This window comes from Arvicanthis niloticus, chromosome 1 (assembly GCF_011762505.2).
Source record: "Arvicanthis niloticus isolate mArvNil1 chromosome 1, mArvNil1.pat.X, whole genome shotgun sequence".
Classification (NCBI taxonomy): domain Eukaryota; kingdom Metazoa; phylum Chordata; class Mammalia; order Rodentia; family Muridae; genus Arvicanthis; species Arvicanthis niloticus.
In genome coordinates, this window is record NC_047658.1 from 8,398,039 (window position 1) to 8,469,447 (window position 71,409).

General features: G+C 43.1%; 2 protein-coding genes, 1 long non-coding RNA gene and 1 pseudogene across 8 annotated transcripts in view; 2 read left to right on the forward strand and 2 right to left on the reverse strand.

Moving 5' to 3' along the window:
- Positions 1-6,556: 6,556 nt before the first annotated feature.
- LOC143441784 (uncharacterized) lies at positions 6,557-7,831 on the reverse strand. Its single transcript, XR_013109461.1, has 2 exons — positions 7,665-7,831; positions 6,557-6,861 (listed from the first exon to the last, which is right to left on the reverse strand). It is a non-coding gene; the product is annotated as an uncharacterized LOC143441784 (long non-coding RNA).
- Positions 7,824-55,258, forward strand: LOC117705231 (zinc finger protein 568). Of its 4 annotated transcripts, none has more exons than XM_034497619.2 (10): positions 7,824-8,169; positions 9,105-9,182; positions 11,420-11,684; positions 12,637-12,695; positions 21,530-21,656; positions 21,825-21,920; positions 43,256-43,302; positions 46,262-46,385; positions 48,170-48,265; positions 49,475-55,258. In XM_034497619.2, exons 3-10 carry the CDS (start codon positions 11,609-11,611, stop codon positions 50,914-50,916), a joined length of 2,067 nt encoding a protein of 688 aa, XP_034353510.1. In that variant the 5' UTR covers positions 7,824-8,169; positions 9,105-9,182; positions 11,420-11,608; the 3' UTR covers positions 50,917-55,258. The 4 variants fall into 4 exon arrangements, with proteins under 4 accessions (XP_034353510.1, XP_076787428.1, XP_076787420.1 ...); XM_076931313.1 differs by having other exon boundaries at positions 11,427-11,684; XM_076931305.1 differs by lacking the exon at positions 9,105-9,182.
- Positions 30,890-33,782, forward strand: LOC117712109 (uncharacterized; annotated as a pseudogene).
- A 12,365-nt stretch (positions 55,259-67,623) lies between the features above and the next one.
- Zfp14 (ZFP14 zinc finger protein) overlaps positions 67,624-71,409 on the reverse strand; it is a 22,545-nt gene continuing 18,759 nt past the window's right edge. For all 3 annotated transcript variants that reach the window (XM_076931523.1, XM_076931514.1, XM_034497698.2), the window contains one exon: positions 67,624-71,409. This exon is cut by the window's right edge and continues 503 nt beyond it. In XM_076931523.1, coding sequence (XP_076787638.1) covers positions 70,549-71,409 — 861 coding nt within the window. In that variant the 3' untranslated portion in view covers positions 67,624-70,548.

Consider the following 71,409-nt stretch of genomic DNA (forward strand, 5'->3'; position numbering starts at 1 on the left):
ACACTGGGACAGAGGCAGGAGGGAAGGAAGCTGTAATTCTACTTTGTAGGGATGCTGGTAGTAGATGCGTGAAAAGGGAACACTGCATAATGTATATGATTCTATCTAAACAAGAGGAGGAGCTGAGGATGTAGGTCACAGACAGAACACTTGCAATCGCCTCGGTGGGTCCAGCCCTCAACACTATAAAAAACACATTTAAAACCCTGTATGTGTATATGTATGCATAAAAGTTATACGAGCAAAAAAATGTGGAAGGATATGCAATCAGCCGTTACCAGTGGTTACCTTGGTGGGGAAGAAGAATATAGATAATCATTTGACTTACAAATCTTTTTAGCTTTTGTTTTTATCATATGCGTAGTGTTTTGCCTGGTTGTGTCTGTACATCACAGGTGTTCCTGAGGTCCATGGAGGTCAGAAGAGGACGTTCGATCTACAAATAGTTGTGAGCCACCATGTAGGTGCTGGAAATCAAACCAGGGATCTAATGATGCAACTATTTAGAAGCAAAGTGTTCTAGGTAGAGGGATCAGTAAGTGCAGATACCCTAAGACAGGGCGTGTGCCTGGAATGTTAGTAACCGGAAAAGGAGACATACATCTGCTGGAAAGCAAGTTATACCGAAACTCAGGGACCAAATTAGTATTAGATAGTATTCCGTATTATAACTAATACGTCACAATACTTGTGCTTATGGTAGGAACGTCAACCTCATCGTTATACTTCAGCCACCAGGAAGTCAACTCTAAGCTGTCCATGCCTCTTCCAAACAGTGTCTCCCAGAACAGATGTCTCCTGCCATCTACCAGGGTGACTTGTTGCAAGGTGCCACTTTCTGATGTGTCAGTCATCAGAAAGTCAGAAGGTGCAGGCAATGGCTTTTAGTAGTCACAGCAGCTTTTCTACAGTGAGACACACTTATAAAAACACATTCGCTCTCCTTTGTCATGAATTCTCTGATGTCAACTATAAGTTAAAATACTGTTAAAATATCTCCTACTAACTACGATAAAGATACTATGTTGTGTCTAGAGAGATGACTCAGTACTTAAGAGCACTTGCTGCTTCTGCAGAGGACGTGGGCTCAGATCCACACAGTAGCTCACATTCATCTCCAGCTCCGTCAGGGGATCGTACGCTTTTGTTTGATCTCCAAGGGTACCTGGCATGTACATGGTGCACATACATACATGCAGGCAAAGCATGCATACACATAACATATCTTTAAAAATGGATTTTAAAAAGATGTTACTATCAGATTATTTCCATTTATATACTAATTATGTGTCAGAAACTGTCCTAATATTTTACATTTCTTAGGTTATTTAATCCTTTTAACACACATTATATATTTATGTAAAAATAAATATATAAACCATCTGTGTGTGAGTGCATGGCTGTGTGTGTATATGTGTGTGTGTGTCCATGTGATTAAAGGCATGCGCCACCACTGCCCAGCTTATTTTTCTTTAGGAAGGAAAACTGTATTGAGTATACTGTAAGGAACAGCGGGTACTGTCTGTTAGTTGGCAATGTTTTATAGAGAGAAAATGTTCATAGTTACTTCTACATAAGATCAGAATATGATTTTCAAGGGCTGGAGTGATATCTCAGGTATTAAAAGCTCCTGCTGCTATTGAAGAAGACACAGGTTCAGTTCCTGACTCTACATCAGACAGCTCAAAACTGCCCAGTCTGACACACTCTTCTAACCTCTACATAGACCTGCATGCGTGTGGCACACATACTTACATGTAGGCATACACATATATGTACATATAAAATAAATTGAATAAAAACATTTTAAATATATATAAGTTTTAAAGTAAAAAGAATGAAAAATATTTAAATTGCAATTGAAATTGAGAGTAATTTATGTAGTTTGGGGATAAAAGCTTTCCTTCTGGGGGAAGGAGAGAGTTTTAAAATACATTTTATTAACAAGTTGTATATAGGAAAAAATTACAAATACATTATATAAAATAGCATTGGCAGGAAATTATGGTCTGGAACTTTTTGATTCTCCTCACTCTCAGTGTTCTTCCAAGAAAGATATGATAAAGTATTAACTCCTGGTACCAGTGAACATGATTTGTCATGGAAATACGGTTTTTGCAGATAAAGCCAAGTTAAGATCATTGGGAGACCCTAATCCAGTATGATCTGTAAGTCAAATGATTATGTATATTCATCTTTCATACCAAGGTAACCACTGTTAGCAGTTGCTTATATATCTGTCCACAATTTTTGCTCATATAACTTACATGCATACATATCAGAATGAATGCAATGGGAAGGAGACAGAGGCAAACAATGGAGTGATGTATCCACAAAACATGGCCAAGGATTGCTGACTGCTACAGAAACTACAAGTGTGGGCGTCTGTGCCAACACGAGGCAGGCTGGGTATTGATCTGTGTGAGACCAGAAGGAAATCTGATATAGATTACATGATACAGAAGCAGTGTGGTTCCAGCTTGTAGTCTGACCTGAGCAGTTTATGTGCACAACCATGCTTAAGACATGTTCACCTTGATCCTCTTTACAGAGTATAAACGGCCTCTTCCATATAGCTGGGTTTTGTTTTCTTAGGGACAATGCTCAAGATAAGGGTCTAGGGAGAATGAATGAGGTCAACATAACAGTCTGTGAGAGTCAGGAGTGGTCCGGCCCTACAGACAACATAGAAGTTACTGAGGCTGCTGTACAAGTGATGTCTCCCATAAGGATGGGTTTTGTTGACTGAGAAGAATGCTCAAGCTTTAGGGAGGAGGGAGATCTGGGATTCGGGTGAGGCCTGGCCCTATGGATAACGAGGACCACCAAGTTACAACCCCAACCACTCCCAGCTTTCCAGGTGGAAAATAGGTTAGCATCGCCTGTCTTCAAGAGACAAGCCTCCATGTTTAACGTTACTGGTTTCTGCAGTGTTTCTCTGTGTGCAGAATGACCTTGAGCCCTGTCATAGAAGAGACAGGGAAAGCATTTGCAAACTTCTCAGAGGGAGTTAACCTTGCCAGGGAAAGACCAAATCTTTTAAGTTCAGACTCCATCTTAGAAAACTTGATCTAAGTTTGAACTCAGGTAAACTACCAGGCCGGTACCTAGCATTAGTTTCCAAGTTACCCCCTAATAGAACCTGAGTCCAGCTCCAGTCTCTAGCCTAACCATCAACAAGGCCTATGTTTCTAGGTTACATGCATGCTCCCTGCCCAAGGTCCACCAATGCAGAGGGAAGCAGAAATTAAGTTTATATGACTCCCAGTACCAGCCAATTATAAAGGCCATGAGAAAGTAAGGAAGGAGAAGCAAGTCGCTGAGCTGGATACTTTCTACTTCATGTCATTGGCAAAGTGGGCTCTAGTGCCTGCACATAGACACACCCCTTTCTTCGTGGAAGACGCGTTGTCTAGTGAGTAATATTCCAGCCCTTCACTGCTCAGTCCTGTCCGGCAGAGCTCTCTCATCCATCTCCTTCCCACTGTAAAAGCATGTGTACTGTTTCAGGGATCACTGCTCTCCTGGGATGTGTCCATCTTCTTCTCTTGGGAGGAATGGGAAAGCCTGGACCCTGCTCAGATGACTTTATATAAGGATGTGATTTTGGAGAACTTCAGACACCTTCTTTCAGTGGATAAGGACAACCACCCTCTGATATTCAGACTGTCCTCGCCACCACCGACCAGCTAAAACAACCGAAACTTATGATCATATTTTGGAGTCCGAGTCCCAAGAAGGCGCTGGTATAGTGCCAGCGAAGTGTTAGTGATCTCCCAAAACAGACAGGAGCCAATTCCTGAATTTTATAATTTTATGGTGGCAGAAATGTCTATAGTATCCATACTAGTGACTAACCCATTCATTTCAGGCATTTTGCCAGGCAAAATCGTCAGCAATGTTTCAGATGCCCTTTCCCCCTTCGGATGCTTGGACTACTTCATCTCTTTCATTTTGCTGTCCTGTTGTTGTAGCTGTCACAATGAAGCTACAATCTCTAGTACAGTCATGCATTGCTGGGCAACAAGGATGTGTTCTGAGAAACATGTTTCTAGGTGGTTTCATCGTACACCACCATTGAGCGTACTTTCATAAACCTAGATGGTCTACCTATTGCACATGTACACGGTATCGTATAGCTTATTGTTTCTAAGCTACAAAGTATACTGTAGTTACTGTACTGAAAACTATAGGCAATTTCAACAAATAGTCTCTGTTGGTAAACATGGAAAACATATAGGGAAAATATTAGGCAAGTGGGTTTTTCAGTTCCATTTTAATTTTATGGGACCAACTTTGTCCATGAGGTCAGTCATTGGCCTCGTGATGTGGTGCACTACTACTTCAGAGGGCTTCCATGTGAATTGTTCTAATTAATTACTGAATCTCAAAAAAAACCCAACCAACCAAACAAATAAAAACAAAAAAACCTAATAAGCCAGGCAGTGGTGGCGCACGCCTTTAATCCCAGCACTTGGGAGGCAGAGGCAGCGAATTTCTGAGTTCGAGGCCAGCCTGGTCTACAGAGTGAGTTCCAGGACAGCCAGGGCTACACAGAGAAACCCTGTCTCGAAAAATCAAAACAAACAAACAATTACTGAATCTAAGGATGGGAAGCCCTCAATTTGTGGCTGGCTGTGTTATGCCCAGATCCGAGGGTCCCCAAAGACCACCAGGTGTCAAACTCATATGCAAAAGCAAAGAGTCTATTCATGCTCCAGCTCAGACTCGCAGGCCCCTCCGACACAGTGACCATTGTGGTTCCAGCAGGGTAGGGGCTTATCAACTTGGCAGTCACATGACTGGCTAACAATGATTTCGGTTGGCTTAAGCAATCTATTTATATCTATCTACAGCCTCTGGAATGTTAAGTATTTTCCTGCTGGTGGCCTGTGTCTAGGGTAGTTCCTTCCTGGAATAGTTTGTGATTTTTTCCCAGTAGTTAGAGTTTAACCTGAGAATAGAGCCTAGTAAATAAAATGAAGGCCTGGTTAAATAGAGTTTGTCTTGTCAAATTGGGGCCCTTCAGCTGATAAGTGTAGTACTTTGGAGACACCAAACTGTGTTTGCTGTCTGACCCAAGACACAAGGCTGCTGTCTGAAGTTAGAAAAGTCTTCTGGGACAGAGGTTTTTAACTTGTGGATCTGTACTAACTCAGGATAAGATTGAACTGTAGGACATCTAGATGGTGATGAAGAATTAGCTGTTTTTGAAGAGGATACAGTCCCAGCTCACAGAAGAAATGAAGTTAATTCTCCTTCAGCTTAGGTGGAAAATGGGGATCCATTTAGACCACAGGATATGAAATACCTTGTAAGATGCTTTGAAATTTTTTTCCTATATTCTCTAGAGTTTAGAGGGCATAAAGACCTATTTCTTGGACCCATCATGGGACAAAGAGACCTCAACAAAGAGTGTCTGAGCCAGGAGCTGTAAGTAACTGCTACTTCAAAGAGACATGCTCTTCAGTGTACTAAGAGGTTTCCAATTAGAGCTTCTCTGAGAAACCTGTGAAAGCAGCCCACAGAGAGAGGGAATCGCTGAATAGCTTTAAAGACAGACCAACAGATCTTTCAAGAAAATCTTCTGGATATCTCTTCACAATTACTGTTCTAATTGAACAGTATTTCTATTGAATAGTCTTTATAGAGACAGTCCATTGGGTGTTCCGTTTGGAGTCCCTTCCCAGGTTTGCCCTCTCCCCCACGAGGTCAGGAAATTCCATTTCCTCCCTCTCCTTCCCACATTCCTGACATTTCTGACAGGTGTCCCTATCCTGCTCGCCTGAAGGCAGAAGTTCCCCTACCCCCAACTCCAGTCCCCTCAACCCCCACCAATCTTTAAGAAGCTCCTATATCACAGTCTGCCTGTGACTTCTTCCAGTTTTGTCTCCCAAGACTGGTGAGTTTACCCAGGAGCCCATTCCCAAATAAACTTGCCTTTTTTTTTTTTTTTTTTTTTTTTTTTTAACTTTTAATTCAGCTGAATTGGCTTATGTCTTCAGTGGAGAAAATGTTCATTGGGTAGGAGGGAGAGAAGTTTAAAGTGAGATCACTTTGGTTTCTAAAATAGGAAGCCAGCTTGAGATCAAAGAGGTCTTAAAACTGAAGATTATATTGAACTGGAATTTGTAATTAGTAAAAAAAAAAATTGATCACATGAGTGGAAAACCATGAAACAATACCAGTGTACGCAGACTGTTGCTTGTTTTTGGAGACAGGGTCTTGCAGTGTAACATTCATTGGCTGGCTTGAAGCTCCCTCTGCAGACCAGGCTGACCTGTAACTCTCAGTGATCCACCTGCTCTGCCTCCTGACTTAAAGGTCTCCCAGCTACTGTTTAAATTTAAGATTATTCTAGCTCACAATCAGGCTTGCAACACGGCTAGCCCTATTTCTCTCTCTGATATTATAGTAGGTACGGCTATTCTTCACTCCAGTGAAGACAATACAGGGATCCAAATGACAGGTAGTTATTAAGCAAGTATTTCCAGAAGGCATACAGAATTTGGGGTCATGGGGTGCACAAATAAATGAGGAAAGGACCACAAAAGTCTGAAATAAACCAAAAGCAAACTTTATTCCCTGTGGGAAAATACTTCTAACTGGTTAGGGTCTCGGGTCAGACTCGGAGTTGACAGCTACAACCTTTGAAAGGGCATGAGCAATCTCCTTTTGAAGCATAAACCCAGGAGCAGATGTTCAGGATATAATAAAGAAGGAATTCCTAAATTGTGGGTTAGTTCTGGAGGTCAGGGTGTGGCAGGTAGCAGAATGTTGTTACAGACTCAAGGCTGTTCGGAGGCAGTAGTCTTATCTCAACCTTTAAGGAGCCACCCAGGCCAGGTGGTTTTACTGCAACTAGAAAGAAGGTAAGACTTGAAGACATGCAATAAGATGAGGGCAGCAGTACCCCTGGAATAATAATAATAATAATAATAATAATAATAATAATACTACCCTGGGCTCTTTACACAAAGGAAACCTTGGCTATTATTTGTAATTCGTCGTGCATTCTTTCCCTCCTTTGGGTAACTCACCTGGCAATGGGTAAAATTGGGAGTAGAAAAAAAAATAATTGTGACCCTTCGGGTCTTTTTTGGTCAGGCCAGAGATCATTACCAGCCTCATCCTCATTATCCATCCTGCGTAGGGAATGAAGATTAGGGGAGAACGGGCATCCTGACCAATTTAAGTGTCCAGACCTCACCTCAGAGATTGTTCCTAGGAACCGAAATTCTGAAATCACAACCACATAGGTGACAGGAGCGCCATGGTAACACGCAAGATGCCACATTCACGTAGGCACAGTCTTACACTTAAACCACAATTCCACAATGACCAGACATTTCATGTCCTCACAGAAAACTATCAGAATGTACTACAGACAACCCACAAAAAAACCACCCAAGGGCACTGTGTCCGCACAGTCCCAAGGCTCCAGCTCCTACGGGTCTCCCCTGTCCTCGCTTGCAGCCCTTTAATTATTTATTTATTCCTACAGGTCCGAACCTGTAGCCCTGAACAGCAACAAAACTGTACTCTCTAGGATTTCTACCTTGCTCCTAACGGTCCCGCCAGGGAAACAAACACTAGGGTTTCTGCAAGAGGCTGGACAGGTCACTAGCCTTTCTGGGAAATGTAGTCCACAATGGGACACCCACCTAGCGCCCCCAGCGCCCCCTCTGGTTGTTCCCGAAAAGACTGTTCCCTCAGCTGCTCACGTCCAGCGCCGCTTTGCTGCCGGCGTCACCGTCCCGCGGCGCTAAAGGGCTCAGCCACCTTGGCGCCTTCGGCCATCACTCCTGTTCCCCAGCACAGGAAACGCAAGCCGAACTCTGACCGGAAGTTAGGTCGGGCCGCGGGTCCTTCTGGGAGCACCTGTGCTCTGGGACATAACGGGCGCACGCTGCTGCCCGAGTCCGTGGACCTGGCTGTGGGTCGCTTGCACGTAGCGTCTCTGAGGTTGCGTTTCGGGAGGTTTTGGCTGGTGGCGCTGCCGGGACCCCTCCGCGGGAGAGGCACGAGTGGTCGGGTTTGCGCCGGCCGTGGACTGCGGACTGGGCGCGGGGTCTCGGGGGACTCGGAGTACCCGGAGTAACAGCTTTGCCGAGTGCTCTCGGCCAGAGTCAGTACTCGTGACTGTGCGGAGCTGCAACCAAAAACCTGGTAAGAGTTTGCGAGCAGCTCTGGAGATTTTGAGGGGGTGTGGTTGTGTAGGTGCGGGTGTCGTGTCATGGCCAGGTCTGGTGGAATGTGATTGACTAAGGGTGTGGTGAGTGTGGGGGTGGCGTAGCGTGTGTACTTGTACTGTGGAGTTCTTAGGTTTGTAGCATTTGGCATAACTCGTAACTAGGGGGAAAAAGCTATACTTTCTCATGATTTCCCTCTCCTCGTTGCCACCCTTCCAACACTTTCTTACTTTTCAGTTGTTCTTTCCATAACTTTCTAAGTTCATTATTACCTAATGGCTTGCTTGGCTTATTTAAAATTTTAAATCCTTCCTCCCTCTCTCTCTCTTTCTTCCATCGTCGCAGATTCCCAGCCCTGAAATTAGTTTAATAATGGCTGAAAAAACAAAAACCTAAGTTCATTAGCGAACCAACTGGGATTCATTCTCCAATTCACTTTGTTAGCAGATTCATTGCATTTAGCTGATCCAGGCTGCGTTTGGTTGAATCGATCGGAGGAATTCAGATCTGCTCTTCCTTCCCCCCTCCCCCAGCTCAAGTTAAAAAGAACTGATTCCAAAGATTTTTTTCCCCCACGGTGAATTACCGGAGCACAAGGGAGATCATGCAAAGACTCTAAAAACCTCAGCTTCCAAATGTGTCCATATTTAGCCAGAGAAAAGTTGTTTGGGGAAACTTGTTATCTATTACATTTGAAGACAAGGCACTGTTACCAGAATAACTGTTTGCCACATTAAGAAATCCCCAGAAATAGTTTTATACTGGGGTTTACCGTTTAGTGCAAGTGTTCCTTGACGATAGTGTGCTCATGTGTGTACTCTCTCGTGCGCACGCTCTACCTCTCCACTCCGCTCTCTCAAATTGTATTTGTCACAAATTGTGTGTTGCAAACCCTTTGTCTTTATGTTTCAGGTTTCTCATAAGCAGCATATCAGCTGAGTTTTTTTTTTTTTTTTTTAAAACTCATTTATCTGGCCTGACTATTAATAGGTGAGTTTAATTCTACTATATTATCGTATTTCTGAAAAAAATGTTTTTATTGTTGTACACCAAACCAAGCCATCTCTTTCTGTCATTCTTGAGTAATATATTACATTACTTTCTAATACTTTAAAATTCTTAAGCTGTGTCTGGTGACACATGCCTGTAATCCTAGCATCCAGGAGGCTAACACAGAAGTTCACATTCAGGGCCACTTGAGGCTAATCCAAGGTACAGTGAAAGAAAAAAACAAAAACCAAAAAAAGGGAGGTGGGCAATCCCAGATGAGCAGATGTATTTCATCTGTTCTCCATGAATATGGTTTTTTTTTTGGGGGGGGGGGGGTGTTTTGAGACAGGGTTTCTCTGTGTAGCCCTGGCTCTCCTGGAACTCACTCTGTAGACCAGGCTGGCCTCAAACTCAGAAATCCGCCTGCCTCTGCCTCCCAAGTGCTGGGATTAAAGGCATGCACCACCACCGCCCCAATATGTATTTTTAAAATGGTGGTAAATACACAGTATACAATTCACTATGTGAGTACTCAGTCACATGGCTCCGTGACAGTGCATTTTCAGGCCATGTTCCATCACTACCCACAGCACTGTTTTTATAGTAGAAATCAGAACAGTAATTCCATTTCCTCCTTACTCCCAGCCCCAGCAGCTATGAGTCTGCTTTCTGTGTCTGAATTTGAGAATTCTAAGTATTTAATGTAAGAGAATCTGTCCCGTAGTTGTTCTTTCATAACTCCTGGGTTAGTAGTGTCAGAATTCTCTTCAAACCCTAAGCAATATGTTGTGTATGAGCAGATATTTTTAGTCTCCTCTTGAGTCTGTGAACACAAGCTACTACTTGGCTGTTGCAGACGCCACTGCTTTAAACAAAAGGACAAAAACATCCATGTCCTTGCTTTCAATTTGATTTGGGTGTTCTACCCAGGAGGAGAGCTGCTTGATTTAATTGGTTACTCTATTTTAGTTTTTGACTGCCCTATAAAGGGCTGCATATCTGATTCACTGAACACCTAACTATTATTGGTAAAATTAGACAGTACTCCTGTTTTCATGAGGACAGTGGGTAGATACTGTAATAGAAATTATGCCACTTCTTAGAATTTGAGAATTGTGGAATAAAAAGTAAACACATAGAGTGAGTAGGTGGCACATGGTACTCTGGCCACAGGATAACAAGTTCAAGGCCAGCCTGGATTAAAGTGAGAGCGCTTGATTTTTAAAGACAGAAGTAACTCTGTGAATGCATCTCAGGCAGAACACCAGAATTTATTAAAACAATCCTTTCTGCTTTATTAATTTTGTCATGCAGAACAAAGTTCATTTGCCTTTTTCTGTCTCTTTCTCTTTACCAAACAAAGGCTCACAGATGGTAAACTAGTGTATTTTAATAACCACTTCATTTGTTTATATTTAATATCATGTGACATTATTATAATTTTTATTTCAAATGAAGTCATGGGATTCTAAATTACAATGCTCTTTTACCTCAATTACTAAGGCAATTCATGTAGAGAATGGTAATATCGTAATATATGGCTTTTTAAAAAAAAAAAAAAAATCGCAGACACTGTTTCCCCTCCTGGTTCCTGCCCCCCCCCCTCCACCCACCCACCAAATAGCTGGCTTTTAATGTACCTCCCTTGACTGCAACCAGGGATTTCCGTGACTCAGTAGTTTTCAAAAGCTTTATTATCATACATGCTTGTGAGGTGCTCCTGTCACAGCATGCAGGGGGTTGGGGGGGGGGGGTCAGAGGACATGTTTTAGAGTCTGTTCTCTGCTCTTTCATGTGGAAAGGTTCCGAGTGGAGAACTCGGGTCATCAAGCTGAAGCAATGAGTTTTGTTATGCAGGGCTGCATCCTGCCAGCCCCTGAGTTGTCATTGTTTGATTCAGCCATATCTGACTCTGCATTGAGGCTACACTAATGAATCCAGAGATGTTCCAGCACCATTTTTGTTTCTAGACTCTTTGTGTCTCTGTTGTACTTCATTTACCCTGTCCTGGTTTTTACATCTATAGCTCTGGCTGCAGAGAGAGTGTTACAAACAAGGAAATTAGCATTGCGGGTTCTCTTAATTATCTCTTGGTGTGTATCACATTGTCCAAAAGTGTGATGTTTTAAACAGCAGTAATCTACCCGAAGATAGTAACTGCTGGGGGCTGTCTCTGAGGCTGGTTATGACACAGAACCTGTGAGAACGCATGAGGCCAATTTTAGTTCTGGTCTAAGCCCACAGGTCCTGCCTCCTAACACTAAGACTGTGCTGCGAGCATAGAGATGGCTGAGAACAGATGTCTGTCATGGAAGGAGACCTTCTGACCTGAGACCCACAGCACACGCTGCAGGGTCCTGGGAAAGGGTGGACCCTGGACCTGCAGACCGTCTTGACCAGCACTTCCCAGAGCCGACTAGCACTAAATGACTGTCTCAACCTTGAAATACCAGCAACAGCTTCGGGGCATGGAGCACTTCTTTCAGATGGCAGGAAGAAGAGGTAAGGTGTCCAGGAAAGAGCAGCGTGGGTTTCTGACCATTACTGATTATACATGATAGATAGTTTTGTTTTGTTAATTTGACTGATTTTTACGTTCATTTATTTTGTGTGTCAGTGTCTGCTTGCACATGTGTGTAGGCTCACACGTACCACAGAGCATGTGACTAGGTCAGGACAGCGTGCAGGTATTGGTTCCCTCCTAAGGATGGTTGTCAGATTTGGAGGTGAGCACCATCCTACTGGCTCCATCGTTTTCCTAGAGAGTATACTTTAGTGTATTGTAAAAGTGGCCTTATAAACCAGAAGCGGTGTCTCTTGTTTCGTTGCTCCTTATCCCTGCTCATACTTCCCAGCTACGTAGAAGATTTTTATCTGGGTGCTCACTACCACTTTTCTTTTCTTTCTTTCTTTCTTTCTTTTTCTTTCTTTTTTTTTTTTTTTTTTTTTTTTTGGTTTTTTGAGACAGGGTTTCTCTGTGCTGTCCTGGAACTCACTCTGTAGACCAGGCTGGCCTTGAACTCAGAAATCCGCCTGCCTCTGCCTCCCAAGGGCTGTGAATAAAGGCGTGCGCCAACACTGCCTGTCTCACCACCGCTTTTCTTAATAACACCTATACATTGCTAGTTTTTTATTAAGTTTTTACACTTTCTATAATTCACATCAGGACTTTTCTTTCTTAAAGAAATACTGTATGTATTTCTATTTTTTTATATAGAATACTGTATGTATTGCTATGTAGCCAGTAGTAGGTTATTAACTTCCCAGAAATCTCATCAGACAGCATGTGGTAAGTTTAGTTTTCCGCATACATTTCAGAGTCTCTGGAGATTGATGTGGTACTTAACCGTTGAGGATCGAGTTTCTAGGGGATCTTAGACCATCTGGTCAGAAAGATCTCCACATTCCTTTGTCGGGAACTCTGAGCAAATCTGGTGTGCTTCTCTTTCCTCAGCCTGGTGTTCTGAGGACGCTGCACCTCGCCAGGAAGAAGAGGACATGAGCAGGCCTTCTGTACGTTCTAAACATCGTTTTTGTCCTGCGTTGTGTGCTGTGCAGCTGTTGCGGGCTGCTATAATCTATCACTAAGCTGGGGGAAGTGAAGTGAAGAAAATGCAGATCAACGTGAGAGCAGGGGAGGGGAGCACAGCTGGGTGGTGTCTGTGAGTGCAGAGCTTGGTGGGCTCAAAGTCCAGTGTTTGATGTAGAGTGTCAGAGCAAACAGACCTGAAGTCCATTCCGTAGCCAGTAGTTTCTGAGGAAAAAACTAAGGAAAGCAAAAGCTTTTCATTGTTACTAAAACCAAAAATATTCAAAAATAGTTAAATGATTTTTGTTATTTCAATAAAGCTCAATTTTTTTGCTGGGGGGTTTTGAGACAGGGTTTCTCTGTGTAGCCCTGACTGTCCTGGAACTCACTCTATAGACCAAGCTGGCCTCGAACTCAGGCCTCTTCAGAGGCTGCCTCTGCCTCCCAAGTGCTGGGATTAAAGGCATGTGCCACCACTGACCGGCATTAAGTTCAATTCTTTTTTTTTTTTTTTTGTTAATATTCTTTTTTTATTCTGTACCTTTTGTGTTCCAATTATTATATGTTTTTTTTTGTTTGTTTGTTTGTTTGTTTTGGTTTTTGGTTTTTGGTTTTTTTTTTCAAGACAGGGTTTCTCTGTGTAGCTCTGGCTGTCCTGGAACTCACTCTGTAGACCAGGCTGGCCTCGAACTCAGAAATCCGCCTGCCTCTGCCTCCCAAGTGCTGGGATTAAAGGCGTGCGCCACCACCGCCCGGCTAAGTTCAATTCTTACAAATCAGTCTTGACCAAAGAAAAATTATATAAAAGAGTAAGTGGAATATTCATGTTTCTTTGGAATAATCTTCCTGTTTCTCATTTGGTTGTTTGTTTGTTTTTTTCTACTTTAAGATTTTGATGGAAAGTCAAGCTAAATTATATAAAATATTCTGTGGCACCCTTGCAGTTTTGATATTTATGGCCTTTCAATTCTTTTATTTATTTATTTATTTATTTATTTATTCATTCATTCATTCATTCATTCATTTTTGGTCTTAGAGAAGATGAAGTCTTTTTTTTTTTGTTTGAGATAAGATCACACTGTGTAGCCTTCATTTGTCTGGAGCTTGCTATGTAGACCAGGCTACCCTTGAACTTACAGAGATCTTCCACCTGCCTCTGCTTTTTGAGAGCTAGAATTAAAAGCATGTGCCATCATACCTTGCCAGTATTCTTTTTTTAAACAATTTTAATTACACTTCTTATTTATTTGGGGAGGTGGCAGCATGCATGCTGCTGTGTTGTGTGGTGTCAGAGGACAGCTGTTGGATGTGCTTTTCTCCTTCCATCCTGTGGGTCCAGGGGACCGAACTCAGGACATCAGGGCTGGTGGCAGGTGCCTTTACCCGCTGAGCCACTATCTCACTGGCTCAGCTCAGTGTTGTCTTAATGTTCTCTGTTTACCTCCACTCTTGATTCTTTCTGTTTCTGCGCTTGAAATTGCTCATTCCTGTATTTTGAGCATTTTTCTCTTGGCCTCTGATGCTGTGACCATTTAATACAGTTCCTTGTGTTGTGATCACCCACCACCACCACCACCACCAAATTATTTTTATTGTTACTTTATAGCTAACTTTGCTACTGTTGTAATGTAAAGTCTGTGGTTTTTGATGGTCTTAGGCAACCCCCAGAGGGCAGTGACCCACAGGCTGAGCGCCACTGATCTATAGGCTCATGCGGCTTTGTTCTGCTGGCGACAGTGTTTCTCTGGCCTTACTGACTTGAAGTTCAAATTTTGTCTGGTTACTATAAAGTGCATGACCATGTTTGGAGAAGTATCTTAATTTCTTTGTGCCTTAATTTCATCATCTAAAATGGGAATTATAATGGCTTCTATTCCAAAAGATTGTAGGGAGTCAAGGGAACCTAGTGAGTGCACCGTGGTTGGCCAGCATCACTTACTCGAGTCAGTTCTGTGGTCTCTCCTTCCTGAGCTGCTCTCTGGATGGGCTGATTCTGTTCAGGGTTTGTGTTATAAATGTACATCTTCAGTAAAACCCTGCTCCTGCTGTGAGAAGGCAGCTAGGGGTAATTTTTTAATGTTTTAATATACATACAGATTACACACAAATATCAGGAAAACTAGTAATTCTCAAAAATCAATAATTAACAAACTAAAAAATTAAATAAGGAACATGAGGAAGAATTAGAGGAAATACAAATAGCCAACAAATACTTAAAATTATGTCATAAAAAGATAATTTAGTAGATATAGTTTTTAGGTATATTTCCAATTAGTGAGCAATGACCAGTTTTAAACTTATTATAGAATTGGGATGTAGATCTTGTCCATGACAGCTATTGCCTATGTATGAATAGATTACATACCAGCTAGAAGAACCCTCTACAGTGCTATGTGGCATAGCTGTTTTAGTTAGGGTTTTATTGCTGTGAATAGACACCATGACCAATGCAAGTCTTATAAAAGACAGCATTTAACTGGGGCTGGCTTACAGGTTCAGAGGTTCATTCCATTATCATCAAGGCAGGAAACATAGCAGCATCCAGGCAGGCATGGTGCAGGAGGAGCTGAGAGTTCATCTGAAGGCTGCTAGTGGAAGACTGACTTCCAGCCAGCTGGGGTGAGGGTCTTATAGCCCACACCCACAGTGACACACCTACTCCAACAGGGCCACAACTTCTAATAGTGCCACTCCCTGGGCTGAGCATATACAAACCATCAGAATACCTTTGTGAGAAATTACTCTGCTATAAACTCTGTTTTTTAACACATGCAGCCATTATCAGAAGTCTGTGGTATAGGTGTTACTTTAATTTTTATAGATAAAGTGGAAAATAGAGGTTAAGAAGCTTATATAATCAAGTACCAATGTGTAGTAAACTTAGGATTCAAACCAACACTCTAGTGTCCACATCCTGATGGTGTACCCGTGAGTAAAAGAATCATTTTTGCCAATGGCCTCTTCCCATTGTTTGTCCTTTTTATTTTTGTTTCAAGGCAGGGTCTTACTGTGTAGATCAGGCTGGCCTCAAGCTCACACAAATCCACCTACCTTTGCCTCCCAGGCACTGAGAGCAGTGGCTTCTACTGCCTTTTACTGCATTGTAGGCACATGCCACCACTTTTACTGCATTGTAGGCACATGCCACCACTTTTACTGTATTGCAGGCACATGCCACCACTTTTGGCTGCTTTCACATTTTGACTATTATGCATAATCCTGTTTAGAACATTTGAGTACAAGTGTTTTTAATTATTTATTTTTATTTCATGTGCATTGGTATCTTGCCTGCATGTATGTCTATATAAGGGTATGAGTTACATACAGTTTTGAGCTGCCATGTGAGTGCTGGGAATTGAACCCAGGTCCTCTGGAAGAGCAGCCAGTGCTCTTAACTGCTGAGCCATCTCTCCAGCTCCTTGAGTACAAGTCTTTACATGACATATTTTCAGTTTTCTCGTGTGTGTGTGTGTGTGTGTGTGTGTGTGTGTGTCTAGGTATGAAATTCGTGAGTCATATGTTTAATCTAAACTTTTAAGGAATCATTTCTTTATTATTAAAAATACTGGGGCTGGGCAGTGGTGGCGCACACCTTTAATCCCAGCACTTGGGAGAGGCAGAGGCAGGCGGATTTCTGGGTTCGAGGCCAGCCTGGTCTACAGAGTGAGTTCCAGGACAGCCAGGGCTACACGGAGAAACCCTGTCTGGAAAAACAAACAAACAAACAAACAAAACAACAACAACAAAATACTGGGACCATTTTTACCCCCCCCCCCCCCCCCCGCAGTACATGAGGGATGTAGTATCTCTGTCTCTCACCAACACCTGTCATTTGTTCTTTTGACTGTAGCCATCCTGCTCTATATGAAGCCTGTCCCATTGTGATTTTGATTTGTATAACTTTAATGCCTGGCAATATTCAGCATTGAATATGGCTTATTGGCCATTTGTGTATCTTTTCAAAGAAATACTTATTCAGAGCCAATGCCCACTTGGATTGGTTTGTCTTTTTTGAGGGAGGAAGGTTGGAATCAGATTCTCTGTATTATAGCCCAAGCTGTCCTGGAACTTGCTCTGTAGACCAGACTGACCTTGAAAGCAGAGATCCACCTGCCTCAGCCTCACAAGTACTGTGGTTAAAGGTGTGAGCCTCTATGTTTGGTTTTTCTTTCTTTTAATTACATTTATTTTCTGGGCATGGTGATACCCACCTTTTTAATCCCCGTATCCACTGAGCTGTCTTGTTGGCCTAGTTTGTCTTTTTTTTTCAATTTGTTATTTAGTTTACTCTGTCTGTCTGTCTGTCTGTCTGTGTGTCTGTCTGTCTGTCTGTCTGTGTGTGTGTGTGTGTCCATGAGGAGCTAGGACAACTTTAGGAGTTGGCTCTTGGCTTTCACATGCGGAGGCAGGGTCTCTCTTCTGCGCTGTGGTGTGTACTCCAGGGTGGCAGTCCCACAATTTTCCACCTCCCATCTGTGCCTCCCCCTCTCACCATAGGAGTATGTATATCACCATATCTGGCTTTTAACATGGGTTCCAGAGATCAGACTCAGGATATCAAGCTAGCTCAGCCATCTCCCCACTCCTAAATCGGTTTGTCCTTTTAGTAAATTTGCAAGAGTTTTTTTATATCATGTCCAAGAAAATATTGTCTAGACCAAACTCTTGGTTTCTCCAGGCTGCAGTGGATTAAGAATTGCCTTGGGCCACACATTAAACACAAACACCAGTGAAAACTCAAAATTAAAAAGTGCATAGAGCTGATGAGATAGATGGCTCAGCACTAGAAATGCTTGCTGTGGTTCTTGAGCTGGGGGTGGAGCTCAGCTGGGTACTCACTCAGTGTGCACGGTGGACAGCCCGGGTTCTTCCCTGAGACCCGCAAAGGAGAAGTAAAGAGCTGACTCCCTCCAGTTGTCCTCTGACCTCCACACCCATGCCAAGGTATATGTGCATAACCTCTCTCACACAAAATAAATATCGTAATTTAAATTGTCAAATGTTCATGATATTTCCCACCATAGATAGCAAAAGTTGCCCTTGCATTATCTTATTTATTTGATTCCCTCTTCAGAAATTGTTAAAAATCATCAAGCAGGTCCTCATTTTACAATCACTGATAAGAAAAGTGACATCTGTAAGTAATAGAGCTTCAGTGATGGGACATACCTTTTACTATCAATGTAAAAGAAAGAGGGCAACCAACATAAAACTACGGGGAAATTTACACTGTTTGAGAAACTAGTATGACAATGTCTGGTTTGATGTACATAGTTCCAAGTCTCAAAGAGTTGGTTCTGATTTTACTCTTGTGTGTGTCATTCTTGAAAGTAGTTTCTCAGAAGGTAGACAAAGCAGCTAAGAGACTCTCAGAGGGATTGGGTTTGCCCCCTAGCATCCACGTGGTAGCTCACAGCCACTATTAACCCCAACAGAAATCCAACAGGCACGCACATGCTGCATATAAGTGCTTGTAAGCAAATACTCATAAAGTAAAATAAATCTTAAATAAAATGATAGAAGCCAAAGCCATCTCTTTAGTTACACTGTCATTCTCATCAGTGCCTCCAGTAAACATGGCAAGTGGAAGCACACTAGTGGGATTAGTCCTGTCATTCGCTGCTGAAGCACACACTTGAGATCAGCGCTCTGCTCTCCAGCCTGCTTCTGATCCATGCTCCAGTGTCTTCACTCAACCAGGTGGAGTCTGGTGACACAAACTTTTTAAGACTAAGCAACATTCTCCCCGTGTTACTTAACAAACTCACCATTAGTGTAAATGTGCTGCAGGTAACTAGTTAGTTTCTACAGTGGATTCTGAGGTATAATTTCAACACTATAAGTGCACACTTGCCACAGTGCACCTGCAGAAGTCTGAGGACCACTCTTGTGAGCCAGCTCTCTCCTTCCCTGTGGGTTATGGGGCTCAAACTCTGGTCATCTTCCCAGGCAGAGTTGTAATGTTTACACAAGTTGAAAAGTCGGACTGTTTTCTGTACTACTATTTTTATCCTAGGACACGGTTCTTGAAACCCATGGAACTCGGCAGCATGTTCTGTATGCAATGCCTTTTATATAATGCCTTCTGAAGTTACAGTCTTTGTGCCTGCATACAATCCCTACAAATTGTCAACACAAAAGGAGTCCTCTGTCACTTTCTGTTGGACAGTCTTGCTTCACCTATAGTGTTTTTGTTGAGGATTTTGTATTTGTGAGATGTAGAAACCATGTTGGGATATATACATACAAACACACATGCGCGCACACACACACACAAACACACACACACAGAGAACACAATATTTACTTTAATTATGCGAGGCAAGTGACAGGAAACTACAAAGCGCTGTTTGGACCCTTCCACCTCATCCATGTAGCATGTTTGAGGCCATCCTGGAGTACCTGAGACTCTATCTAAACAAAACAAAATGACTCACTCACTGTTCTGTCTCCTTTTGTGTTTTCTTTAAATTCTAAGTTTATTAATTGTGTGGGTTTTTTTTTTTTTTTGTTTATGTTTTTTTTTTTTTTGTTTTTTTTTTTTTTGTTTTGTTTTTAGATACAGGGTTTCTCTGTATAGCCTTGGCTGTCCTGGAACTCACTCAGTAGACCAGGCTGGCCTCGAACTCAGAAATCCGCCTGCCTCTGCCTCCCAAGTGCTGGGATTAAAGGCATGCACCACCACTGCCCGGCACGTATCTAATTAATTCTTAATTTAGTCTTGACAACTGTTTAACTCATTGAAAGCATTAAGGTATTAACTAACTTTTTATAAAATAAGATATATAATGCAGCCGGGCGGTGGTGGTGCATGCCTTTAATCCCAGCACTTGGGAGGCAGAGGCAGGCAGATTTCTGAGTTCGAGGCCAGCCTGGTCTACAGAGTGAGTTCCAGGTCAGCCAAGGCTATACAGAGAAACCTTGTCTCGAAAAACAAAAAAAAAAAAAAAAAAAAAAAAGGATATATAATGCAGATATAAATAATCATACACATAGCCTTTAAAGTATAAGATTGTTTACTTTTACATTATTAATTCTTAAATACCAAGGATTTGCACTAACTTTTTTTTTTCTTGAACATCTTATTTATTATTTTTGTGCCTGTGAGTATTTTGCCTGAATGCATGTCTGTGCATCACCATGTGGTGCTAAGAATTGAACCCAGGTCCTCTGAAGATCAGTCAGTGCTTTTAACTGCTATCAGCCATCTCGCCAGCCCCAGCTTAAAGGGTTTTTTCATTGGTTGTTTTTAGTGATTCCCTTATTCCCTCCTCATCTATTTTTTTTTTTTTCTTTTTTCTTTTTTGAGACCAGGTTTCCCTGTATTGTTCAGGATAGTCTTCATCTTGGCTGCACATGTAGTTAGCCTTTGACTGTTTGGTCTCCTTTTTTTTTTTCCTACAAATTTTTGCCACATGTAAACCTCAGCAGTAAGAACGGTTTTGGGTCTCAGAGTTCTTGTGTGTTCAATTGTATGTCATAAACTGGGTTATGTGTGTCAGTTGCAGACCCTTCCCACTGATTTGGAAAGAAAGTATAGCATGCTGGGTAAAAGCCTGTGGCTCTGCAGCCACGATGCTTTATCTGACCTTACGACTTACCTTAAATACACAGGGTGACAGCAAAGCCAGTGCAGCAGTGATGGGTGACGTCATCATTTCTATTGGCATAGTAACTTCATTTGTTTTTGAGACAGTTTTGCTGTGTAGCTTTAGTTAGCTTAGAACTCACAGAGATCCACCTGCCTCTGCTTCCTGACAGGTGGGATTAAAGGCGTGCAGAGCCACACCCAGTGCCATATTAGCTTTTTAAGTTTTTCTTTCTTTTTTTTTTTTTTTTTTTTTTTTTTTGGTTTTTCGAGACAGGGTTTCTCTGTGTAGCCCTGGCTGTCCTGGAACTCACTCTGTAGACCAGGCTGGCCTCAAACTCAGAAATCCACCTGCCACTGCCTCCCAAGTGCTGGGATTAAAGTTAAATTTTCTAACAAGGCTATGAGTAGGTATTACCATTGTCTATTTAAAAGGCAAGAGTACTGTATCTAAAAGTAATTCAGCCCCTTCACAAGGCTATCACAGGCCAGGATTAAAGACATGTGCCACTGCCTGAGAAATTTTAAACAACTTAAAAGCAAGCATGAGTCATCTAATCACATACTTTTCTATAAATGCTTCATTCAGTTTTTTATTTCCATTATGCTATTACTATACTATTAATTCTAATATGTTGGTTGTAAATTAAAACTTGAGTCTTTCTTTGAAGTTTAACTTGGTCCTCTTTAGTCTAGTTAACAGCTATATTATATGTTCTTGTTAACCATTCACACTCGCTGCCATGGGTTTATCTTCCAGTTTTAGACTGATAACCTGCATTCTCTGCTCCTTACTTGTGGTGTCTGACTGCATACTAGCTGGAAGTCCAGTAGGAATTTCAAACTTTGCCTTTTCAGATATTCATGCCTTTCTTCCTGCCTCTTTCTCTGTCCTGCGTTACTCTGCCCTGTTCCCTTTCTCACTAAGTGGAATACCTCAGTGTCTGTCAGGTCTGAACTTTATGAGTTACATTCAGCTCTTTCATCACTCTCACAGTTAAACTCAGTGACCCCCAGTCAGGTACTGACAACATGAGGGAATGCTTGCTGACTCGGGTTTATATACTCTTACAGGGTATTTTCACTGTCATTGTCCCTCTGTATACACAAAGCTTGGTAAATATGAAGACTGGCCCTTGGTTACTAGCCAGATGAATTCTTACTTATTTTGATCACAGGCCCTAATTTTGATGACTTCAGATTAATTGGGATTTTTTTTTTTAAATATAGAAAACAGTGACATTCAAGGATGTGGCTGTGGACCTCACCCAGGAGGAGTGGCAGCAAATGAAGCCTGCTCAGAGGGATTTGTACCGAGATGTGATGCTGGAGACCTACAGCAACCTAGTAACCGTCGGTAAGGAGAGCTTTCCAGTTACCGGGGAATTCCTTTTCACTCCTGAAGAAAGTTTGTGCAAGTTCCTTGATTCTCTTTCCCAAGTCCTCAAGATCCCAAGATTCAGCCCCAGATCTGTAGATTGTCACCAGCATTATCATGCAAGTTCTTTCCTGTTTTCTGAACCAGGTTGTCAAGTCACCAAACCAGATGTGATCTTCAAGTTGGAACAGGAAGAGGAGCCGTGGGTGCTGGAGGAAGAGATGTTTTGGAGACGCTCTCCAGGTGAATAAGTGAGAAGTGGCTCTTAGTGAGAAAGCCACGTGACAGAGTTCAGTGAGGGCTCTGTTCCCCATTTCCCAAGACTGCCTTATCCTAGTCTTTCTTCTAAATGACAGATGTGTGACATGCCACTTGTCAGATTGTGTGACATTTCTATTCTAGGAATGACTCTGCTGTATTAGAGTTGTATTCTTTTTTCAGACTTTGGGAGGGCAGAGCCCCTGTGATTCCAGAGTGCCCGCCTTCCAGTGTGTCTCCAGCTCACCTTGTGAGCTTGTACCTTTCTCTGACCCTCCCACCCTGCCTCTCTCGTGTTCACAGTTCATCTGCTTCCACAGCACCAGTGTGGACTGTGGCGTTTTAAGCCAGCCTTAGTTCATACTTGAGATTCCTTTAGTTCTTGGTTTCACTGCACCTGAAAAGCTTCACCTTGTGTTTTATAGTAAGTGGCACTTTGCGTTGTAGGCCTCACACATCCATGGTTTTGAAAGTTATGTTCCTGCCTTAGAAAATGCTGTGGTCTCTCCGTCCTGCTTATCCACATCTTCCTCGTGTGCCTACTAGGTTAAAAAATGCAAACCATCCAAAAATACATTTTAAAAGTGTCCTTCATCCTCCACACTTTGTCCTCTCTCTCTCTCAGCTGTATTTACTCCCTTGTTTCCGGAGCTCTCCTATTTATTTTGCCATGTGTATTTTAGCTTTAACTGTCTTATTTGGAAAAACCATGCTGCTTAGGACTATGCTGGATGTATGAGTCTGCCAAGGTCCCTGTTTGTCTGTCTGTTTTCCATATACTTTGAGAAATGGAGCTTTCTAAGTTCTCTTTTTTACATTTTGTTTGTTGTTTACCTGCATATTAGACAAGAAAGAAAAACAAGTTCTTTAAGAATTGAAAGGGGGCTAGAGACATGGCCCACCAGTTAAGAGCACTGGCTGTACTTCCAGAGAATCTGAGTCTGGTTCCCACACCTTCATGGCAGCTTACAACTGTCTGTAACTCTATGTCAGGGGATATGATGCCTTCTCTGGCCTCCTTGGGAAGTAACTAATATGAAATGAAAATTTAAAAACATTTTTTGAAAGAATTGAAAAAGAAATTATAAAACCATTTGAATTTACAGATGTTGGGATTGTCTCCCTGGAAAGTGCTAGAACCAATTGAGATGGTGTGTCAAGTTGTATGAGAATCCAGTGAGGTAATAGGAATGTAACACATAAAAACTAACAGCTCTCACAAATACCTCACAACTAAGAGGACATAAAAGAAAGAATGTCCATTTATAGTAATAGCAATAAAAATAAAATACTGTCTGAGGCATGGGCATATAACAACATACGAAACAAAGACTATGTACATAGAACTTAGAATTTAGTGGGGTTTGTGTGTATGTGTGTGTTTGGATGGGTTTTTGGTTTCTGTGTTTTAAGGTTGGATCTCTAGAGAGACCAAGCTGTCCTTGAAATCTCTGGTCCTTCTACCTCTACCTCTCAAGTGCTGGGTTTATGTGATGCTGAAGATCAACCCCAGGGATTTGTGCATGCTGGGCAAGCACTCTACCAACTGAGCCACATCCCTAGCCCATAATTTATTTTGTGTGTAAGAAAATGCCTTTGAGTACTAGGAAAATGGCTCAGCAGTTAACAGCATTTGCCTCTTGCAGAGAACCTAGGTTTGATTCAAAGCACCACAGTAGGCAGCTCACAACCACTGTAAATCCAGTTCCAGGGATTCCGAAACTTTCTTCTCGCTTCTTGGGTACCAAATGTACATAGTATACATACATATACACTCCAATACACATAAATTTAAAAATATAAAGAATATACCTTTCTAAATTATTCCATTTCACAAGATTGGCTGTATCAAATTCTTTTTTTTTTTTTCTTTTTCTTTTCTTTTTTTTTTTTTTTTTTTTTGTTGTTTTTTTGTTTTTTTTTTTTTTTTTTTTGAGACAGGGTTTCTCTGTGTAGTCCTGGCTGTCGTGGAACTCACTCTGTAGACCAGGCTGGCCTCGAACTCAGAAATCCGCCTGCCTCTGCCTCCCAAGTGCTGGGATTAAAGGCGTGCGCCACCACCACCCGGATGTATCAAATTCTTAAGCTTTGTTTTCTTTCCCAAAAGTTTATTGCGGGCAGTGTCTTGTGAGCTTTAGTCAGTTCTGTGTTATTTTCTACTTTTAAATATTGTTGGGAAAGGAGCCTGGTTGTTCCTTCTCATAAATCACTTGCTCTGCTTGTCCACACAAGTCATCAGGGATTCACATGTGGGGAGTTGCTTTGTTGCATTTTCTCTGAAGCTTCAGAAATGCCGCCAGCTATGATCAGTATTTCCTTTAGACTTGTGGCTTCTTTGCCTTCCTTCTATACATTTGTTTTGTTTCCATTGTTAGGAATCATGCTCACCCTCCCCAACTTGTGCATTCTAAGCAAGTGCTCTACCACCAAATACCTCTGTAAGCTCAAAGATTCTTTTGGGGTTTTGATTTTATACTGTCATTATACAGATTAGATAGCGTGCTTTTCTGATTCTCATTGTTTGTCTCAGGAGTCTCCTTGTTGGGGTATTTTCTCCTAGACCCACTACCAAAAAAAAAAATGTTCCAAGCTAATAGGAAATCTTTGTGCCTCGTAGTGACCATTCCATCAGGTTCAAAGTTGGGTTACCCATTGTCCCAAGCTGAAGGGACTGTCATCTTCATGGTTCCTTTATCTTCAGGTCCCTCCCACCCTCTTGTGCCAACAGTGTGTTTTTCCAGAGTAAGGTTTGTTTGCATCTGCTTACTCAGTTGTTCCTCCCTTGCCGTTTGTCAGGACCATGTGAGCCAGGTAGGTGCCCTCTGCTCTGTCAGCACACCTGGACCTCAGAGTTGGACAATAGGTGCCTATGTTTTATAGAACTCTGTTTCCTAGATATCTTATCTGAGAGAAGAAATAAGTTTTGGCTTCTGGACTTCTCTACCTTAGGCAACCCATTTTTTGTCCTTTGCTTATATTGTGGAGTTAAAGTTTCACTGAGGATGTATTTTCTATTCTGTTCTTTCTAGTTGTAGAGGAAGACATGTTTGCTACACCACCATATTGAATTGGGGAGGCTTCTGCTCTGTTGATCCCATAAAGCACCCTTCTTGGAAATGGCGTTCCTCTTTCCTTTTCTCTACGTTTGGATTTTTCTTTTGGTCTCACTCACTGTTTATTTCTTCTTGTTTTATGAAATGCTTTTTGCATCACTCCTTTTTTCAACTTCCCCTGGACTGTTAGGGACTAGGCCAATTGAAGACTTCTTCACAGGCTCCGTTGGAAGGACAAAAGGAACATTAATATCTGTGTCCTTGCCCATGGACAGACTTGACAAGGGCTGAGGTGGGGCCAAGGGTGTCAGGGGAATCAAGGTTTCAGTTCCTGGAAACAGACTTCTCCCCAGACTTTGTGATTATCAGTCCCAAGGCCACTGATGTGCTTGATCTGTGCACACTCAAGATAGCCTGTGTTCCTTTGTACAACATTTTGTGATAAGCTTCCTGCTGACTTCATCATTTAATGGGATTAATTATGTTTGGGTCTTTTTCATTGATAGTAATTAGTGGAGAGAATCGTGGCTTTGTTATGGTAACAATAAATGACTTGTATACTGTATATAGCTGTTATGGATGTGGCAATTAGTGTAATTATTAGGGCTCAGGCGTTTGTATATCAGGTATTTATGGCTTCAATGATTAGATCTTTGTGTGACAACTAACTGCTGGCTTTGCCCGTTTTCTCTGCAAACAGTGTATAAGATGCCCTGCTGCGTACATAGTCCACGTGCTGGCATGATTCTTAGCTTACACAGTCCTCCTCACTCCAGCTTTGTGTCTTCTTTATGTTCACATCCCTGGTCCTCCCAGGACACTTTGCAGTTCAGGACCCTCATTCCTTCAGGTTCAAGTCATAGGAGATCTCCCTGAATAATTGTAAGTTACATATGGACGCTTTCCTTTTGTGTGCCTACCTGATATATCTGTGTTCATCTTATTAATCTGTCTGTCTAGAAGACAGTGTGGGAATGTTACCTTTAATGCCTCCAGAACTGCAAAACTCTTTGTATCTTTTCCTTTCATCTGAGGGTTCTGAACGATCAAGACTCAACAGTTGTTTAATGTTGAGCTCAGTTCCCAGTAAGTGTCCATGTCTTGCCCCTCTTCATCCACCAGAGTGATTGGAGTCTGAAAATGTTTTCCCACTGTGGTGTCCAGTACTTAAACTGTTAGCCCACTGAGAGGAAACCTGTGGTCTTGTTTTCTCAATTGATTCCTGAGTTGGTTGTCTGTACTTTGAAAGGTTCTTTCTTTCATTATGTGTATTGTTTGGCTTATATGAAGTGGCAGCAAAGTTACAAAGGTCCCTTGTAAGCAGAGCTTTTAACTGAGCAGGTTTAAAGTAGTCTGCACCTCACAGTTGATGCCACTCACAGGAGTGGAAATCCACAGGACAAGATTACATCACCTGCAGTCCAAGAACAGCAGGAAATAAAGGGACTCGACTCTGGATCACTTTATACTTTTACTAGAAACACGGCTTGTTCACTAAGCATATATAAAAATTAATTATAACTAGATACCTGACATTCTCTTTATGCTTACTAATAGTTTTGGATTGGAATTAGTTTGGACAACCTAATCTTCAAATGCTTTCATAATTATTACTTTATGAAAACTAATAGCTTCTGATATATAAAATGGGCAGATTTATCGGGAATCTATGATAGTTCCTGGAGGCAAAAGAACTTGTGGTTTGGTTTGTGTCTCTTGTGGTTTGTGTCTCTTGTGGTTTGTGTCTCTGCTCTCATGGGGCTGTTGTTTTCCTTTTATACAGGGTTTTATTGTTTTGTTTGGTTGTTTTGTTATTTCTGTATGCGTGTGGAAGACAGAGGACAAATATCCTCAGAAATGCCACCTACTTCCTTTAAGGCCGAGCCTCTCCTTGGCCTGGACCTCACCATTTGGGCTAAACTGGCTGACCCTTGGCTAAGGGTCCTGTTTCCATGTGCATGTTGGGGATTGAACTCATGGCCTCCTGCTTACAGGACCAGCACTTTACTAGCTGAGCCATCTCTTTAGCCTGGTTTCTTTGTGTTTTAATAATGCATTTTTAGTTTTCTCCAATGTTAATAGAAATGCAGATCCTACAGTGGTATGCTATTCTCACTTTATCTTTCCCTCCTTTAGGGGGAAAAAAAAAAAAAAATATATATATATATATATAAATATATATATATATATATAATATGTTATTATATATTACATATATAAAAGATCATGCAGATTTTCATGCTTCTTTTGAGTAGTAGACTATGCTGGTTAAATCAGAACCCAAAAGTTTTGTTCAGTGTCCCAGATTCCACCACCTATAGGTCTTTCTTTCAAGCTTCCATGTCGTCACACCTGGAGGCACATGCCAAACGCCCTGCAGGACACTGATGAATAGGATTGGAGGTCTCAGCATTTGATATATAAACATTCAAACCACTCATACTGTTTTGTTAACCTGAATCCTTCTGCATCTGCTTGCTTCTAAATCTGGAGCCTCTTTGGTTCATTTTCTCCAGAAATAAACCTTTCTCCTGCCTGGATTGTAGAGACCCAGCCATTTTCTTACACAGATTACTAAGTGGTGGTGTAGTCAAGGTCCAGTTACAACAAAGGAAGCAACTAGCTGCTATGTCAAGGATTTATGTGAGGATGGTAAGTGGCTCTCAGAATTCCGAGAAGGACTAAAGACACTTTGCGTTTTATGTTTCTAGAAGGTAGTCACAGAGGAGTGAGCTGTTGAGGGAGTTCTTTCTCGAAAAATGATCAAGAAAGTATTTGTGTTTGAACTAAAGAAAGGGTTTCCAACCTTTGAGTGCTTGCTGCCTGTTTTAATCTCCTAAGAAACATGCACATTTCCTCGTTTAGTTCTGAGTCTAGTGCTCCTACTTGCAGATGACAATTCCTTAAATCCCATGTGAACCTTCATTGGGTTTAGATGGAAGAGTTGTCGTCTCATCTAAGCAGATCTGTGTTGTCTGCCTGGGTCACGGCCTCTAACTGCTCCCTAATCTGTTTCTTATTTGTTTGTTTTTAGTACCAGTTTTATCCTTTTTCTTGAAAAATAGAAAAATAAAATAGAAATATGGTGCACTTAGCTTGTTTTTAAATTCACTGGGGCAAATCCCAAAGAGTATGTTTACTGAATCATAGGTGAAAGTATCATTTAATTTGTGGTCTAGTGAGATGGCTCACCAAGCCTGACAGCCTGAGCCCAAGCCCTGGCATCCACATTGTAAAGAACTGACTACTGCGAGTTGTCCTCTGACCTCCACACATGCTACACACGTGCCCCTCCCTCTAATAAATACACAAGTAAACAAATAATGTAGTAAAAGTTTGTTTAAGAATATATCTAGGGGCTGGAGAGATGGCTCAGCAGTTAAGAGCACTGACTGTTCTTCCAAAGGTCCTGAGTTCAATTCCCAGCACCCACATGGTGGCTCACAACCATCTATAGTGGGATCTTATGCCCTCTTCTGGTGTGTCTAAAGACAGTAGCAGTGTACTCACATACATAAAATAAATAAATACGTCTTTTAAAAAATCTCCACCCCCAAAAGGAGAGAAATATCTAATTTTGTAAGAAACTTGCAGATTATCTGTAAAGTGGATGTACCCTCTTACATTTCCAGCAGCAGCCTCAGCCTCCCTGTTGTGGGTCCTTGTCAGCCTCTGCAGGTATTCACGTTTAAGATTTTGGTTACTCTGATAGCTACTTAGTGGTATCTCTCCCATGTACCTTTGCAGTACATTCCCTAATGACATAATTTTATTTGTTTTCCTGTGCTGCTTTGTGAAAGGTAGGGCAGCTGTTTTTGTTTGGGGGATACCATGATCTCTGGGTCACTCTGGATGTCCTTGATCTTCCAGTCTTCCTGCTTTAACCTCCAGGTGTTGGAACCATAGGCATGTACAGCCACACCCTGTAAGGTTTGTGTTTGTTTGTTTGTTTGGAGTTTTCCAAGACTGGGTTTCTCTGTGTAGCTCTGGTTGTCCTGGAATTAGCTCTGTAGATCAGGCTGGCCTCAAACTCAGAGAGATGCACCTGCCTCTGCCTCCCAAGTGCTAGGATTAAAGGAGTGTGTCACCACTGCCCGGCTTGATAATGTTTTTAACTTTAAGTTTCCTGTATTCTTTGTATATGTCCTAAGATAATCGTGTATCTTCTGTAAATACTTACCGTCTGTACTTGTCTTCTTGCTTGAGTCTTTTGTGAAGCACAAGTTACGAAGTTTTAATGATGCTCAGCTTGCTTTTTTCATTGATCATGCCTTTGCCTTTATGGTGACTTCTCCAACCCCTGCCCCCGCCATGGCCCTAGCCCGTTCACAGACTTGTGCTCTATATTTGGCACCATGGTTTGTAGGCTTTTGTTTCGAGTCCCCTTCGCCTGCGAAAGAGACACGTGAGGCAGTGTTCGGGTGGTTACTACAGTGAGGCTTTATTCTTGTATCAGCAGAAGCGGAATAGACCCAAAACCTGGGAAAGGTACTGCTATATGTACCCTAGAGTGGCGTGTTCACTTCTGATTGGCTGTTCACTCATCACCCCATATTACACCCCGGGGATGGGCAGTGACTTTGCGCGCTTTTGTCTTTTGCACCTGCAGTTAGTTGTTTACTTGTGGGAGCACAGGATGCCCGCGCCATCTTGTAATGGAGAATGCTGTCACGCTCACTGCGGCACCTAACAGGCTTTGTGGCAAGTGTAAGGCTGGTGTCTAGGCTCACTCATGTAGTGCAGATGTCCAGTTGTTGCAGCACGTTGTTGAGAAGACTGTCTCTGCCCTGTTGTATTACCCTTGCTCCTTTGTCAAAGACCAAACGACTGTGGTTATTTGTGTCTGTTTCTGTGTTCTTTATTCTGCTCCTTTTTCTGCTTGTCTCTTCTGCTGCCTCCCCTTCTATGTGATTTCTAGAGCTTAACCACAATCTTGAGGTCAGGTGTTCTCAGCCATTTCTTCTTTAATACTGTGTTCTCTATTCTGGGCATTTCATCTTCATCTTCGGAATCAGTTTGTCTCTCTATACAAAGAAAAGTACAAGCTGAGATTGCATTGAGCCTGGTAATCAAATGAAGAACTAACATGCTGAGTTTGGGTCTTCCTGTCCATCAACATACAATATCCATTAGTTGTTTGATTTTAGAAGTCAAGAGTTTTATGTTTTTCCCATTGCAGGTGTTGTACATATGTTATTAGATTTATATTAATTTTGTTTTGAGGAGTACTAATTAAAATAGTGGTGTGTTCATTTCTGCATGTTCATTCCTGATAAGCAGTTCTTTTTTTGCATGTTAACCTTGTGTCCTGCCATCTTGTAATAATGATTGCTACCAGCAGGTTTTAGTTGCTGAGGTGTTTCTTTTGTTTTGTTTTTAGATTTTTCTGCATAGATGAACATGCTGTGAACAACTAGTATTAATATGGCTCACCCCCTCCCTTTTTTTTTCTTTTCTTTTTTTTTTTTTTTTTTTTTTGGTTTTCCAAGACAGGGTTTCTCTGTATAGCCCTGGCTGTCCTGGAACTCACTCTGTAGACTAGGCTGGCCTAGAACTCAGAAATCCGCCTGCCTCTGCCTCCCAAGTGCTGGGATTAAAGGCGTGTGCCACCACCGCCCGGCTTAAGGATACAGTTTTTTTAAAAATCCCATCAGTGCTACTTAGACCTAAAAGTGCCAGGTTTTTGGTTTACTTTGAGCTTTTCCCCTATAATGTCGCCTATAGGAGTAACTTTTCAGTATTTAAGAATGAGGGCATTTGCATTTTAGTTTCTTATTGGCTGACTAAGGCCCACCATAAGGATTCAAATTTCTAACTTGTTAAATAGTATAGTGATATGAGAATTTCACAAGTAATTATTTTTGGTCCTCCATTTTAGAAGATTGGGAAGTTGATGAACAGATGGAGAAACAACAGGAAACCCTGGTGAGGAAAGGCACACCTATCTCCAGGAAAGCTCTGATTAACGGAAATGTCACTGACTGTAAAAAGATTGCAAAAAATTTTCCTTTGAGCTCAGATATTGTTACTTCAGGACAAAGCTTCTATGATTGTGATTCATTTAATAAGGGTTTGGAATGAAATTTAGATATACTTAGTTATAAGAGATTCTGTGTAAGGGACAAGAATTTTGAATGTGATGAGTGTGGAGTGGCGTTTGACCATTGCTCACCCTGTGCCATAGCTCCCCTTATATGTAGTCAGTGTGGACAAGACTTCGCTCATAAATGTGACCTCCTCACACATGACAGAAATCATGCTGTAGAAAAACATTATGGGTGCAAAGAATGTGGAAAATCCTTTAGCAAGAAGGAAAATCTCATTACACATGAGAAAATTCATACTGGGGAAAAGCCATATGTGTGTAATGAGTGTGGGAGAGCTTTCAAATATCTAATCTCATTAGACATCAAAGAATCCATACTGGGGAGAAACTTTATGCATGTAAGGATTGCTGGAAAGCTTTCAGTCAGAAATCCAATCTCATTGAACATGAGAGGGTCCACACTGGAGAGAAACCCTATCAATGTAAGGAGTGTGGGAAATCCTTCAGCCAGCAGAATCTTACTGAGCATGAGAAACTTCATATTGGGGAGAAACCTTACACATGTAATGAATGTGGTAGAGCTTTCTCTCGAATGTCATCTGTCACTCTGCATATGAGAAGCCACACAGGGTTAAAGCCTTACAAATATAATAAATGTGGAAAAGCTTTCTCTCAGTGCTCAGTGTTTATCATACATATGAGAAGCCACACAGGGGAGAAGCCTTATGTATGCAGTAAGTGTGGGGAGGCCTTCTCTCAGAGTTCTTCCCTTATGTACACATGTGGAATCACTGCTGAGAAACCCTAGGAGTGTAACTAGTTCGGGAGAGCCTTCAGCCAGAAAGAAAACCTTATTACCCATCAGAAAATCCATACTGGGGAGAAACCCAGGCTGCGGGCAAATGCCCTTTTAGAATTCTCCTATCCCGAAATTCACTGTCACCTCCTAGGCAAAGTAGGCATCAGGTCAACACCTATTTGACCTAGACCGTATCCCCTAAAACACACTTCCTGCAAACATGGCCTCCCAAACTTACCTAGCGCTAGCTTCAATACTGTTTGCTACTTCCTAAGTGTGCGGGATACCTTCTTATTCCCATTTTCCGTGGAGCCCCACCTAAGACAGTGTTCCTCAGCTGCTCCCCCGTTTTCAAGTCCCACGTTGTGCTCGCCAATCTGTAGCCGCCCGCGGCCACAAGTCAACTGGGTTCACCTGAAAGGGGGGCTGGGAATGAAAGGGGAAGGAAGGCGAGAAGAGATGAGGCCAAGACAAAGTTCTCTGATCAAGGCCCCAAGCTTTAATGTTCAGCTCTCAATTTAAAGGGGAAGACCCAACCCACAACCCCTCCTGGTTTCAGATGGGTGGGATAATCCATAGTCCATTCCAGGTCACTGCCGGAGATGTCTCAAGGCAAGCCCAGGGGCAGTTCTGCTTCTGTGTTCCGGGCAGCCAAGGTGGGTAACTCCACCTAGATCCTGTTACTTGACCTTGTTGTGGTAAACAAGGTCTCTTCAGGCTTGCTCATGGTGGGGGGAAAGTACATTCTAATATCAATAGAATAATTCATTCAGGCCACTTGAGTACAATCTGTTGGTTCTCTCTTTAAACAAATGAGCTAAGACACACAAGGCAATTCCTTTTTCTCTTCCAGGCTGATGGTTTTCCTAGTTAGTTCTCACTAATAACTGGCTAAACCTGTGCCCATAAAAATGTTCAAAAGTATTCGTGTGGCCTTTCACATGCTAAACCATTCTATCAGAAATTTTTCCGTCTTCCTCCTAGCACCCCATATGCAGACACAAAGGGGTTAAGACTGTGAGGTTACTCTGCCTCCATGGTGAGACCCCATCCTGGGAAGCAGACTTTGGGGGAACAAGTCAGTTGGCAAAGCCCATCTCTGCAAACAGGAGGATCTGAGTTTGATTCCCACAACCTGTGCTTTGAAAGAAAAAATTAAAAATAAAGAAGCAAAGCTTACTGGCTCATACTTGTAATCCCGGTATTGGGGAGAGAGGCAGATCCCTGAGCCCTGCTAGCCAACTAGCCGAACCTGTTTTGCAAGTCCTAGGCCAGTTAGAAATTCCTTGCTTTCTCCCCCCAGAAGTGAATAGCTCCTGAGGAACAGTGCCCAGGGTGTCCTCTAATCTCTCTGACCTACATACACACGTGCAAGCACAGTGGATCCGCACGAACATGCATGCTCACACAATACTGAGAACGGTACAAAGTTAATGTGCTTTATTCTGTGGTTTGTTTGTTTCACATTTTAAATATTTTTGATATTTGGATTCATCTTTCAACTAATGATGCATTAAATTCAAGTAACTTTTACTGTGAAAATGGAAATGTGACCTCAGCATTAGCAGATGTGCCGTAGTTATTTTCTTGTGGGAGGATTGGATGTTGCCTTGATGAAGTGCTGAGGATTACACCAGGGCCTTGCTTATGTTAGGCAGCTGCTCTACCGCTGAGCCATGCGTATCCATTCATAATCCAACCCTTCATTTTAATGCATCTGTGAAGCAGTGATGTCTTAGGTTCAAGTAAATGTTTATCATAAATTATTTACTTATTCTTCTGAGGCCAGGTCTCATATCTTGGGTTGTCTGTCTTTAACTTGCTGTGTAGCTGAGAATGAGTTTGAGCTGCTAATCCTCTCAGAGCTGCACGGCTCCTGCATGGCTCCTGCATGGCTCCAGCATGGCTCCTGCACGGCTCCTGCACGGCTCCTGCACGGCTCTGCCTGACTTACAAGGTGCTGATTCTTAAACCCAGGCCTGTAACTGAGCCACATCCTAAGCCCACATTCTCTGAAGTTAGTACAACATAAAATACGCTGCTTGTTTTTTGGTGACTTTTGACTTCGGGGTGTGTGTAGGGCTAGGAATGGAACGAGGGCTTTGCACATGTTTGACAGGTCCTCTCCTACTTCACTGTGTCCCCACCTTTGGTTTTCTAAGACAGGTCTCCATGTGTAACTCAGGCTGGCATTAAACTCCTGATCCTTCCTCCTCAACTTCCCAAAGTATTTTGACATCATAGGTATTGCTGCTGTGCCCAGCTGAAAATGTGTTTTATTTACTACTTTAGGGTATCTTCAGCTCTGCACATTTCCTGTTCCACAATAGACTTGTTAGGCTGTTAACTAACTAGTTACTAATGTGTTTCGCATCATGCAGAATTAAGATGTTCTAGGGAATTTGCATTGTGATATTATTGTTCTTACCTTGTGATTTTTGCATATGGTTAACATAGGCATTAATTTCATTGTTAACTGATACCTTTTGGAATGAAAAGCCCTTTTTACTCCCTTAGGTGGCTATATGCAATTTTGTTGTTCAATCTTAACCTTTAACCCATGCTAATCCTTTCACGACCATTCACTTAGTGGTTTATTTAGTTCTGTCTGGAAGCCGTGAGTGCCCCACATTCTAAGCAACGATGTTCTCCACAAGGACATCATTCTCTTAACTTATGAGCCAGTCTTTAAGAGAATGTTTAAAGTGTTGTCATCTTCACAGTATTATTTGATGAGTAAAAAGTCACTAATATATCTTTAAAATCAAGAATTAAGGATGTTGGTCAGAGGGGTCTTTAAATTTTACATTTGAGCATTAATTTTATTTGTTTGAAGTTAACTTCACATAAGTAAATCTCTTTCAGATAAAAATTCTGCAGTACAATTTTTTTTGTTTTTTTTTTTTTTTGAGACAGGGTTTCTCTGTGTAGCCCTGGTTGTCCTGGAACTCACTCTGTAGACCAGGCTGCCCTCGAACTCAGAAATTGGCCTGCCTCTGCCTCTGCCTCCCAAGTGCTGGGATTAAAGGCGTGCGCCACCACTGCCCAGCCTGCAGTACAGTTATGATTGTTTCAGTTTGGATTGGTGTTATTTGTCCCGTGCCCTTCCTCCAGCAGTGTTCATAGCCACCCTATTTATTATAGCCAGGAAATAGAAACAATCTAAATGTCCTTTAGCAGAAGAGTGGCAAATGAACATGTGTTACATTTACAGAATTGAATACTGTTCAGCTGTGAACAATAAATCATGGGCTTGCAGGTGAGAGTAAAGACTATGTTGAACGAGACCCAGAAAGACAAACAGTGCATTTTCTCTCATCTGTAGTTTCTAGCTCCCAAGTCCTCAGATGTGACATATGACATGGAGTAACTTCAGAAACCAGGAAAGTGTAAAGGGGTCACAGTGGAGTGGGCCAGGGGCTGGAGAGGAATTGCAGGACCCAGGTGATGTGAAGGGGAGACAGAAAGATGCTCCATTTTGTTACACTTCTTGGGAGAGTGTTGACTTTTGTCCTCAGAAGCAGGACCTGGCTAAACCTAAAACCCAGTCTATCTTTCCTGAAGTCAGTGATAGCAGAAACGATTTTTATCTTCTTAGTCTTCTAGCTGTTAATGTCCCTGGCCACTTTGGAGTTCCCCTAAATATGGAAGGCTTGGCGTCTGAAATGTTTGAGATGGCTCAGCCAGTAAAGGCACTTGTGCCAAGCAGGACAAGTGTTTCATCCCTGGGTGGGAGGAGAGATCTGACTCTCACAAGTCGCTTTCTGACCTCCATGCATACGTCCCGAACGAAGACTTGTGCACATTGTATATGTAGGCCTTGAATATAAAGAAAAGACGTCCAGTGATGGGTTTTTTTTTCTTTCCTTTCCCTGTTTGTTTGTTTGTTTGTTTTGTTTGTTACAATAAGGTCTCATGCAGCCCAGGCTGGCCTCCAACTTGCTGTATAGCCAAGGCTGGCTTAGAACTCCTGGTCCTCCTTGACTGATTTTAAAGCAGTGAGACTGGATAAGCAGAGAGCTAGGGTCTGATGTTTTGGGGAGCTTCAGCATTTGTAGAATAAAGAAATGAACGGAAGCACAAAGACAAGAAAGCAGGGCCATGGGACTAAGACAGGGTCCCCAAGAAGGTGACTGGAGGGATCGTCTTTTAAGAAACCCTTAGATTTCCTGCGTGAGCAGTGCCGAGTCACCAAGCCCCTGGTAGGACTCAGGCCTCAGTGATGGCAAAGATGTCTGCACTAAAGGGAGACACAGAAGGCAGGCTCAGTGGCTAAAGAGCACACAGTCCTCTCCACAGCTCCCCGCCTTCCACCAGCCCCTCTCCCCGGCTGACTGAGCAGACAAGCAGTTGCTGTGTAAAATAACTCAAGCACATGACTCATCCTGACCAATTGGGAGTAACATCCAAGATATGTACCTGAAAAAGCAAGACTCTACATTCTTTAGTACAAAAGAAGCCGCGGGTAGAGATTGATCACCTGACAACTCATCCAGATATTATTAGATTGCAGTCTTGAGACAGAACAGTGACATCAGCCGGGCATGCAGGAGGGAAGCCTGAGGCTTCTGTGTGTCAGGAAGCAGGAAAAGTACTGAAGATTACTGAGATCGTTTGGAAGGCTGGAAGAGCCCTCGAAGGGACTCTCAGTGATCCAAAATAGGGTGCCTTTCAGGGTTGTTTCATGGATGTAGGAATCAGACAACCCTGGAAAAGCACAAAGCAAGAAATCAATATTCACTTTTCACCACTGGCTCGTGTACTAGCTCTGAACTCTGAAAATAAGAGGATTTGAAGGAAATAATTAAAATACATCCTCCCTTTTTTGAAGGACTTCTTTTGTGTGTGATGGTGGGGCCCGTGAATGCATGCTGTGTGGATGCCAGACGAGGGCACTGGATCCCCTGGAGCTGGAGTTACAAGCAGTTGTGAGTTGGCTGACTTGTGCTAGGAGTACTAGATATATTTCTAGTTACTAATCAACTTCATGTATGAAATGCTTGCTCTAAGCTATTGACATTTACACACATACATGCATGCATGCATTTGTTTCTTGGTGTGTATATGTAGGCATACATGTATGTGGTCAGCGGACAGTTTGTGGAAATCTTTCTATTATTTGGAATTGAATTCAGCTTGTTAGACTCTGAGTTGACCACCTGTACCCACCGAGCCATCTCTCTGGCCCTCTACTACCAATTTTTATTGGGCTATATGTGTGGAAGTCAAAAGACAGCTTGTGGGAGTTGGTTCTCTCCTTTTATTATGTGGGTCTCAGGATTGAACTCAGGTTCTTGGGCTTGGTAGCAAATATTTTTTACCCAGTAAACCATCTTCTGGTCTCTTGAGAGCCTGGGGGCTTGTTGTTGTTGTGTTTATGGAATGGATAAACTATTTGATGTGCAAGCCTGAAAACCAGAGTTCAGATTCCAAGCCCTCACATACAGAAGCCATGTGAGGTGGCATGTGCCTGTAGTCCCAGCCCTTGTTGGAGAGCAGACTCAGGAAGATTCTTGAAACTCTTCCATCTACCAGGGTAGTTGATGTGAGCTCCATGTTCAGGAAGACATCCTGATTCAAAAATGAGGTGGAGACCAGTGGAAGATTCTCAGAATAAATCTCTGACCTCCATGTGTGACACATGGGTGTGCATGCCTGTACGCGCATGTGTATCACACACTCAGAGAAGTCGTGTTTGTGCACAGAATTTCATCATGGGTTTTTTTTTGTTGTTGTTGTTATCTTTTGATACAATCTTGTGATTTGCTACTTAAGCCTATTGATACGATGAATTACATTGATAGATTTTCATGTGCTGAACATTTTACAGCTCTTGGTTGTCATACATAGTTCCTTTTATACCTGGTTGGACTTGATTTGCTGATATTTTCAGGATTTTTGCATCTGTGTTCAGACATATATTAGTCGGTGGTTGGTTGTTGTCTTATAGTAACTGTCTGATTGTTATTAGGAGTGGCCTATCAGAATGAGTTAGCAAGCAATTCCTCAGAATTGATGTAGTTTCTTCCTTGTTTGGTAGAATTTACCAGTAAACATTTCTGGGCCTTGTGCTGTTTTCAAAGTTACTTGTGTTTTGAATCCGTATCTCCTCCTATCGTAATTCTTTCATAATTTTTCTGTAGTTAAATATTCTTTCCCTTGTTTTTCAGTCCTTTTTTCTTATTAGCTTTTGAAGTTTCTACTAAACCATGTAGGAGCTCAGAGATTTCCTCAGTAAACTTGAGTTTTAGCTCTCTGCCCACAAAGGCATTTTTTGTTTCTTTTGCAGTATTTCTGATCTGTAGCATTGACTCCTGTTTTATTTTTTAGAAACTTTATTCCCCACCTCTTCCCACTAAGCCTTTGGCATGCTGCTCCATTTTAAACCCCATCTGCTCAACTACAATGGTCGTATCATACCTGAATCAGGTTCTTGTTCTAACTCTGGTGTTTCATTTTTACTGTGCCTTACACTTTGTTTTTTACGGAAAATAGAAACTTCTTGACAAAGGTAACTCCAGGAAACAGACCTGTAGTGATATGGTGGCCAGGTGTGGACGGAGAGGAAGGGAACTCTGGGAATCTTGTGTAGCATCTCCATTTTGATGTCCCTTTCCCTCTTTCCAGTGAGTGTCCCCTGTTGTAGCACCTGGTGTGAAGGGAGTATCTGCTCTCCGGCATCCAGTGAACTAGACTCTTAAGCTCTAAACTGTGAGCCTCACTAGTGCCTCTGAGGTTTTACCCTGTAGGTGAGCAGGGTGACTACAGTGAACCCTCTTTTTCAGGCCAGTTAGTATCAATGAAACCCCAACCAGGTAAGGCTTTTGCATAAGGCTCCTGCTGGGGAACAGAACGTCTGGGTGTATTCAGAAGGTGGCTTTTCCTGCCTCCTATCAGAGGCACAGTGGAGAATTTCTGTGGTCTGGACTAAGAACCTGGTGAGGCAGATAGAGATCAGACTGAAGCTCTTACCTGCCAGGAAAGGCCTGCTCCCGAGTGCCTTGTTTCTGTACACTAGCCATTCCTGATGCCACACAGACTTGGGTTGAGGCTCACAGAGTGGGGTGGAAATTTTGGAGAGAGAAAACAGATCTATGATAACTACAATTTATTATTATTCCTTGGTGCTACACATTTCTGTCCTGTGTGTACTGCTCTGTAGGCAGTGGGCAAATCAGACATTCTGAGAAGCAAGTAGAAACAAGGTTTGGCATGTGTTTGCTGTGGTTTGTTGCCAGGGAGGGTGACAGGTGCTGTTGCTAAGACTATACTGGACAGAAGGAAATGGCTTCTTTGTGCTGCTCGTGGGACCATCCTCTGCTTTTCTACTTGCCGCAGTTGGTGGGCTCTCCATAGCCTGTTTGCCTTAGTCACATGTACCACTTAGGAATGGATGCAAAGCATATTCTGTCTGCTTACTCTCAGGCTTCTCCATCCTGAGTCTCCGGCACATTTGCTCAAGAATGTAGTGACTATAGTCTGCTTGGGAAGATGTCAGGACAACGATGAAGAAAAAACTGTCATCAGACTGGTCTCTGGTCTGCCACAAGTGGCAGCTGCCTCTGTCAGTTACATTTCTCAATTTATTCATTCATTCTCTCTCTCTCTCTCTCTCCCCCCTTCTCCTCAACCCTTCTGCTTTGAATTGTTGAAATTTGAGCTGCTAGATGCAGCTGTAGTATTGCCCGAGGAGTTATAGAGAAAGGGAGGGAAATTGCTGGGTGTAATGTTTCAACCACCCAAACTAAGCAATCTCTTCATTCTTGGAATTTACCATTCAGAATGCCCTTGGCATGCCGATCCTTGTGGTGGCACTAAAATCCTGTTAAAACACTACAGACCAACTTTATTAACCAAAATGGATACCACCCCCTTATATTTTATATAAAATCCACTTTATGTAAAAAAGAAACTCATAAAAGTGTGTGGCGGTGCTCACCTGAGACTGGGACTCAGCATTATGCAGTGATGCCACTGGGGACTCATCAGCTGTGGTGTGGGGTTTTCTGTGGTTTCTGCTCCAGTCCATTGTGGCTCTCGTGTCTGCCTGTGTCTCAGAACTGGAGGAATAGTTTCTCCTGGGTCGCACTGTGGGTGGGTCTGAGAAGATGTTGGTTTTAAAATAGGTTTGCTTGTTAGGAGCTTCATTCACTCAAAATGAGAAGCCAGCATATTAGCCACTCTCTGCTTTTGCTCTGAAATAGTCTATGTAAGTCAGACTGTCAGCCTCTCATTTCTTCTGTCAGTTCTTTACCAACCCTGGACTCCAGAAACTGTATTTACTTCTTTAAAGGCTAAACTTTTTCCTTTTTAAAAATGGAAGCATTTTACATAGTCCTAAGTCTGCATCTTGATAAATGTACACGCAGAGACATAAGTCCCTACTCCTAGAAGAGAGAATATTCAGTCAACTTTCCCACAGTCTCATCTGCCCCTTCCCCCAGAAGTCTCCAATCTAAAATCACCAATTCCAGCTTCCTTCCATCTTGATGGATTAGTTTGCATGTTCTAATGCTTCACATAATCGGAATTGCACACTGTCCGTGGCAGCTGGCTTCCTTTGCTCAGATCCTGGGAGCTTTCGCCACACTGCTGTCTCAGTTGCTTCTTTTTATTAGTAATGTTCTCACAACTAACTTATCCAGTCATCTGTCAGTGAATAGCTGAACAGCTTCCATTTGGGGGGCTGTCAGAAAGGAAGCAACCATAGTGTGTGTACCCGAGACTTAATAAAGAGAAGCATTTCATTTCTCCTGACTAGATGAACAGTGAGGCAAGGGTTTCTGGGTAATGTGAGGCATGTATTTATGAAACCTCGTCATTTTTAGTACTGTTAATTCCATCTTAATAGATTCTTTTCTTAGCTCATCGAGCTATGGAAATTCGAGTCACAGTGGTAATTTTGACTGATGACTGCACCAGTGGATAACAGATGGGTGTCAGCTGCTTTAGTAAAGCGCCCGTGCCAAGCCCACGAGAAGCTTCAGCAGCTGCCTCAGGAGCGTAACTAATGCCGGTTCCCGTAACTCACCAACGCTGCTTCTGCTTCTGCTTCAACTAAATTTAACAACTGAGAGCAACACAAAAGCCGTTTGCATTTACCAAGTCTTCTCAGTATAGTCTCTGTTATGAAGCCTGTCAGAAGAGTGGCTGGTTCCCTGTTTTAGATTTGTTCTGCATGGTTTACAATGCCTGTTCTCTTCTTTCTATGTAGGAGACTTATTAAAAATTCCTAACATCATAGAGGACCAGACAGCAGCATGAACACTCAGCCCATGTGGCAGCATGGCTGTCTGTTTCTTCTGTCTCAGAAGACGGAGAAGTCCTATGACACATGTCTGATGGATGGGTAGTCAGTAGTTTGTGTCTATGACCTGGAGGCTGCCTTTGCCTGGAAGTGGGGAAGAACAAGAATCTAGAAAAACAAGTTTGTAGAGGACCTTTAGACACTGGTGTGCCTGGCTAACATTCTTGAGGGTTTTTGTTTGGTTTTGTTTTTTAATTAGCCAGATGAAAGGTGTGGGAGGGGAGACATTTGTGAACTGAGTAGTTCTTTTTCTGCAGGGCAAAGGTGGACAAAGACTTATCAGAAAAGTCTTAGGACAGTCTCTAGTGTGGGAAGTCCTAGAGAAGGGTACCTTGGGAGAGGTGTCTTCTCAATGGCCTCCATGCCTGCTGATATGTGCTAGCTACATATATTAAATTATATCAGTGGACAGTGAGTCACCCTAGACAGTTACACGGGAACAGGCATCAGTCACTCTCCCAAAGTGGCTGCTGAAGTAGCTGTCTACTTCCAGCTAAAAATGGGACATAGATGCATCGACAGTTTCCTCTATTAGGCACTGCAGGGCAACTAAGGAGATTCAGATAGAGGGAGTTAGGTTGTCACAGGACCATATGAGTGTGAGCGAGGATGGACATTTTGAGGGACTGAGAACTTGGTACTTGTCTGGCCAAGGAAGCTACAGCCCTCAAGTATAACATGTATCCAATTACAAATGTAAAGGCTGCTATTAACTTTGTATATTTTATCTTATTACATGTGTTCATATATTATCTATGCTTTTTATTTTTATTCTATGTACAGATCTTTAGTTTTTTGGTTTTGGGTTTTTTTGGGGTGGGGTGGGGTGGGGGGGGGTGGTTTCAAGACAAGGTTTCTCTGTGTAGCCCTGGATGTCCTGGAACTCACTCTATAGACCAGGCTGGCCTCACAGATCCTCCTGAGTGTTGGGATTAAAGGTGTGCATCACACACTCAGCTATGACATATTCCTTAGGTGAAAGAGTATTCAATGTAGTGTACCTAAATTTGAAAAGTAATTAATATAGCCACTAATTAGCCAGTTAGTGTTGATAACCAACTATTAGGATTGTGCATCTTTTCATTTGCTTAGCTGCAAATTGCTAGGTAGAAGTAAAGAGTTGTGTTGTCATAAGGGAGCTTAAGCATGTGTCTGATGGTATATAGGAACTGAGTAGCCAGAGGGAAAGGCCTCCAACTACAGCATAAGGCCTGACTGAAGGGTTATTTACTCCTTGGCATGAACTGTAATTGCTCTTTTAATAGCGGGTGTGATGGTAAGCTTGGTCAGTAGAGGGTGCGAGAGGGACACTGAAGGAAGAGCTCCTCTTGGCGCTGGTTGCTGCGTTCTCTGCTCCCTTGCTCCTGTCTTAGGGACATTAGTAGATGTGTATATGGGCCACTCCATGATGCCAGCCACCAGCTGTGCCCCAGGGCACACAGTCTTCCTTCTGTGAGCACAGTAGACTCTTGTCTTTGGGAGCTGAGTCTACACTGGCTGGAGTCTGACTGGCAGGTACTACAACTGTAGAAAGCCTTTCTAACTCGTGGTGTGTTTCTGTGTCCAGCAGCACGGACCACAGCTACCAGCACTCTCTCCAACCCTCCCCACACAGCTCTCCAGTACTGTGACTGCTGTTCCTCAGGCTAGCTCTAGGTTTAAGGTGGGAGTTCTGGAACTCTTAGAACTCCCACTCCTCATCTGTGGATGCCACAGACTGAAGGACAGCAGTGCACACACTCTTGTCATAGAGCCAGGCTTGGGCTCATCGTTAGTGCTGGGCTGAAGACAGTGGAGTAAGGTTCTCCCTTATCCACGGACTCACCAGACAAGCCCAGCCTGCTTACCCTCTGAGATGGAGGAGATCTGATTTGTTAAAGATGGTGGCTGTAGCTTTTTCTTAATAAAGCTTTTGCTTAATAAAGTGCCTTTGGGACTGTGCTATAGGATTCCTATCTGGGTCATAAGGCTGCCTTTTTACTAAGTCAAAGTTGGAGAAGGCTGTAAGGTCTGGGCCTCTTTGTCCACTTGGCGGGTAGGTGGGATGGTGCAGGGGGATGCTCTCTCTGAGCACAGTTTCCTAACCATTTCCTACCTCTTTCTCTTTCCAAAAAGCCAGAAGAGGAGAAACGAAGGGTTTTGCCTCTAAGGACATGGCCAAGGTAAGCAGCGTTGCCACTTTGTTCATAGAAAAACTTCTTGGTTTGTAAATGCTGCTGAGAACTGAGGGATCTTCTCAGGAGACTGAGGTGACTTGGAGAAGAGAAAGCCATGTTTGTGGTTAAGTTTCCCATACCAGCTTAGGGTGACTGCTTTGTGCAAACAGTATCTGTGTTGTCTAGAACCCCTGTGTTCTAGGTTTTTGTTCATTAGAACAAACTCTTGATGATGAACCGGACCAGTTAGCAGAATAAGGTTATTTCTGCCTAATTTCTTTGTTGTCCCTTCTAGGGTTGCTGTAGTGACAACATTCTTACTTAAAAGTTATAACAGCCCAGGGTGTCTGCCTGGCCACTTCAACTCATTTTTCCACAAGATGGAAAACATTGATTGCATTCTGTATGTACATTTGTAAAGATTTCTGCAAAAGAAATTTGAGAGCTGATCAAGAACATTAGTCACCCAGAAGACACTCTGTGGTCACTGTTGTCAGGCTCTTGTGTCTGTGCTATGGTTGGCCCCATGAGTCTGCTTTCAGTGCATGATCACGCTGACAGAAATCAGCTCAAGCGTTGGCTTTGTGTCACAGTGGTTTGAGGTTCTTCCCAAATGTGATCTTATTCGATCCTAGTCATAACCCTGTGAGATGGCTATGACCATGTCATTAATTCTGCTATATGTTTTTTTAAATAGGGTATCTTTATTTACTCCTTGAAAATAATGTCTATTGATCCTATGCATCCTCAGCTTTTTCTGTCACCTCCTCCAGACAGCCCTATGTCCCCTTAGCCTTTTTTAACCCACTGAGTTCCATTACTGCTGACTGGTCCTGCTGGCTCAGCCTGGGCAGGGCCTGCAGTGGGCCTGTGAGGGCCACAGCCTTGCCACAGTACCTCTCCTAGCCTTCAGGAGATATTTGTGTGGTGACTACATTTTTCTGCTTTTTAAGATTTATTTTTATTTTTTGTGTGTGCGTATTTTGCCTGTATATGTGTCGTTGCACTGCATGTGTGCCTGGTACCCAAGGAAGCTAGAAGATCCCCAGAGACTGGAATTACAGATGATTATGAGTTGCGTTTGGGTCCTGGGAATGAACCTGCATCCTCTGGAAGAGCAGCCAATGATCTAACCACTGAGCCATCTCTCTAGCCCCTCTTTTTTCTTTTTTGATGATGTTCCTTTGACAATTTCATGCTGGTATAGAATGCATTCTGGTAACTCCTTCCCGACCCTCTCCTATCTTCTTCCCATCCCAGACAACACGCCACACCCCAAAAGAAAGCATAGAAAACTCATCGTGGAAGCTGTAGTGTGTCACAGTGTGTCCCATAGTATATCCCTCTGCCCACACATCTTCACTTGCAAATGTTCATTGCAAGGAGTCATTAATCAGGTTTAAGATCTGGCTGTGTGACACCCACAATATTGGGTTCTCACCAGGTCTCATGGCTATTGCTCTGTGTCATAGAGATCCTGCAGCTTTGGATCTGCAGGACTGGCCCTTTCACACACTCTAGCAGTTCGTAGATGGAGTAGAATTTGGGATAGGCTAATTATTGATGTGGGCCCGGATGGTAGCTGAGTTGGTCAACCTGCCAACTGTCCTGTACCTGGAGCCCCAGGGTGAGCACTCCTGCTCTGTTCCAGCTGGGCCACCCAACACGCCATCTGCAAGGTCAGCTCTCCTGCTTTCATGCCCTTAGGGCTGGCTCACCCACACCAGAGCCAGCGCCACTGCACTGCTCAAGTGCAGCAGCCCACTCTCAAAGCTTGGGCCCACTCTCCCGCTCTTACACCCTTGGGGTTGGCTCACCCATGGCTTCACCACCAGGGCCAAGTATGGGCCTGCTCTCAGTGCTGCAGCCTGTGAGGCGCATGGCCGGCTCACCTGCTCTTACTAGGTTATTGGGTTTTTTTTTTTTTTTAACTTTTTTTAAATAATGTATTTATTTTATGTATGAATATACCATTACTCTCTTCAGACACACCAGAAAAGGGCATCAGACCCCATTGCAGATGGTTGAGCCACCATGTGATTGCTGGGAATTGAACTCAGGACCTCTAGAAGAGCACAGTCAGTGCTCTTAACCACCAAGGCATCTCTCCAGCTGTAGGTCATTGTTTTTAAAAGTAGGACTCTAAAGTTTTTCTCAGACTTTCATCTATTTCAGTGTTTTGGTTTCTGTTATCAGGGAGTTGGGGATTTGAGCACCTGTTGTGCTGGCTAATGGTCCTATAATCTTTGTTGTGTTTTGCACATCTGTGGTGATGGATGTGTTTTTTCATTTTAATTCTTTTCAGGGCTGTTTTGTGGGAGGCCTTCTTAAAAGGTTGTCCTCAGTGGGAAGTACATTTCTTGAAGCTACTAGGGCAGATTGGAGTGGTGACCCCAATAGTTGGGGTCCAGCTAAACCAGTTCCAGCTTTGCTCACTGTAGCAGACCCTTTTATATTACTCTTGAGTTTCCATACATAGAAACTGAGGGTTGGGGCACTGGTTGGAGGTGTGACTGTCATAGCTTCTTTCGAACTACAGAGTGCAGCATGAGACGGGAGGTGTACAGGTTAGGTCATGGATGTGAGGGTTCATAGTGAGACTATTTTAGATGTAAAAATGTAGAAGGGCAGACTTCCATGGGTCCAGAGAAGAGAGGCATGGAACACAGTGACTCAACAGTTACAGCTCAGCTTAGAAAAGTGATCAGTTAGGAAAAGTTTAACAAAGATACACACACACACACCTACCTGCCTTGGAACATGAGTCGGTGACTAGAATTACACTCCGTTGAGAAACACCAGTTCCATGGACTTTGTGTGAAGTGCCAAGGCGCAGGAGCCCCATGGGCTCCTTTGTTCCCACACTGGCCACCATGTGGGAGGGGCAGCAGGTGGTCCAGAGGGTTGTCTTCTCTGCTGTCTGTTGTCTTAGTGTCACACATGGCATGTTTGTATGTGGTTTCAGGACCTGAGGTTCGAGGATGTGGTCATTTACTTCTCTCTGGAGGAGTGGGAGTGCTTGCACCATTCCCACAGGCATTTGTACCGTGCTGTGATGCTGGACACCTACAGCCATCTGCTTTCACTGAGTAAGTTCAGAAGTGCCAGCTGTGATTCTCATGTCCGTTTTGGAGAGGCTTTTTTTATTATGTGTATGGGTGTTTTGCCTACATGTATGTCTGTGTATCACCTACATGCCTAGTACCCTTGGAAACCAGAAGAGGGCATTAGAGCCCCTAGAATTTGAGTTACAGACAGTTGTGAGCTGCTATGTGGGTGCTGAGAATTGAACCCCAGTCCTCTGTAGGAACAACAGTGCTCTCAACTGCTGAGCCATCTCTCCAGCCCCTACTGATTTGTTTTGTTTGAGACAAAGTCTGTTGCCTTAAACTGATAATCCTCCCGCCTCAGCCTTATAGGTGCTGGGGAAATAGGCACGCACCGCCACCACCCAAAGCTTCCCTTGAGTTTTTCCTGAACACTTTTCCAGCACCGGGTTAAGTTAATGATGCTGCATGTGTGCACACACACACATACGCACACAAGCATGCTACGTTCTCCAGGGCTTTAATGTTCCTTCACTTTGATCCTTAGAAGTTATATTTCTCTTTATTGTTTTAATTATTGGAGTGGGGGCATGGCACACACATAAAGGTCAGAGGATAACTCTGTGGCGTGGGTTCTCTCCATCCATCTTTACATGGGTTCCAAAGACTGAATTTAGTTTGCCAGGCCTTTACCCATTGAACCATCTCGCTGGCCCAGTTTCTCCCCATTACACACTGCTCCCCCCTCACTTTGTCTCTCTTGTCTTTTATTGAACAGAAATTTTTTCCATACAATATATGCTGATAACATTTCCCCTCCCCAGATCCTTCCAGATCCTCTCTACCCTCCCCATAACCCAAATCCACACCCTTTCTTTCTGTCATTAGAAAACAAGCCAGGATAGGACTAAACAAACAGGGGTGGGGCGGATGTAAAAGCAGGAGAAACACAGCTTTACACATATAGAAAACCAACTGGAAACCATAATATATAAGCAAAAGATCTGTTAATGTTTAAAAGAAAAAAATTGGGAAAAATAAATGCTGAGACGAACCATCCTGATACCAAGAGACAAAAATCTCCAGTACCACTGAGTTTGTCTTGGACATCTACTACTGAGCATGGAGCCTGCCAGTAAGCGGGTTTCTGTACACAGTGAGAGTCCTTTGGAGAAAAGTCAACTTTTCCCTGTGGGAGTTGTCAGTTGGAGAGAAGAGCTTCTGGGTTAGGAGTGGGGCTTCTGGCCACCTCTCCTCTCGTGGCTGAGACCCGTTTTTCTCTCTTGGCAAACATGGGCTTAATTTCTACTATGTAGCCCAGGCTTGCCGTGAGCCCACAGAGATCCGCCTGCCTCTGCCTCTAGAGTGCTAGGTGTAGTGAAAAATACTGCGGCTAGAGTGCCTGCTGAGCCCGTGTCAAGGTGTGCCCGCGTAATCATGCCATGCTCAGATCTGGTATAAGAGGATTTATTCAGGGAAAGGGAAGAGAGTGAGGGTCTGGAGAAGGGTAGAGGCAGACAGACAGGAGCAGAGCCACGAGGGGACAGAGAAGGACGGGAGGGGGGGAGAGAAAGAGTGAGACTGAGACTAACCAGGAATAATATAGTGCATGAGAGAGAGAGAGAGAGAGAGAGAGAGAGAGAGAGAGAGAGAGAGAGAGAGAGAGAGAGAGAGAACGAACTGGGGTGGTGACGTCCTTTTATATGTAGTGGCAGGTGATGGCAGAAGGTAATCACTTAAGCCATAGCCTGCAAGCCAACACTAGGACTAAAGGCATGCGGCAACCCTGACGTGCACAGTAAACGTCCCCTTTTGTCTTTGGACAGGTCTTGCTGACACCAAGCCACGTGTGGTCTCCCTTTTAGAGCAGGGGAAAGAGCCCTGGATGGTTATGAGGAATGAGACAAAAATTTGGCATCCTGGTAAGTGATGGCCTGTGGGACTGGGGCGACCAGGGCAGATTGTCACCCAAGCAGTTTGAGAAGGCAGCACTCTGAGGTGCTGCTGGGAAAGCTTCCTGCAAGCAAAGCCTGAGGTCTGGGGTCTGGCGGGGCACAAGGCTGTGAACTCTTACTCCCTGCCCTCACACCAGGGTTCTGTCATGGTTGCTGCTCGTTCCGAGAAGGACCCGTGACAAGCATCTTACCTGTATTTTGAGTCTAGTTTTCTCTTGTCTTTTTGGTTTTTTGAGAAAACCAAAAAGCTCTGTGAATCCTTGGATGTCCTAGAACTTGCTCTGTAGACCAGGCAGGCCTTGAACTCACAGAGATCCATCTGCCTCTGTGTCCCAGTGCTGGGGTCAAGGATATGCACCACCACTGCCCAGCTCTCTTGACTTTTTAAACACCTTCATTGAGATACAACTCACGGATCATAAAGCTCATCCCTGTGAAATGTGGTGGATAGCTTTAGTATTTGTGGACTTGGGTATTCATCACAGCCATCAAATTGGATTGTCACAACAGCCGTACTTGGTGAAGTGTCAACACCCAGCATGAACAGCCCCTTAGTGACATCAAGCAGGGTGTTTCTCACTTACATGATACAATGTAAGGGACATAGAGCAAGATGTTTACAATGTAACAATGTTGTCCTTTTATCAGTAGGATCATTGTCATTAAAAGGTTTTAGAATTCTTGTGTAAAAGCACATATCAAAAGAAAACTGCAGGTATACTGGCCTTTGAAATAACTGGGAAATGTTCCTTCCTTTTCTGACTTTTGAGAACATTTCTCCAGCAATAAGGGTTTTTTTTTTGTTTTTTGTTTTTTTGTTTTGTTTTATTTTGTTTTTTTTTAATTTTTGAGCTGAACATCTGCACATGGTCTGAAGCTAGAAGTTGGGAGCTGCTGTTGACGGCTCATTGTTTATGTTCTTGCTGTTTTCTTCGGCCATTCCTGGACATTATGCTCGGAGCTCCAGTCTGACTCGGTCACCCTTCAGAGTAGACAGAACATGGCCTTCCCCGTCCCTTATGGGCTCTCATGACGATGTCTCTGCTCATACCCTTCCTCTCTCAATTCCAGTGTTGTGTCGCAAGTTGTTTAAACTATCAGTGTCTTTATTTATCACTTGTAACAATATTCCCTTCTGAAGTGTGAATAACCTTCGACTTTCTTACTGTCTTACAGATTGGGAGTCTAGGACAGAAGCCAAGAACTTCCTTCCAAAGGACAGTTCCAAAATTAAAATGTTGCAACAAAAGATGGCAAAAAACCATACATGCTCCAGCCTTAAGGACAGCAGGGCCAGAGGTGACAGAGAAGTCACATGCGATTTGGAGAGTCAACATGTCCATCAGGAGGGACACTTGAGACAGGCTACAGTAACCTCTGTCCAGAGGCCTGGTTCCGCCAAATGCATAGCTAATAGGGAGGCTCACCCTGGAGGAAAACCCTGCAGGTGCGAGAAATGTCAGAAAACATCCGTGTGCCAGCCGCCTCCTGTTGAACGTGAGCACATTCACAGTAAGGCAAAGGCCAGTGAGCATGCCCAGCGTGGGAAGGTCCTTAATGGCATGCCAGACATGGCTGTGCATCAGAGACCTCAGGAAAGCAGAAAAGGCAGTGAAGGTCAGAACAGTGCCCTTGCGTGTGGCTCTGACACCTGCAAATCTCAGAGTGCTCAGGGTAGTGAGAGGCCACACAAGTGTAAGGAGTGTGGGAAGGCCTTCCACACGCCCTCCCAGCTCAGTCACCACCAAAAGTTGCACATAGGGGAGAAGCCCTACAAGTGTAAGGAGTGTGGGAAGGCTTTCCCATCGAACGCCCAGCTTAGTCTTCACCAGAGAGTTCACACTGATGAGAAGTGCTTTGAATGCAAGGAGTGCGGGAAAGCCTTCATGCGCCCCTCACATCTGCTCCGCCACCAGCGCATCCACACTGGGGAGAAGCCTCACAAGTGTAAGGAGTGCGGGAAGGCCTTCCGCTACGACACACAGCTCAGCCTTCACCTGCTCACTCACGCTGGGGCGAGGCGCTTTGAGTGTAAGGACTGTGACAAGGTATACAGCTGTGCTTCCCAGCTCACTCTCCACCAGATGACACACACTGGGGAAAAGCCCCACAAGTGTAAGGAGTGTGGGAAAGGCTTCATCTCTGACTCACACCTTCTTCGCCATCAGAGTGTTCACACTGGTGAGAAGCCATATAAGTGTAAGGAATGTGGCAAAGGTTTCCGTCGTGGTTCAGAACTTGCCCGGCATCAGAGAGCCCATTCTGGTGATAAACCCTACAAGTGTAAGGAATGTGGGAAGTCCTTCACTTGCACCACAGAGCTCCTTAGACATCAGAAAGTTCACACTGGAGACAGACCCCACAAATGTAAGGAGTGTGGGAAGGCCTTCATTCGAAGATCAGAGCTGACTCATCATGAGAGAAGTCACAGTGGCGAGAAGCCCTATGAGTGTAAGGAGTGTGGGAAGACCTTCGGCCGCGGCTCCGAGCTCAGCCGACACCTGAAAATCCACACTGGGGAGAAGCCCTACAAGTGTCAGCAATGTGGGAAGGCCTTTATTCGTGGCTCTCACCTTACCCAGCATCAGAGGATTCACACAGGACGGAGGAGTGAATGAGTTGCCATCAGAAAATTCATACAGTTTAAAAACCCTGTGGTGGCTGACAGATGTGGGAAGACTAAGTTACAGGGTTTTACATCAGTGCTAGAATTTCAAAGACCAATTAGGTCCTGAAGTGATTAGACACTTGTCAACAGAAAGGAATCTTATAACTATAGAAATCAGAATTTATCATAGGCTTTAGTGGATGAAAAACTGGAACGTTCCATGGATGTAAAGGAAGGAGGAGGAGGAGGAGTGCCTCTCAGTGGCCAGAACCAAACAAACAGGCCTCAGGGAATTCCTAGCTGGACAAGCTGAGGAGGGCAGTGAGCATCTCAGAGAGAGCGGTACCCGGGCCAGCCCTCTGAGGAGAGAACTCAATCATTATACAGCGTGATCTCTCTATCATACCTCAGGCCACACTTGTGCTAAAATGCAGCACCCTCGTCTCATCCCACCTGACGCTCATGGAATGCTCACTACTTTATAGTTATTTGAACTGCAGAGTGTGGAAAGGACTTGGCCCTGATGACTTTTTACACGTCCTCACACTCACAAGCCGGGCAAATTATTTACTGAGTGTTTAACTCTTCTGTAAGGTGGCAGTGTTAGCCCCATGTTTCAGGCATGCTGTTACACGCCTGTAACATGCAGCGGGCATGCTATGCTGCATGCTGTTACATGCCTGTAATAGAAGCGCCTGGAAGCCAAAGGTAGGGAGATCACAAGTTGAGGCTTGGAGACTCGAGTAAAACAACAAACAAGCAAAAAAGTATGCCGAACATAGGTGCTATCTTTGTTATTTTCATAATTGTGAACTTAACAGTCTTATAAGAAGAAAGCCTTATATGTCCAGTAACTGGAGGACATCTTGCCTCATCTCTTTGACTGTTACAGAATTCTTATGAAGAAAGACTTAAAGCTCTCCTTCATACCCTTCTGCTGCTCAGAAACCTCATAATTCGAATGTGGTGAGGTCAGTATGAGAAGGGGCTGGGATTTGGAAAATTTACTAAAGCCTCCCTGAGTGGAGTGAGGTATGGTGCTACATACATCCTGTAATCCCAGCATGTGGGAGGTAGGAACAAGACAGGCATTCAAGTCCATCTGGTCTACCTAGTGAGTTGGAAGCGTAGCCTGAACAACGTGTTGCAATCTCAGAACTTTCATAAAGAAAAGCCATGCCATGATCTGTACACTAGAGAACTGGAAAATAGTAAAGCTTTAACCTAGATCCAAGCCTCCATAGGAAATGTTAAAGTGCCTATATAAATACATTCATATCTAAAGGTCCATTAGGAATAAATTACACTATATATTGAAATTGGTATACTGTGATGAAACTATACTCTGAGGAAAATGAACTTCCCTTCATGTGTGTAAAAAATGAGAATTGGAAGGTCTAGGATTCTGATTTTGTTATACAACACCTAGTCCTGGTGATTCCCATTAAGTATTCTAAGTAACAGGAGAGCAAATAAAAACTCCAGCAGACAAACTAACGAAATTAAACTTTGCAAAAGTAAACCTTGGAATAGATCACACACGCATACACACACACACACAGTGTTGTGCAGGAAATGAAGTTCTTATGAAATAAGGTTAGCTTGAATGAGCAGAGAGCATGAGACTGCCATAAAACAACATTGTCATTGACATTGTGATGTCATGGAACCATGAACTCTCCTTTTCCTGGACCTACAGAATAAGAAATGCAGACACTGAAAATGACTACTCGGTTCCTTACAGTACACATAATGCTGGAAAGTTAGCATTTAAAAATGTTTTTACACCAATATATTCAGTTTCAGTAGTGTAGTGTGTTTATCCTCAGCCTTTTATACTATATCTGACATAAGAAGCATTATTTTCCAAAGTATTGTCTTAGCCATATTATTGAGATATATATTCAGCTTCAGTTTTGTAAGATATAGTAGATTTACTTAGAGCATTTGATAGTGTGTTTTTATATCCTGCTTTTTATAGTATATCTTAAATCCTAGAAAAGTATTGTTTTCCTGAATGAAGTTAGAGCTGAGGAGAAGCTGCCTAAGGAGCTACACTCTCCAACACCGAGTCACCTGACAGCTAACATCTTCTACCTCTTTAGGATGTGAGGCACTCACGCCTGGGAAAGCAGCAAACACTCACCAATGTGGAAAAGGCAGCAGCATTGAAAATCAAGTCGGTTATTTACCAATCCACTGTGACTATAGCAGTGTGTAGTATCCGGCAGCCCACTAATGAGCAGCGTGGTGCTTTGTGCAGAGGTCTTATGTTGAAGTGCCCATAAGTGAGTGAGTGAGGACTCCACAGTCACTTGAGACTAGCAGAGCCTGCTGTGAAGTCCCCATCCTTGTCCTTCCTCCTGGTCTGTAGGTGTCCATGTTGAGAGCAGTGTGCTCTCTTGAGCTCATTCCGCCCTACCCTGCAGAGCATCACCTCGTGTGCTAGGGAAGCTGCTGATGACTAGACAGGCTCCTGCAGAGCAGTTAGCACAGAGAGCAGGCAGTGCGTGGGCATGGGTGCACACATGTGGAGGCCAGCCCCCGGGCTAAGGGGTCCTGCCTCAGGAGCCATCTGCTTTGGTTTTCTGATGCAGGGTCTCACAAGGAGCTGGGACTTACCCAGTAGGCTCAGCTGACTGGCCAGTGAACCCAGGGATATACTCAGCTCTGTTTTCCTAGCATTGGAATTGAACACAGGTGCACACGTCACCTGGCTTTTTCATGTGGGTTTTGGGGAGATTTGGGGGTCAGGTCCTCACACTTGCCCAGCAAGCGCTTTACTGACTGAGCCAGCGCCCCAGCCGGTCAAATACTTTTTGGAAGGGAGAAATGATAACTGAGTTTTAATCTGCACTGGTATATTAACTTTAAAAAAACTATCTAAAAATATTAACTATTCTTCTAAGAGGAGAACTTGCACATTTTATAGGAATTAAATAAATTAATAAGTTTTTTAAAGGGTGCTTTTAGTACTGATTTTAGAGTTGGAAGGATAGCTTTTTAATTTTCTGCTCCTATATACATATTTTTTTAAACTTGAATGTCCTATCCCAAGTGTATGCATCATGATGCACCTGAAACCAAAAATATTCTACAGTGATTTATTTAGAAAGTGACACATGTACAGTGTTTCTTAAGTGCTAATAGCGGATACTGCACTGCCATTCTCTCTTCTTGAGATCCACAGGCAAGCTTAAGATTTGTCTTGGTAACAGGTTATGGGTAGGGAAGAATGTATTGAGTGGGATTGTGCACACACAGGAATGCAGCAGGCTCCTTTTCTCACATGGAGATGTCCTAAGGAGGGTGTTCTAGTCACTACTCACAGCTCAACTATCTCACATAACACAGACAAGCCATGTGCGTGCAGCCTGTTCTTTCCCAGCAAATGTTAGCTTCACCATAGACAGTGTGAGTTGAAGATACAAACATTACCTCATGTTGCTGCCTCTGTTTCTATAGAGCAGCTAAATTCCTGCCTTAGCATAGTAGACTCAAAATGTACTTGGTGCCTTATTGTTTCTGTGTGGAACTCACCATCATATCAACTGGAACCAGTGTGTTTCTCAACTGTTAACCAGGACTGAAAATGTGCCTTCCATTTGCACTTCCTTGACTGCTAGGGAGGTGGAGCATCTCCCTGGCCTGTGGGGCATTAGAGCTTTGTTTCTGTGAATTGCACATTGCTATGGATCTCGCTTTATAACACGCCTAGGAGATCATATTACACATGGGCAATTTGTTGTTTCTGTCAAAATAGTTAGCAAATGTTTTGTGAAGGGCCAGACAGTATTTCAGGTTGGGGACTGCTTCTATGCAGCCTTTGCCACGTAGAAGTGCATCCTGTATAAGCCAGCAGTCCTCAGCCACTTCTACCACATCCCCAGTGGACATTTGCCAATGTCCACAGGCATTTTTTGTCACTTTAAAGATGACTGCTGCTTATGTCTAGTGGGCAGAGGCCAGAGATCCTTCTCAGTGTCCTGGGGTACACAGCACAGCCCCCAAAACAAATGTCACACTCCAAAATATCAGTATGTTTCTGGCCAGAACAGAACTGTGTATTAATAAAACATTCACAGAAACAACCAGCTGTCCACATGGAGCCTTTCCACAAGTGTGCCTTTCCACTGGTTTTTAAGTAGTGCTTGTCTGTATTACTAGTTTTCTTTCTGAACTCTTTTACCTCAAGTAATTTTCCATATTTTTATGGCTTTAAGCTTGCCTAAAAATGCAGAGAATTGATTGCCTGTGTGTAATTGCAGCCTAGTATTTCTAAAGGATGGGTTGTATTTGCTTGGTTTGAGTTGAGATTTTTATAAAATAAAATAAATCATTTCAGAAAAGTATGGCGAAGTCTCACTTTCTTTTTTGAAGCCATTTTCTGTGCCTGCAGAGGGCATAGCCAAGAACACTGGTGTCTGTAAAACCAAACTCAGATTACATGTGGGTAGTGTATAGTCTTTACTTCCTCTTACAGCTCTGTCAACTGTGTGGGATTGCCAAGGACAGACCTAATTCTTGGTATATCTGCTCTTTTCCATTTTATATGTGTTAGATTCATTGAGAAAACGACAGAAGCAGATAATATCTATGTATAAGCACCAAGGAATGTAATAAAGATTTTTCATTTAAAGACCATTCAGCAAAACCAAGGAACCATGTTTACAAGCTGTACAACCTAGGAAGAAAGTATAGAAGCTACTGGCCTGATGTACTGTGGCATGGTCAGAAAGTGCCACACTTCCACTATTACCAAGGGTGACAGGTGAGAAGTTTGAGACCACATGACCACCTCTGGGGGGCACATTCTGCTGCCCTGGTGTATGCTGGCTGGAGAAACAAAAGGTGACTGTTTAGGACCCAAGTAAGGTCTACAGGGTGTTCCAAAAATTGCCAAGGAAGTTGCAGATCCATAGAGGAAGCCTGAGGTGGCCTAGAGTAAAGTGCACAGAGAGCTCCACAGCCTCAGCACACGCTACAAACAAGACTAAAGAAGACCAAGGACAGTATGTGACCTCAAGGGAAACCAGTGCTAGAGTTCTGGCTCTAAATACCAGCCCCTCAGAGGAAAGCACCTCAGGACCATATAGTGCACATGCCACTGGAAAGCCAAAGAATCAACTCCAGATATATAAGTCCCATAGTAGAAACACAGAAAATAAGATAACATGTCTTCTCAAAAAATTACCAAACCCACACTGACAGCTCCCAATGAAAACAATTTGGAAGAAATTGACATAGTTACAAATTACTCTTTTAAACAATTTAAGACATGAATGTACTCTAAGAACAAAGAGAAAATAAGGACGTCAATCCAAAATAGAAAAGGATTCAATAAAATAGAATTATGAAAAGCCAAACTAGGGGCTGGAGAGATGGCTCAGCAGTTAAGAGCACTGGCTCCTATTCCAGATGACCTGGGTTCAATTCCCAGCATCTACATGGCTGCTCACAGCTGTAACTCCAGCTCAGGAGACCTGATACCCTTACATACATGGAGTCAACACCAATGCATATAAAATAAAAATAATGCTTTAAAAAAGGAAAAGGCAAACATCACTCTGCAAATGAAAAATTCAGACAAATTAAAGGTCCCGTGGGAAGTCTTAGCAACAGAGCGAGCCACGTGGGAAACAGAAAAACAAGGTAGAGGAATGGGGTCACTCAGGTCACCTTTAGGTCAGTTTTAAGAGTAAAAAGAGGGGGTTTGGAGAGATGGCTTCAGTGGTTAAGGCTATTCAGAGGTCTTGGGTTCAATTCCAGCATCCCCATAGTGATTCAGAATCCATCCATAACTCCAGGTTCATCATTCTGCTCTGGCCTCTGTAATCACCAAACACACAAGTGGTGTACATATAGGCAAAACATGGCATACGCCTAAGAAACGTTTGAAAAAATATGTTGGAAGTATGTAATCTGCTTTTTGATTTTTTTATCAGAAGTTACAGTTTAGAGATTGCATGCATCTCAGGAGAAACTTTGAACTTTGGACTTTTAAACATTGTGGAGACTGATAGACAAGATTTTTGAAGTTGGACTAAATGCAATTTGCATTATGCTATGGCTAGGTATGGCCCCCATAGACACACGTGTTTGAACAAACCTATGGGGGCCAGGGAGTGGAATGTGGTGGTTTGAATATGCTTGGCCCAAAGAATGGCCTTGTTGAAGGAAGTGTGTCACTGGGGGCTGGGCTTTGAGACCCTCCTCCTTAGCTTCCTGGAAGACAGTCTTCTCCTGGCTGCCTTTGGCTCAGGATGTAGAACTCTCAACTCCTTCAGCATCATGCCTGCCTTGCTTTCTGTCTTGATGATAATGGACTGAACTTCTGAACCTGTAAGCCAGCCCCAATTAAATGTTTTTCTTTATAAGACTTGCCTTGGTCAGGGTGTATGGTGTCTGCTCACAGCAATGGAAACCCTAAGACAGAGCTCCTAAGGTATGTATGGATTGTCCCTGCCGACCACCATATTTGATGACAAATTCTATAGTCCTGCTCTTCAACTTCTCCCTTCTCCCTGATCTAACCATTCAGCCCCCTCACCTACAGTGTCTCTCTGGCTCGGGCACCTCTCTACTAAGACACATACCCCTCTCCCTCTGTTGGAACACTCCTTTTGCCCAAAAGCCTCTTCCAGACTACCTCTTCAACCATGTCTCTCTTCCACTACTGGGTGTCACCCTGGAGCAGCCTGCTTTGTCTACTACTGCTATAAAGCTACACTGGTGTGGCAGAAAGCTCCTCTTGTCTCCTGGGCCATCATGTGGAAAGAAAGCTCTCCTCTGCGATTGGGGACATTTGTCCCTGGCAGGTCTCTGAGTTTACTTAGGAATAAATTGGATTGCTAACTTTTTCACCAGGACAGTTGCTTACCCTCTCCTACCCTTCCCTCCCTACCTATATGTTCTTAGCTCCCACAAGGAGTTGCCTCAATTCCCCCTAGGAGCTGCCTGCTCTGTCTTTCTCTAGGATACTTCAACACCCCTTCTCAATGGAGTTCCAATACCGACCCTTTTCCCTCGTGGCAACCCTGTTCTCCTCTGTCTCAGCTCCCTATTGAGCTTACTGGAATCCTGCCTCTGACAGATTTGTAGATTTGCCTCTGACAAATCTTTTGTAGAGTGAAAAATTATAAAGACCATTTTATAAAATATACAGGCTTTTTCTTTACCCCTAGACCTGAGCAAAAGAATGCACGTTCCAGAAAGCAGAACTAAATGTAAGATTTCAGGCCTTCACTGCCCCAGGATATATCCCAGGAAGAGTAACATTCCTCAAGCCTCAAGAAAGAAAACCCACCTGTTGGTAGGGAAGGCCCAAAGCAGGAAGACACATTCCTGACCACAGAGAAAGATGCAAGTTGGTGGTTCCAAGAACTAGCTAACTTTCCACTGTTCTTGGTTACCCCTCCCCACCCCACCCCCAGGTCTTCTCAGTGTTACAGCCCGCTGATGTTCAAAATTTGTAAAACAACCAATCATGTGTAACCTCACGAAAATGCCTCCCTTTCTGCACCCCGTGCTATAAAAAGCCCCTCAGCTTGCTGGCCTTTGGTCAAATTCTGTTACTGCATGGACTAGCAGTTTGACTGTTGGCTAGCCAACTCTCCCCCAATAAACCTCTGCTGATTGCATCCAGGTGTCTTGTGATTTTTGGGTGGCCGTGATTTCCCAAGACTTGAGTAAGGGTCTCCCGAGTTTGGGGGTCTTCACTTTACTCCTCTCCTTCTTAGTCTCTGAGATTTCATTAAAGCCTCCATGACCTACTGCAAAAGGCTTGGCCTCAGTACAGCTCAACCCATGGCTGTAATTTGGCACACTTGATTTTCAAATTCTCTCATATGGTAACAACTTCTGCCACTGCACAGACAAATGATCCCCACATCTCTTACATCTAAACTTTGTGTACTCTACATTCCCAAAGTCTCTTATCTCTAAGCTTTTTCTTTTCCACTTTCCACTTTTAAATCTTTTATCTCTATGATTTCTTTGCTCGCTACTCTCAAAACAAAACAAAAAAACTCTTAAGACCATTGTTTGGGAGGGGAAGACCATTGTTTTGAAAGATATAGAAAACTTACGAAAAGTATAGGAAGTTTTTATGACCCCTAGACCTGAGGGGGGGGGGGAAATGCAGGCCAGCCGGTTCACTAGTTCTGTGAAAATAAAATTTGAAAGCAGCGTTGAAACAATAACAAAAAATTCATGGTCAGCAAAGACCACCAACAATTTGTTAAATTTAGTCATAATAAAATATTAAGTCCCTGCAGGGGCAGGGTGAACAAAAATAAAGGCATGCAAGGGCGTGCCCAGACAAGTCCAAACAAGCCCAAGTGAGTAATGGGCTATCTGGTGTTTACTTCTCTCTCCCTCCCTTTCTGGGAGGTCTGAGGTTCTGCAAGTTCTGCCAGTTCTGCAAGTTGCTGATGTTTGAAATATCCAATCATGTGTAGCCGCGCGAAAGTGCAACCAATCATATGTAACCGCACCAAATTTTCCCGCTCTCCCCAACCCCTACCCATAAATATCCCAAGTTTCCTGGGTTTCAGGTCAGAACCTCTATCTCCTGCGTGAGATATGTTCCGGCCCTCGGGCCCTCGTCATTAAACTTCCTCTGCAATTGCATCAAGATGGTTTCTCGTGTGTCCTTGGGTTCGTGCAGGTCCGGACTTGGGTGAGGGTCCCCTTTGGGGGGTCTTTCATTTCACCAAGAAATCTGAACTAAATGTGAGATTTTAGGTCTTAATTGCCCCGGGATACATTCTATATTCAGGGAGGAGTACATTATTCCTGAGTCAGAGGACACTTGCTGGATTAACAATCAGGAGAGGAAGGGAGAGGCTGATTAACATTCCTCAGACCTCAGGGAAGAGAACCCACCTGCGTGTGGGAAAGACCCAAAGCAGGGATGGTTGGGCAAGGCTACATTCTTGTGAAAGATGAGTGTACAAGATGTTTCCACATGACTATGGCTGAATTACGGGTTGGGACTTTTTAGGACTTTCCACTGTTTTTATGTTATGTTTCCTTATTTACCCCTTCACACACACACACACACACACACACACACACACACACACACACACACACCATTTGTGGGTTCCCCTATATAAGACCTCCCCTAGCCAGGCTGGCTTCTCAATTCCTCTGCTCCTGTGTGAGTTATGGATTGACCATCAGCCGGTTGACCATCAGTTGATCCTGAAATATACCTCTTGCTGATTGCATCTAGATCGGTGTCTTGTGAGTTATTGGGTGGCTGTGACATCCCGAGACTTGAGTAAGGGACTCAACTTGAGTAAGGGACTCCCCTCTCTGGGATCTTTCAGTTTAACTCTTTATCTCAGGATTTTTAAGTTCATTGTGTATAACTTAAAAATCTCTAAAATCATGCTCACTTTGTCAGCACATACATTTTAAAAATCTTTAAGATCAGGCCTAGAGAGATGGCTCAGTGGTTAAGAACAGTGAATGCTCTTCCAGAGGTTCTGAGTTAAATTCCCAGCAACCACATGGTGGCTTGCAACCATCTGCAATGGGATCTGATGCCCTCTTCTGGTGTGTCTGAAGACTGTAGCCACCTGTGGCCACAGATAACTGGGTTCACCTGAAAGGGGGGCTGGGAATGAAAGAGGGACAGAGGGCAAAAGAAAAGATGGAGCCAAGACAAGGTATTCTGATCAAGGCTCGAAGTTTAATGTTCAGCTTTCAATTAAAAGGGGAAGCCCCACCTCCACCACTGACCCCCTCCTTGCTTCAGCCCTTGTGGGTGAGGGGAATCCATCCTTAATCACAGCCAGAGGTGTCTCAAGGCAAGCTCAGCAGGCAGTCTATTCTTCTCAGCTCCTGTAGCAGGCTGTAGTGCAGCTGAGGTGGGTAACACCTCCTGGGTCCTGTTGTTTGGTCTACTGTGATAAACAAGATCCTTCAGCCTGCTCAAGGCTGAGGGAAGGGCACAGAAGACAGCAACAGTGTGGGCACATAAAATAAAAAAAAATCTTTAAAAATCTATAACAAAAATTAGCTTAAAATTTTTAACAAAGGTTGATAATGTGATGTTTAGTGCACTGTGTAAAGATTATTGTTGTGTAATTCAAATGCTAATTTCTCTGTCCCTGTATCTTGTTGCAACCCGGACATGGCATTGTAATGCTTATTCCAAGTATTTCCTGTTTCAACGGGGTGGGGGAGTGAAGGAGGAGGGAAGGAGGATTTACTGAGGAAGGGGCCTAGAGACATCATGGGAGAACACTCCTTAAGTCCAGAGACTCAGACCAATATTAGAATGTAAGTACCTCATAGATTTTGGCTGGGAGGTAGCCAGTCTAGCTTAAAGGATTAGAACAGATCAAGACTGCCCAGCTATTATGTTGTAAAGAGAATTAAATAAATCTTAATAGTCTCAGTCTCTCTCTCATTTGAAAGCTAGCCAAGGATAGAGAAAAACATGCTACTTTTAAAAAATGGTTTTACAAGGGCTGGAGAGATGGCTCAATGGTTAAGAGTGAAGAGCCCCATACTCGGGAGACCCTTCCTCAAGCCTCCGGAATCGCGACCACCCAAAGATCACAAGAAAGCATACCTGGATGCAATCAGCAGAGGTTTATTAGGGAAAGAGCTGGCAGCCAGCGGTCTGACCAGGTACTCGCGCTGGAGTCAAGGTCCGACCCCCTCGGCCAGTCCTTGGAGGGTTTTAAAGGGAAAAACCACAAACCAGGGGAGTGGGATGGGGTTGTTAAAGATACAAAACATGAAAACAGTGGAACAATTCAGAGGTATTCACTCTAAATGATTAGTGTCATGTGGAAATCGCCCTGCATTCTTCTCAAAAATGTGGTTTTTACCATGCCATTGTGCCCTATCCGGCCATTTCAGATTGCTATCTTTACTTTTTCCGGCTATAGGGCTAGGGCCCCACCTAGGTGGTAGCATCTTTATCTGTAATCAGGAATGCCTTCCTGCCTTGGGCAAGGCTTGAGGAATGTAATCCAGCAAGTGTCCTTCACCTGGAATGTGAAGGCCTGAAATCTTATTTTCAGTTCTGTAAGGCAAAAAATCTACACATATTTCATAAAATGGCCTTTATAATTTTTCACTCTACATTCCTCACTTTTTCCGATTTGGCTATGTTTTTAATCATAAAAACTCAATTATTAATAAGTCTATTCTCACCCCACTTTTTCCGATTAGGATCTTTAGAAAAGTTTAAACTCCAGTGTCATCATAATTACCATTTTCTTGACCCAAAGTCTTATATTGGTGGCGCAACACAAAAAGCTGAACAGCATTTATCCTTTCTCTAACAAAAGTTACTAATCTATTTTAAATGTAGGGGCCTATGGTTAAGAGCAAAAGTAAAATCACAAGGGGTCCAGCAAGGGAGGATTGAATCAACTCTCGAATCAAAGTTGCAGTGCATCTCTATCTTGTCTCTGGTCTAACTTTTTTTCTGAATTTACTCTCTGGTCACTCTTGAATGGTCTACATAATAGTAACATTTTTTCTTAGAGCAGCACACAGACTTTCTCCTTTAAGAAACAGCAAGTCTAGTAACAACTTAACTTTGTTACTGACTGTTCTAGGGCTCTCAAATCCACATCAGTGGCAGCTCTCAGCTGATGAAAATAATGAGGTGTCTGTATCAATGTAGTTACACCTGTCTCTATACCTATGGCCACTCCTAGTCACAATGTAACAGCTAGAGTCAAGGAAAATAGGCTCTCTGCAGAATCATCTAGGGTGTATCTCAAACTCATTTCAAGAGTACCTGCGGGATCTAGCTGGACAAGTACACAATAATCTTTGTTTTCATCAAAGATAGCAGTGGAAACACATGGTGTTAACCCGGAGCTGTAAGTCTACCATTTATCAATTTTAGGCACTAGGTATCTGTTAGCAGGGGTTCTTGGGCTCTATTCTATTGACTAGGGGTTTCAAAACATTTCCTTTTCTTTGTAGCACACTTTCAAAGTTGTCTCCTGACTTTTCCACATTTTGTGGCACATAGCTGTCTACATATACATAAAATCACATATATAATAAAGAGAAATTGCAAAAGGAACAAATCTATATAACTCTAGATTCACATTTCAACTTCAATCTTGTAATCACAAGCTGTCATTTAACCTTGGGTGTACACACACTAAGTCCCACCCTCCAAGGCAGTATTTTCCCTGTGCCTCTGGGGTGGTCTCAGGAGTCAAGGCCTGCTGCTTCTTTAGCCTTGTAGAATAGCAGAAGACCTGGAGCCAAAGAGTAGGGGGTTGTTCAGGCATCTGGATCTTCTCCAGTTGACATCAGTCACAGGTGGTGATGGTGAACTTCAAGGAGGTCGGATGGTCCACAGCACCAGGAACAGTCTTTTAGTAGCCTGAAAAATCATTTCTCACACAAAATGGGCATTCTGGGTATGGAGCAAGAACAAGGGACACTCTAGCCAGCGCCAGTTCCCAAGGGTAGTTTAATTTTAGGGTCCTGTATATTCTCTCTACCTGTCCTGAGCTTCGGAGACAATATAAACAGTGGAGCTTCTAATATCTCTGACAATTCCTGACTTACCTTAAAACTGCTATCTGATCTAATTACCTAGGACACTTGAAACCTCGAGAAGGTCCCTATTCTAGGCTGTTTTCTCCTAGGTATTTCTTATCTATTCTAAGTCTTATTATTTCTCTGGCTTAGAACCTAAGGTCCCTTATACGCTTTAAGTCTCTTAGCTGCTTGGTTGCACTCATATCTTAAGAGTCCATCTGTGTATTTAGCCTGGTAAATCCTTTGCTTTCTGGGGAGTATAGTTCTCCCTTCTTGTGTGCGCCATTGTCTATTTTAGGCCCCAAACCTGGGAGGGCTCCTGTATCAAGCCACTTGATCTGTCCGGTTGTTGCCTCAGGCTGGAGTCTCCTCCCTTTTTGGTATCCTGGGCAACAAATATTTACAGCTTCCGGTTTCATCAGGGTTTCCTCTCTTGGCATATAGCCTTGCAGGCATGGACTGTGGCAAAAGCATACCTGTTGTCCATGCAGATGTTGGCTTTCTTGTCAGCCCCAAGTTCCAAGGTTGTTCTCTGCACCGATGATCTCAGGGGTGGGGAGTCAGTCCAGATGACATTTGTGTCCACCACAGTAGTGCTGGCTTGCCTCTGACCAGCATGGAGAAAACTGCTCCCGTCTGTAAAGCACGTTACCTCGGCTCCCGGATGGAGTCAGTAGGAGGAGCCTTTCCTCTACCCGTGAGTTCTTGTCAGTTAGTTGCAGCCTGTCTGGATCCCAATCCTGGGGAGTAAGTCTCAACCCGACAGAGGGTAGGAACAGTCTAGGATGACCATAAATGAATGGGATACCCAGCCCATCTCTTAGTCCACCATTTTCGGGTAGTCCATAAATATATTTTGGCCCATTGGCCTGGAGGAGGACCCTGTCTATCTTAATCACTGTCTTCACACAGAGCTAATATCTTCACCATCTGGGATGTTTTTCAAGGCCTGGGATTTCTTGGCCCTGGCTTCTATTTGTTAGGCCCCTCTTGGACCCTGAAGCTGGCTCCTTTACTTGCGATGCACACACTGGTCTTTTTCAAAGAGTTTTATCTCTCTTTGATTGGAGTCCCTTTTTTCTGCTTTCTGTAAATTCTTTCCTGTCACCTTTCTCTTTCTTCACCTCTCTCTAGTCTCCTCTATTCCTCTCTATTCCTGTGGACTCACAGCAACTGATCTCTATTCTTCTTCTCTACTCTTTTCTTCTAGACTTACACTAAACCTTCTCTATTCCTCTTCTCTATTCCTTTCTTTTAAATCTTCTCTCACTTGCTATTACCATCAATCATTTTAATATGTAGTATACTTCCTAAATCTTTCAATGACTTATCTTGTAGTCTCTGTAGCCTCTGGAGCCTTGTCTACACTGACAGAATGTCTCTATGAGCTAGTCTAGAAAGGCTGTGGGTAACTTATCTGATCTCTGCTTAACCTCATGTGTCCCGATCAAACTTAGTGGGGTCTCATATAACCCTCTCTCTCAAGACCTATCAGCGGAATCTGGCGTGGGCCTCTGGGTGTCCCTTACCTTCTGTCACATGGAGGTCTCAGTCAAATCTGCTCCAAATTGACCTGCTGCTGACCACGGCCTGATCAATTGACGGGGTCCCCAATCTGAAGACCAGAACCTGCAAAGGTCTTGTGAAAGCAAAGCTTTTACCTTATTTATTGCTTTGAACTCTGTGTAGACTGATGCATTTGTGAGGCTGCATGACTGCTGTTCACATCACACTAGAGACCACAACCTAATTCAGTCTGCAAACAGTACCTTGTCCACAGGTGTAATGTGAGCTCACCTCTGAAGCTCTAAGAAAGAAACCAAATCAGAATGAATAGCCTTATCTATAGCATTTCACAGCAAGGATTATTAAGATGTTGAAGGTTCATACAGTTATTAACAATTTTTAAAAGGCAACTTGAGTTACATTTGACACTTATTTGAATTTAACTTTTAACAAAATAGAAACTTTGGTCATAGTTCTATAAAAACCTTTTAAAGAGTTATTTCTGATTACAACAAGAACAATAAAGTAAACATTTTTATGTCTAACGTAAGAGCACAAGTCTTCACCACTTCTTTAATTTTATCTTGTCAGAACTCTCATCTTTGAACCAAATCTTAATGAAAATCTCATACAAATAATGAAATTGTCTCAAACAGTAATGGCTAAAAAATTTATCAAAACTGAAGGAGATATATATATATATATATATATATATATATATATATATATATTCCTGACATATATATATATATATATATATATATATATATATATATATATATATTTCTGACTCAGGGCAGCCTATAACTTTTAAGCTGTAATTTTAGAAAAAAGCACTGCTTTACTTATTAAACTAGGAAAAATCATTATCAACTTCCTTATTACAGAAGCTAAAAAAACTGCTGGCCCCCTTTTTTTTTCTGCTTTCTGTTGGTGTCCTTCTCCTAGCCACAGAGCAGGGCGAATTATCAGTTTTTCTTGTGTAAATCAAGACTGCCTCACAAGTAAGTTTTAAACTAAATTAAGTAAGCAGTTTTAACCAGTTCTTGTCTCTCTTTTTTTTTAAAAAAATAATTAACTCTCAGGTGAACAATCTTGCTGCGGCTGTTTGTCTAGCTGTCCTGGCTCCACTGCCAGGTTTTTTTCTTTTTTCTTTTATCACCTGGGTTCTCATCTATCTTCATAGGCAGCAGGTGGAAAACCGCCATTTGTTGCACTAGTGACCTCAAGGTACCCAGTACAGCCAGGAATACCAAACTAGGTAGCTGTTGCACGCTGTTGCTGTGCTGGGGAACCACGAGTTGTAGTCCGCCAAGTGGGGGCTGGGTGAGCGGGCTGGGTGAAGGCACCCTCCATGTGCTGTTACCTGAAGCATACCCTACATGCGGTAGGCGGGCTGTAGGAACACGAACCGCGAGCACGAACCGAGGTAGCTGCCCCTTATTAAAGGACCTGCCCGCCTTTCTGCAGTTGTATTCTTGTACCGGCGGCTTCATTTCTCTCTCTGCCGGCAAGCATGTTACCTATTTTTAACTCAAGATGTTTAACACAGTAGATTAACAGCTAACACACAGATGATTTGCCAAGAAAAGACACACACATATAAAAAAACAACACAAATAACTCACCCCTCTCACGTGTAGTACATAAAACACAGATAGCTCACCCCTGCCACGGGTGGCACAAATAACACTTAACTACATTTGGTCACGACCCCAGATGGAGAAGGATTCCACGTCTTCTCCCAAGTAGGAGCGCTCAGTCTCTTGAAACCTGACAGTCAGATCCCCTGACCTTCTGGAAGTCCTCTCGCCTTCCAAGTAAGACTCCAATAACCAGACAACGCGGTCAGTCTTCACAGATTCAGATTTAACAGATTCAGACAACTTGGTCAGCCTATGCTGGACCAAGTCTAACAGATTTCTAACATACCAGCAATGAACAACCCAAAAATAGACACACTGCCATGAGAGCACAACTACCACGGTGGCCATTTCTGACCTTTTCTCTCTAGTTTTCATTGTTAACACACAAAAAGACTAACAAAAAAACCCGTCTCAATCGCCAGTGCCAGCCAAGAGGGATTCCACATCCTCTCCGGCACCTAGATGCAAACCTGTGCCAGCCTAGAGGGATTCCACGTCCTCCCCGGCACCTAGATGAACCCCCAAACGTCTCTGGGGGTGCAGCAGCTAGTGACTCTCCAGCACGTCTGCTAATCACTCATTTGTCTCCTCTCGAAACAAAAATGGTTTACTGCCCCTCACGAGACAGAAACAGCTGCCAGTCCAAACCGAAGTGCACTTTTCAGAAACCAAATAATTCAGACAGACGGGCACAAACAACTCAGAAACCAAATAACTTAAACAAACCTAGACAAAACAGCACACGATTTAGGCAACCCTAGCACACGAGAAATCAGACGATTTAGGCAAACCCGCACATGAAAAACCAGAAATCAGTACATGAAAAACCAGGCAATTTATACAAAAGGTCACACAACAACCAGACAGAAAAAAACCGCGGTGTCCCTTTACCTCCCAGCGTGGTTCTTGGATTAAGGTGGTCGCATATCCCGGACGAGCCCCCAAATGAAGAGCCCCATACTCGGGAGACCCTTCCTCAAGCCTCCGGAATCGCGACCACCCAAAGATCACAAGAAACCATACCTGGATGCAATCAGCAGAGGTTTATTAGGGAAAGAGCTGGCAGCCAGCGGTCTGACCAGGTACTCGCGCTGGAGTCAAGGTCCGACCCCCTCGGCCAGTCCTTGGAGGGTTTTAAAGGGAAAAACCACAAACCAGGGGAGTGGGATGGGGTTGTTAAAGATACAAAACATGAAAACAGTGGAACAATTCAGAGGTATTCACTCTAAATGATTAGTGTCATGTGGAAATCGCCCTGCATTCTTCTCAAAAATGTGGTTTTTACCATGCCATTGTGCCCTATCCGGCCATTTCAGATTGCTATCTTTACTTTTTCCGGCTATAGGGCTAGGGCCCCACCTAGGTGGTAGCATCTTTATCTGTAATCAGGAATGCCTTCCTGCCTTGGGCGAGGCTTGAGGAATGTAATCCAGCAAGTGTCCTTCACCTGGAATGTGAAGGCCTGAAATCTTATTTTCAGTTCTGTAAGGCAAAAAATCTACACATATTTCATAAAATGGCCTTTATAATTTTTCACTCTACAAGAGCACTGGCTGCTCTTCCCAAGGTCATGAATTCAATTCTCAGCAAAACCAGGCAGTGGTGGCCACACCCTTAATCCCAGCACTTGGGAGGCAGAGGCAGGTGGATTTCTGAGTTTGAGGCCAGCCTGGTCTACAGAGTGAGTTCCAGGACAGCCAGGGCTACACAGAGAAACCCTGTCTCTAAAAACCAAAAAAAAAAAAAAAAAATCTCAGCAACCACATGGTGGCTCACAAACATCTGTAATTGGATCTAATGCCCTCTTCTGGTGTTTCAAGGACAGTGTACTTATATGCATGGAATAAATAAATTAAGAAAAAACTGTCTCTGGTTAAAAAATGATTTTACAAATCTCTATTGAGGTGATCTTAATTTACTATAGTACACTGTATATATAACTTGGCTTCAACTTTTGTTTAGGAAGATAAATGGTTTTAAACAGCAACTTCTCAGTTGATGACCTCAAAAGGATGGAAGTGGCCATTCAGCTAGCAGCCATCTTTACTAAGGTTAAAGATATAATACATGCCATGTAACTCAACCACCATCTTGATTAATATGGCCAGTTCAGATAATCAACTAAGGCAACAATCATAAAATGTCTTAGTCCTACTGAACCCTCTGCTTATTATTGTATCTTTTTTTAGAATAGGAGGCAATAGTAGGTATCCAAATGTTTTTAATTAGGATGGACTTTTGTATAATTATAAAAAATTATAAAGATCTACTCAGGTTAATAGACTTGGAGATGTGTATCTAGTCACTTATGTCTTTTTTAAGTATGCTTAAAATTGGGGTTCTGGAAAATCTTAGATAAGAAGCAACATATGTTTGATGAATAAGAAATAGTTAATAAATATTTATAAATTCCTAAAATTATAAAGGCCTTCTCAGAGATGCATGTCCAACCATGAATATCTTTGCTGTGTTCAACAGCAGACTTCTACAAGTGGGCCACCACATCTCCCTGGCACGTACCTTGGGTTCTGGGATCCACATTGGGTCCTCATGCTTACCCAGCAGGTGCTTTAACCACACGGACCCTTCCAAGCCCAACACTGACATGTGTGTGTACATAGAAACGAGCTCCCAAGCTGCTGTCTGTCCTTTTGCTGTCCACGAGACTGCGCTGTCCTTACGCTGTCCATGAGACTGCGCCATTGAACATGAATCTGGTCAGAGAAGTGATTCTAAATGAGCTGCTTTTTTGAAATTTTAAGAAGTTGTTCCCTTTGATTCCTTAATGGCTATGTTTTAACAACCCACATTCATGAAACTCAATCGCTTTTCAACATGAAGTTTTTGCTCAAGTGACCAAAATCTCTCATTGGCTATAATTCCCTAGGTCTTACTTAGGAGAAATTACATTGAGGTTTGTAAATGCAGAGATGTAAAAGGAGGCATTTCTACATTTATTACTTCCATGGGATCATCTTCCTTTCACAGGATTTAACAATACTGGCGGTAAGAATTACAGACATTATTATAGGACACATGCTACCATGACTGCTGGTCGATCAAGTGTTAACTACTTCATCCTTAAGTCAGTGCTATTATGCAGGACAGCAGGTGGGCTCTAACCTGGTCCTCACTCACCAGCCTCCTCACAGTATTCAATTTCATGAGACTCATGGAGTGTAAGCTGGTCTGGTAACTTATATTTAACCAGTAGAATGTGGTAAAATGACTGGATGTTCCTTCTGTGATTAGATTGCATAGATTATCACTTCAGTCTGGCTGGCTGGCTTTCATGCTGTTAGCAGCTACTTTTCCTGGCTTGTGCAATCCCATGTGAGCAGCAGCCACACTGGCACAGTCAATAGGCCAGGAGCTTCACTCATCTTTCAGCCAATGACATCCAGAGACTGAGAATCCCAATGGATCAGCTCTTTAAAAAAGGAATTCAGGTATCTAACCTGTTCCCTTCAGTGTGGATCCTTCTCTAGTTAAGCTTTCAGATGAGGGCCAGCCTTAGCTGAAACCTCAAAGACCCAACTAAGGCATACCTGGACTCTTGATGTATAGAAATTTTTAGATGATACATGTGTATTACTTAATCTACTATTTTTCTATTAATTTGTTACATAACAATAAATAGTATGTGTAAGTGCTATTGTCACCATTTTGACAGTGAGCAAAACAAGGCATTAATGCTTAGGGTCCTGTTCAGTGTCACACTGGAAGAGAGTGGTTAAAATGTAGGTGACAATGGGTAAGGCTAAACATTTCCCTACATTCATCAAATATTCTTTCATGGGAATTTGGTGAAGAAATGTAACATTTAAGTGAGAATGGTGGTGGGCTTTTAAAGCAACACAATCTTCTTTATGCTTATGTATAAGCACAAAATAAATTATTCTGAAAAATGGATTTCCTGACATGTTACAACTTGGTATAGAGCTGAAGGCTTGTCAGGTTCCACTGTGGATCTTCTGGTGCTGGGTGAGGTGTGAATGCTGTCTGAAGGCCTTCTTGCATTCCTTACATTTGTAGGGCTTCTCACCAGTGTGGATCCTCTGGTGCTGAGAAAGAAATGAATAAAGTCTAAAAGCCTTGCCACAGTCCTTGCACTCATAAGGCTTCTCGCCTGTGTGGATGCTCCGGTGCTGAGTGAGCTGAGAGAGCAGTCGGAAGGGTTTTCTACACTCCTGGCATTCATAAGGCTTCTCACCCGTGTGGATGCTCTGGTGCTGAGTAAGTTGTGAGAGCAGCCGGAAGGCCTTCCCGCATTCTTCACACTCATAGGGTCTCTCACCGACATGAATGCTCTGATGCGAAATTAGCTGGGAGTAACTACTGAAGGTCTTCCAGCACTCCAGACACTCATAGGGTCTCTCGTGGGTATGGATTCTCTGATGGCGAACAAGCTGCTGCCTCAATCTGAAGGCCTTCCCACATTCCTTACATTCATAGGGTTTCTCCCCAGTGTGAATACTCTGATGGACAGTCAACTGTTGGCATATTCTGAAGGACTTGCCACAGTCCTTACATGCATAGGGCTTCTCTCCAAAGTGGATTTTCTGATGTACTCGCAGGTCTGGGCCACACACGAAGGCTTTCCCACACTCCTTACATTCGTACAGTTTCTCAGAAGTGTGAAGTCTCTGGTGTCGGGTGAGGTGTGTACACTGTCTGAAGGTCTTCCCACAGTCCTTGCACTCATAGGGTTTCTCCCCAGTGTGAATCCTCTGATGCCGAGCCAGCTGCTGGTGTACCCGGAAGGCCTTTCCACACTCCTTACATTCATACGGCTTTTCACCAGTGTGAAGCCG

Excerpts from the sequence above, each read along its gene's own strand:
- LOC117705231 (XM_034497619.2), top strand. The coding sequence starts at position 11,609 with ATGACTGTCTCAACCTTGAAATACCAGCAACAGCTTCGGGGCATGGAG. Across the intron at positions 21,657-21,824 it reads CAGCAACCTAGTAACCGTCG|GTTGTCAAGTCACCAAACCA; the intron begins GTAAGGAGAGCT and ends TTTCTGAACCAG. Across the intron at positions 48,266-49,474 it reads GACAAAAATTTGGCATCCTG|ATTGGGAGTCTAGGACAGAA; the intron begins GTAAGTGATGGC and ends ACTGTCTTACAG.